This window comes from Orcinus orca, chromosome X, assembly GCF_937001465.1.
Source record: "Orcinus orca chromosome X, mOrcOrc1.1, whole genome shotgun sequence".
In the NCBI taxonomy this organism is placed as follows: domain Eukaryota; kingdom Metazoa; phylum Chordata; class Mammalia; order Artiodactyla; family Delphinidae; genus Orcinus; species Orcinus orca.
The window spans coordinates 122,180,197-122,252,285 of NC_064580.1; positions in this window are offsets into that span (position 1 = coordinate 122,180,197).

A 72,089-nucleotide genomic window follows, 5' to 3' on the forward strand; every position below is an offset into this window, starting at 1 on the left:
AAAGTAAAGGATTGTCATCGATGTGGACAAAATTAAACCTGTGTAGATTAAGTTTCCGTTGGGAAGAATAAAGGACTTGATTTTGGCTAGAAAAGACATGTCTCTCAAGAAGTTTACTTTTGGGAGGCAGCCATGATTGTATTTGGGTCTGCTCATACTGGTTGCTACATTTTCAGGAATTTTGTGAGCTGGTTAGCATCATGTTGGTAGCTTGGAAAAACACCATGGAAGTCAGCAAATGCTACAAATCAGCCACCTCCCTACCCCGCCCAAGAGAGCCAGCTTTTGAACATTTACCAGCAAACCATGGGAGGCAAGATATCATATGTGGTTAATATTATGGGCTCTGCTACTTCCTTGCTGAGTGATCTTTGGAATTACTAAATATGTCTGTGCTTTGGTTTCCTCATCTGAAAATGGAAATGATTTTTCTATTTACCACCTAAGATTGCAGTGGATATTAGATTAATCAATAGAAAGCACTTTGAGCTTTATGTATTCTAGACATTGCTTATATATTATATAATGATATTAATAAGTTATTTTTACTATCGTTGAGAGGCAATAAAGAGGTGTCTGCAACGCTGTAGCAGACAAGGACTCAGAGAGGTGTCCAGTGGCTGTATGGAGTCTGCAGAGAGCTATATGATGTTCAGGTTTAGAGTTCTGTATTATAATTCCATTTACAAACTCTTAGTCTGTTCTCAGCTTTCATGATGAGGAATTAAGGAAAAGTCTTGTCAGAATTATTGTTTTTATTATCTATTTCTCCCAAACTACAATGAGTTAGGTGAGGGCAGCAATTTTTTTTTTCGTTACGCGCGCCTCTCACTACTGTGACCTCTCCCGTCGCGGAGCACAGGCTCCGGACGCGCAGGCCCAGCGGCCATGGCTCACCGGCCCAGCCGCTCCGCACGTGAGATCCTCCCGGACTGGGGCACGAGCCCGCGTCCCCTGCATCGGCAGGCGGACTCTCAACCACTGCACCACCAGGGAAGGAGGGCAGCAATTTTTGCCTTTTTGTTTTGTACTGAATCCCCAACACCTTGAAAAGTGCCTGGCACCCAATAAGTATTTAAAACGTATTTGTTGGGTTGTATGAAGAATGAAGAGAAGGGCATACTGCGTGGAGGAACATGGTGAATTATGCAAGCGTGATAGTGAGTAAATCAGTTTAGCTAGAAGATTGGGTAATGAAAAGAAGTAGTGGAGGAATTATATGTGTTAAGATAGTTGCATTATTTCCAACAGTGAAATAAGTCAATGAATACAAACTTGTGTTTTGGCTGTTTCCAAATATATTTACAGAAAAATAAATGCCTTCAGATGAGTTCAAGCTGTCCATACCATGCTTCAGCTTCACCAGACTGTGTGATAACTTTGGCCAAATGTTATTTCCTTTGTATCCTTACGCTAGTATTATGTGGTTCTGAATGTATTCAAAGCATCATCTCTACTTGTTCAGAAGTGTATGTGATCTACAAGGTGAATTAGTTGATAGTTATTGCAGTGTGATTCAACAACATGATGTTAGACTCTTAAAATTTATTTACAGATGTTATTTATTTGTTATTTTTAAAATTCAAATATAGTGGACATCCAATATTATGTTAGTTTCAGGTGTATTATATAGTGGTTTGACATTTGCGTGTACTATGAAATGATCACCACAATAAATCTAGTAACTATCTATGCCCATAGAAAGTTATTAGAATATGATTGATCTTATTGTTTATGTAGTATATTACATCCCATGCCTTATTTATTTTATAACTGGAGGTTTGTACCTGTTAATCCTCTTCATCTATTTCACCCCTCCCAACCCCTCTGGCAACCATCAGTTTGTTTCCTGTATCTATGAGTCTGTTTTCCTTTGTTTTGTTTGTTTTACTTTTAGATTCTACATATAAGTGACATCATATGGTATCTATCTTTCTGTCTGACTTATTTCACTTAGCATAATAATACCTTCTAGATCCATTAATGTTTTTCACAAATGGCAAGATTTCATTTTTTATGGCTGAGCAGTATTCCATTGTGTGTATATATATATATATATATATATATACACACACCACATATTCTTTATTCATTCTACTGATGGGCACATGAATTGCTTCTATATCTAAGCTATTGTAAACAATGCAGCAATGAACACTGGTATGCATATATCTTTCAAATTAGTGTTTTTGTTTTCTTCAGATAAATACCCAGAAAAGAAATTACTGGATCATATAATAGTGCTATTTTTAATTTTTTGAGGAAACTTCATAATGTTTTGTATAGTGGCTGCACAAATTTACAGTGCCACCACAGTACACAAGGGTTTCCTATTCTCCACGTCCTCACCAACACTTGTTATTTGTTGTCTTTTTGATAATAGCCATTCTGACAGGTGTAAGGTGATATCTCATTGTGGCTTTGATTTGCATTTCCCTGATGATCAGGAATATTGAGCATCTTTTCATATACCTGTTGGCCATCTGTATGTCTTGTTTGGAAAAATGTCTATTCAGGTCCTCAGTCCATTTTTTAAAAAAATTTTTTAATCTTTACTTGTAATCTATTTTTAAAATAAATTTATTTATTTATTTATTTATTTATTTATTATTGGCTGCATTGGGTCTTTTTTGCTGTTTGTGGGCTTTCTCTAGTTGCAGTGAGTGGGGGCTACCCTTCGTTGTGGTGCGTGGGCTTCTCATTGTGGTGGCTTCTCTTGTTGTGGAGCATGGGCTCTAGGCATGCGGGCTTCAGTAGTTGTGGCATGCAGTCTCAGTACTTGTGGCTCATGGGCTCTAGAGCACAGGCTCAGTAGTTGTGGTACACGGGCTTAGTTGTTCCGCGGCATGTGGGATCTTCCCAGACCAGGGCTCAAACCTGTGTCTCCTGCATTGACAGGCAGATTCTTAACCACTGCGCCACCAGGGAAGTCCCCCTCAGCCCATTTTTAAATCAGGGGTTTGGTTTTTTGGTTTTTGTTTTTGTTTTTGCGGTACGCGGGCCTCTCACTGTTGTGGCCTCTCCCGTTGCGGAGCACAGGCTCCGGACGCACAGGCTCAGCGGCCATGGCTCACGGGCCCAGCTGCTCCACGGCATGTGGGATCTTCCTGGACCAGGGCACGAACCCGTGTCCCCTGCATCAGCAGGTGGACTCTCAACCACTGCACCACCAGGGAAGCCCGGTTTGGTTTTTTGATGCTGAGTTTTATGAGTTATTTGCATATTCTGGATATTAACTCCTTATCAGATATATAATTTGTAAATATTTTCTCCAATTCAATTATTTGCCTTTTCATTTTGTTGATAGTTTCCTTCATAGTACAAAAACTTTTTAGTCTGATGTAGTCCCATTTGTTTGTTTTTGCTTTTGTTTCCCTTGCCTGAAGAGACAGATTAAAAATATATTGCTAAGACCAATATCAAAGAGTCTACTGTCTATGTTTTCTTCTACAAGTTTTATCGTTTCAGGTCTTACACTTAAGCCTTTAAGCCTTTAATTCATTTTGAGTTTATTTTTATATATGGTGTGAGAAAGTAAATCAGTTTGATTCTTTTGCATGTAGCTTTCCAGTTTTCCCAATACCATTTAATGAAGAGGCTGTCTTTTCCCCATTGTATATTCTTACCTCCTTTGTCATATGTTAGTTGACCTCATAAACATGGGTGTGTTTCTGGACTTTCTATTCTGTCCCATTGATCTATTTGTCTTTTTTGTGCCAGTAACAAACTGTTTTGTTGACTGTAACTCTGTAATATAGTTTCAAATCTGGGAGTGTGATACCTCCAGCTTTGTTCTTCTTTCTCAAGATTGCTTTGGCTATTCAGGGTGTTTTATGTTTCCATATACATTTTAGAGCTATTTGTTCTAGTTCTGTGAAAAATGCCTTTGGCATTTTGATAGAGATTACTTTGAATCTGTAGATTGCCGTGGGTAGTATGGTCATTTTAACAATATTCTTTCAATCCATGAGCACAAGATGTCTTTCCATTTGTGTGTGTTGTGTTAAATTTCTTTCATCAATATCTTAAAGTTTTCAGAGTACAAGTCTAAAGTCTTTTACCTCTTTGTGTAGATTTATTCCTAGATTTTTTTTTTTTTTTTTTTTTTTGCGGTACACGGGCCTCTCACCATTGTGGCCTCTCCCGTTGCGGAGCACAGGCTCCAGACGCGCAGGCTCAGCGGCCATGGCTCACGGGCCCAGCCGCTCCACAGCATGTGGGATCTTCCCGGACCGGGGCACGAACCCGCGTCCCCTGCATCGGCAGGCGGACTCACAACCACTGCGCCACCGGGAAGCCCATATTCCTAGATATTTTATTCTTTTTGATGAAATTGTCAATGGGATTATTTTCTTAATTTTACTTTCTGATACCATTGTGGTCAGAAAAGAGGCATGATATGCTTTCAGTCTTCTTAAATTTATGGAGATTTGTTTTATGGCCTAGCATGTGAGTTATCTTGGAGAATGTTCCATGTGCACTTGAAAAGAATGTGTATTCTGCTGCTTTTGAATGCAATATTTGGATTATCTGTACACAGATGTAAATGGGGTGTTAAATTCCACTACTATTATTTTGGTACTGTCAATTTATCCCTTTATGTTTGCTAATATTTTCTGTGCCACTGGTGGGTGGTGGCAGGTCCCTACATGGCTGCCTATGTGGTCTGGGGGTCTCAGGGCTGGTGCCAGCCCACTGGTGGGTAGGTAATCCCCTGGTGCTAAGAGAGTAGAAGGAGGATTCCAAAATGTCAGTGGTCAAGCTCTCCAAAATGGCTGCCGCTAGTGTCTCTCTCCCCATGGGGAGGCTCAGCTGCCTCTTGCCTCACTGGCAGGCTCTCCAAGTTGTCTGACACAGGCTCCTTTCAAACTACTGCCTCTGTGCCGGAACTTGGAGTGTGTGAGATTTTGTGCGTACCTTTTAAGAGTGGGATCTCTGTTTCCTACAGCCCTCTGGCTCTCCTGAAAATAAGCCCTGCTGGTTTTGAAATACAGACATTTTGGGGACTCATCTTCCCAATGTAGGTCCGTGGGCTGGGGAGCCTGACGTGGGGCTCAGACCCCTCACTCTTTGGGGTGGCCTCCTATGATTGTGATATTCCTCCCATTTGTGTGTCGTTGACCCAGGGGTTTAGGTCTTGACAATACCACATCTCTGCCCCTCCTACCTGTCTTGTCATAATTTCATCGTTAGTCATTAGTTGTAGAAAATCTTTCTGTTAGTCTTCAGGTGGTTCTCATAGATAGTTGCTCTGTAAATAGTTGTAATTTGGTGTGTCCATGGGAGAAGGTGGATTCAGGGTCTTCCTACTCCACCTTCTTGGCCACCTCCTCTAAAGGTAAGTTATTTAAAAGAAGGCAGTAAGTATCCTCTTCTACTTTTTACAGTTCATAACTTACCAAGCATGTTATGTTCATTTCTATATAGAAAAATGGCTTCTCAACATAAGGAGTACTTTCTGATACACAGTACCCTCTTCAGATGGAGTGGGATGCCTTTGGGCTTTTAAGTTCTCTATCGTTTAAACTGTTCAATGGGATAATGGTGTTTTAGAATTTTCAGTTCTTAAGTAGGATATTTTTTGATACATGAAGCATTCCACCCCCCCCAAACCAACATTAAACATGTGCAATTATTTATAGAATTTCCATTTGTAATATTTTAAATTCCTGTGAGTCAAAACAACACTTCCATCTCCACCTCCATCAGGTATTTAGGCTCTGAAACATCAAAGAGACACACCGAAAGGAAAGAAGAGAAAGAGTTAAAAAGTAAAGAATGTTTTGAGGTCTGGGGGAATTGGCTTCTCTTCCTTGAGCACTGTTCATACCGAGTAATAATGCTAAGAAAAAAATGAAAAGTGTTCTCGCAACTGAACAAAACTTTCTTTTTGTTTTTTATTGTGTAGTTCTCTTTGATTATATTTATTGGATGAGAAAGAACAATATGGCTAAACTTTTCAGAGTGGTCTCTGCACTACCAATGCCCAGTACAAGAGCACTTCCATGACATACACACTGTGCTGGTGGCATTAGTAAGACTTCAGAGCCTAGGCAAATGACTCCCACAAATTCCTGATGGCATGAGGCAACAGCCTTTGGCATGAAATTTAAGTTTTGTCACACTTATCATTTAGAGTATAGGTGATCTGTTGTATGAAGAACTCCACCAGATCAGAAGAATCAATATACAGTCATTGTCTAGTCAGGCATCTTTACAGTGAGGATCTAGAAAGGTCAGGCAGTAAAGGTGGGGGATTTTTTGCACAGATTAATTTCTTTTAAAATGGTCTTCATGGTCATTTCCTAAGTGCACGAGCATCATTTAACCTGTCTTAAAGGTACTTATGTATTGTGTAAGAGATGAAATTTTGATTGTTGAGTTTATGATTTTAAAATATTCTTGAAGATCAAAATGTGACTTTACCATGAACTCCTTCAGAAACAGAAATTCAAAAGACAAATTTTAATTTATACCCATTTTCAAGTCTTTAACTGTGAATCTGTTTCCTTTATCAAAGGAAACAAAAAACCCAAATATCATTTTTTTAAAACCACTCCAAAAGACTCTTATTGAGAGTCGTAAAAGAGATATGCACTGGTTTCTGCCAGTATTGACATCTCTTCAGATAATTTCCGAGATGTTTTGAAAGCCGACCTTCCAATCTGTTTTTTACATAGGATTTCTACTGGTAATCACTGTCTTTGTCATCTTATATACAAGAAATCACTTCTTAGCTATTTAGACAGTATAATTATTTTATAATGTCTAGGCAAAGTGTCCAAAGCTTGATTGTGTTTTATTTTCTCACACCTGGGCTAACTTTCAGTAAACATTGCAGCTAGAGAATGCTAATCAGCCTGGCGCTGATGGGCTGCTACTATTTAGAGTCACTCAAGTGTTTCTTCAAGTGACAATGATGTTCAAATATGCTTTGGGTCAGCTTATATAAGGTTCATTACTATTCTAACATTTTACAGTTTAGCTTCTCCATTAGGAATAGATGTATTTTGTCTATTTCTACACTATGCCACCAAACATCTATACAAAGGAATTTTGGATATCCAGTAAACACAAGTTTTGTCAAATGATACCAAACAGCTGGGCATTTCCACTTATATAAGCACTTCCCATCTTGTAGACAAAGGTCTCTTCTTTAAAAAAAAATTATTGAAGTATAGTTGGTTTACAATGTTGTGTTAGTTTCTGGTGTACAGCAAAGTGATCCAGTTATATATTCTTTTTCAGATTCTTTTCCATTAGAGTTTATCACAAGATTTTGAACAAAGGTCTCTTTTTATGTTTGGTGTCATGTGTTTCTCTTTTAAATTAGAGCAAATATTAATAGCAGCTATTTTTATTAGCCTATACGAGAGTAATGAGGGTTGAAAGCAATTTCTTTATGTCTTCTATTTCGATTTGATTCTAGCTGTTACTCAGTGCTTTGCAAAATCCAAGATCCCCTTTGTACCAGTGAATATGGTGGTTACTCACTGAAGAGTAAAGTTTTGCATATTTAAGTAGGTTTTTTTTTTTCCATAGCCACATTAAAGGCACTGGTTGCTTAAGAAAATCAAGAAGAAAATGATGTGTGCTGATCAAGCTTTGGAACTGGCAGTGGTCAGAACATTAAAGCAAGCAGTGTTAGCAACAGTAAAATAAACTCATACTGAAGGTCTCTTTTACACAGCAGGAAGCACAGCTTTGAGGAATTTGACCCAGGAGGAGACATTATCTTAATATATGAAGAGTTTCAAACAAGTTAATGGAAGCCATGGGCCTTTCTACAATACGTCTCTTATTGCCTCTGTCAGAGACAGTCAAAGATCGGCTGGTTCATGTGACTGACCCAGGAAGTAGTATGTAAAGTAATAGGGGTAAAATTTTAGAGTATTTGTGAAAGATACACCTAAAGAAGAAGGCATATACTTTCTTCTATTCAATAGGTATTTATTGGGTACCTAATACATACTGTGCTGAGCACTGTGAGAAGTGAAGCACAGAGAAATGAATACTGAGTGGTTGAGTGCATGAAAGGTATAAAAAGGCATGGTGTGGGATTAGACTGACAAGAATAAAATGTCTGGCTATAAAGTGTAGAGATGCTCCAGTGTTGAACATTGCATACCCAGATTGTTCATCAGTCTTTTCTCAGTTTAGCACTTTCTATTTTTCTAACATTTTCCCATTTCTTCCTTATTTAGCTTGAGAGTCACTTCATTAACCCACTGGGCCATGGTTTAGCCAGGATACATTCACCATGGCTTTATAATCTCAAATAATAGGCTCATGCAAATTCTCCTTGGCAGGAGTTAGTAGATGTACTATGATCCTCAAAAGCCATTTAGTAAGCGTGAAACAGTTGATGTTACCATAGATTTTCATGCATTGGTCATAAAGGATATAGGAACCAAGCAACACAGGCTCTGCTGTGAAGATTAGGCTGAATGTCAAGGTTGAGATATTGTTTCTTTTACAGATGAGAAGGTGGTTTTGTAATGGAGTAGACAGAAGAGTCATTGGTATAGAGTGGTATAGATACCTAACACTCCCAATAAAAGATGTTCTAAATAATTTAGCTTCACAGCCTATGGCCTGTCAACTGAGAGAGTAAGGAGATAAGACAAGGAAAAGAAAAACAGAAAATTAGGCAGCAGAATACAGATACACATATATCTGATTCTTTTCAATAGAGTTATTTTCAATATATTTTATAAAGTGTTCTATGATAAATTTTACCATGAAATATATAAAGTTTCTTCCTTACAGGAAATATTGAGGGAACCATAGCATAAATATGTTTCCTTTCCACTGCCCATGGGTAATTCGAACAAATTTGAAGAGAAGTTATATCTTCAGTGAATAAAGTAAACACTAATGTTATATTCTGTCAAATCTAAATTTAAATTTGGGCTAATTGACGGAGAAATTAGCTCTGTGATTCTGGATCTTTACTTTAAATCTGTATTTCCTAGCCTGGAGATGTGGCAAGTTAGGAATGAGGTCAGCAGTATGCATAACCAGGGTTATCTGCAGACTGCAAGGGATTGTTCCGTACCATTCTCTCTGATCAATTCTCAAATGGTGCAGGAGCTGCTTACTGATCCTCTGCATGCTTTGAAGACCATGGATTCCATCAAGGGCTTGTAAAATTTCTGAAACCTCACGGGTAGAATCTGGGCCAAAGGCAACCAAAGGGCCAGAGAAATGATTGGTGTTGCATTGATTTCTCTATAGGATAGTAACATTTTATGGACTTCTATCTTAGCATTGTTAGAAGAGCAATAACTAAGATGCTATTAAGAATTAACTTAAATAGACCAAAAAGTTGATATAGTTATCAGTCTCCACAGTATTTTGAGGGACAATATCTGTACTTACATGGGATTAATATATTTTTTCCATACTGTTCCATGATTACTTCACATAGACATTTCTCACTGTTGCTATGAAACATTATTGAATTCATTATATGTATCTTTCCTTATTGACAGCTACCCATCCAATCCATCTATTTTCCTAGGTTCTTGGTGCTAATAAATTTTATTTCACTGAATTATCACATACAAGATAAATATTAATATATGCTCCACCTTATACATGAGGAAACTGAGGTTTCGGAATAAAAGGTTTGCACAAGGTCACAGAGTGGGGAAAGGCTGAGATTTTGTAGATTTATTTGACTCTAATACTCATCTGTACCTCTGATCTCCATACAGTCCTACAATCATTTCTCTTATTTGTCCCATCTGTTCATTCTCCACACAAATAATAGGTTGTTTTAACACACTAATTTGACCAAATCATTTTCATTCTTAAAAAGTCCTTGAGGGAGTTCCCTGGCGGTCCAGTGGTTAGGACTTGGCACTTTCACTGCTGAGGGCACAGGTTTGATCCTTGGTTGGGGAACTAAGATCCTGCAAGCCTGCTCAGTGTGACCCCCCAAAAAAGTCCTTAAATGGTTTCCTTTTGCCAACAGATGAATTTTAAAGCCAAGTTCTTACCTTTCCTCTTCTGATTAAACCTTTGAAGATTGAGATGAGAGACTGGTACGTCACACCTCACACAGATATTGCTACAGCTGTACAAACTTCTTGCCACTTTCTGGTATGCCGTGTTCTTTCTCAACATGCTGCTTCTTTGCTATTCCCTTTTCCTGCACCTTCACCATTCTCATTTCTAGGGACATCCCCAAACACCTCAGTCTCCATTCAACAGATGTCACATGTTCTTTTACACATGCAAGTCTTTGAACTCGGTATATTCTTTGCCAGCAGTGCCCCTTCTCATTCTCTGGGTGACAAATTTCTACTATTCCTTCAAGAATCAACTTATATGCTACCTCATCATGAAAGTCTTTCTAGATATTTCCTTCAAATATTGCCACTCTGTAGTACACCATAACACATAGACTACAATGTAAATTGTGTCTCCGGAACTAATACAGAGAGACGTAGCCTTGCTGACCTTCTCTACTGACATAAGAATACACCATCCTCTGGGTTCCCATAGCAATTTGGACATACTTAACTTTGTTTATTTTTTGTCCTACTATGTGATTACTTGTTTAAAAATTGGTCTGCTTTCCTCTGTACATTGAGCTTTTTTTTTTTTTTTTTTTTTTTTTTTTTGCAGTACGTGGGCCTCTCACTGTTGTGGGCCTCTCCCGTTGCGGAGCACAGGCTCCGGACACGCAGGCTCAGCGGCCATGGCTTACGGGCCCAGCCACTCCACGGCACGTGGGATCTTCCCGGACCAGGGCACGAACCCGTGTCCCCTGCATCGGCAGGCGGACTCTCAACCACTGCACCACCAGGGAAGCCCACGTTGAGCTTTTTCAGGTAGGCACTGAGACGTAACACATTTTTTTTTTAATTTTATTGAACTATAGTTGATTTACAATGTTGTGTTAATTTCCACTGTACAGCAAAGTGATTAAGTTATACACATATATATTCCTTTTCATATTCTTTTCCATTATGGTTTATCACAGGATATTGAATATAGTTCCCTATGCTTTACAGTAGGACCTTGTTGTTTATCCATTCTCTACATACTAGTTTGCATCTGCTAATCCCAAACTCCCAATCCATCCCTCCCTCACCCTCTTTCCCCTTGGCAACCACAAGTCTCTTCTCTATGTCTGTGACTCTGTTTCTGTTTCATAGCTATGTTCATTTGTGTCGTATTTTAGATTCCACATATGAGTGATATCATACAGTATTTGTCTATCTCTTTCTGACTTACTTTGCTTAGTATGATAATCTCTAGGTCAATCCATGTTGCTGCAAATGACATTATTTCATTCTTTTTTATGGCTGAGTAATATTCCACATATATATGTGGAACACTCTGTATTTGTTATACTGCTTAGCACAAGGCTTGGCATATTGTTATGGCATGAATAAACGTACAGAATGAATCTTTAACTTCAAATTCAGACAGTGAAGGAGGCTCAGCCTCAAGTGGACTTCGATTCATAAAAAGAAGTTTCAGAAAAGTAAAATGCATTTTATAAGCTTTCTGAAAATAAAATTACAGAATGTATTCACAAATTATCTGATATATATACACTATACAAACACTTGAAGGGGTAAGCCAAAATTAAGATGAATGGATGAACTAATGAATGAACAAACATATAAAACAAGTCTCCCTTAAGTATCCTGTAACATTGAGAAACTAGTATCACCTCTTTTCACGTATCCATTCAGCCATTCAGAAACATTCAGGTTTTTTTTCACGTTATCTGAAGCCTAAGGTTAACAAATCATTTGATAAAATGACAGATCCAGACTCTTCCCACAGTCTTCATTAGCCACTTGTCCCACTTAATGGCTAAGAATGAACTTCTAGTGAATGGGAAGTTTTCACTTGACCAATAGGAGCGCAAGCAAAAGGCAAAAGCCAACAGACAATTTAGCAATCCCTTGAGTCCTTTATGATCAGTCTGGTTCTGGAACTGCCAACCTATGAAAAAAGAATAATAATTGGGGCCACTTACTGGCTTTTGAGTGCTGTTGTCAGATTTAATGAGAATCTTGTATAGTCTTCAAGATCCTTTCAAGTAACACTTCTGCAAAATGCTCAAAGGAATGTGGCTCTCTAGTCTTTGAGAGAAAGATTACACATTTCCATTTAAGAGTTAATATGAAACTATATAATTGGAAAGGAAAACTCCATAGATTATAATCAAATCCCAGGTGAATTCATTGTAATTATATTTAATTCATCAAATGACAAGAAATTTAATAAAGACTAGGACCTGGCACCTCTCCTGAATAGAGAAAGATTCTGATCAGTCTAGGTTTTGCATTTTTCTTTCCTCACTTTAAATTTCAAATAGGAAAACTGAAAATTAATAGATTTGACCTGAGATCCACTGTGAAGACAGAGGTTCTGAAATTTTGTGTGTCTTACTTTAAGGAATCCATGGTTCATTTAAAGTGATATACTGGAAGTCTATTCAGAGTCACCTTCCAATGTCCTATTGTTGATTATTGTTGGGGAAATGAAGTCTGGGTATCTCACAAAGAGTTTTTATTATAGTCAAAGAAAAAGATAACCTAAAATGTGTTTTCACAATCAGGAAAATTAGGAAAAAATACCAATTCCACATTGATGAATTCTATTTAATTAAACCTTGTGGTACCTACATCTACATCTTGGCTTAGGTACTTTCCCTTTCAGGAAATATCCTCATGCTGCCTCTTGTCTGGTCAAATCACATTCAAAAAGATCCAGCTCAGCTACCTTATCATCTTCCTTTATTAAGCTTTTCATAGCCATGATAAGAACATAGACTTTCAGAGTTGGAATGAACTATATATACCATCCATGATAACCATAGCTTTCATTTAATAAATGAAGTGATTACAAGAAAAGAAAATGGATTTTTGTAGGTCATACAACTAATCAGTAACAAAACTAGAAATGGAAAACTCCTTCTGCCTACTTGACTGGTGCTCTATTCAATATACCACCCATTCCTCCCAATGACTTTTCTCTCATTTGAAATCCTGGAGTCAATTTCTGCAACTCATTTGACAAGGCAGTCATGAACTGCCTTGTCACCTCTCTTATAGTTGTATTTTTAAGTCATTGTTTCATCTTCACATCGATAATTCCCTTTTCTTTGTTGATGATAACTCTTTTATTGCAAACTACTTAAGAACCAGGACTCTATCCTTCCTTGTTTGTGCCCTTTCTTCAGGATGTATCAACAAGCAGGTGCATATTACATGGAAATTCAGTGTCAGCCTAATTTTGATTTAATATTTTCAAAGAGGTAGCCACTAACTTTTTAGGATGGTGGCTGTGTGGAAGTACTTACATTTAAGGTTGCACAAAATATTTTCTTGCAGAAAGAGAAACACTTTAAAATATTATCTGAGCTTATTTAGATAGGGAAAATTTATCTTTTAAAGTAAATAGGTATACTTTTTGCTTTATGAGTTTCCACTCTATGAACAGGTATACAAATAAGTAGGTTCCATTAATTGATATTTACAGCTCATCTTCCTCCTTTTCCTAATAGTACTGCAATTCTATATAAGATGTACATTTTATTAATTGCTTCAGACTTAGAGGTTGCTGTTGAGCTGAACTTTCAAATATAATGAAACCCTGTCCTTTGAAGAAGTATGCTAAAATAGCCATTTTACATGGTTTAGGCCTCATATGCATTCTCTATTGAATGGTTCTTGCTTTCCTGAAAGTAAAATCTAGGTTCTTGCAATTAGTTACTGCATCTTTTATTTAGTCTAAATTAGTGAAAAGAAATGCTTCATTTACAAAAACCAGTATGTTTCTACAAAACACCTGCTTGTTTGTATTTTAAATTATGTAACTATTTAATTTTTCATGGTAGCTTCGTATTTCCTCAAGCATGCTTCCTCTATTTTATATGTTTGATAAAATCAGTTCAGGGATAAAGGTGAGGTTGTACATTGGCGATTCTCAGAGCTAAAATTCAACTTATTAAATAGCAATGCAGTATCCGCGACCTGATTAAAAAAGAACAAAATCAATGAATAACGGTAAATTAAACACAGTGCATACCTCTTCAGCTAGTTTAACCAACTTTCTGAGGTTCAGACCTAGAGTTATTGCCAACTAACATTCGACTAGAAGAGAAATTATATTAATGAATAAAATGGTTTCTTATTCTGTCAAAGGGGGGTAGATGTTGATAGAAAGTAAATAAAAAAGAGAGAATGTATGTGTCCTTGTATCTGTTCATTAAAGTTCTGTCATTCACAAAGAATTTGAGGTAACATGTTCCATAGCCACATTTGACTGCATGTAGCAGGAACTCACTGTGATGGACGTACCCTAAATTGACCCCTAATGAATCGCACCCTTAAATAATACCCTCCCCTTGAGTGCAGCAGGACCTGTAACTTGCTATTAACCAATATAGTATGGCAAAGATGATGGGATACCTCCCATTATATCAGCCTACATCTTAGTAGCCAGGAGCAAGAAATTCTCTTCTTGATCTTGAAGAATCAAATATCCATGTTGTGAATTGCCCATGGAGTAGACCATGTGGCAGAGAAACGTGAGGGCTCTAGGAACTCAGAATGTCCCCTGACCTACAACTAGCAAAAAATAGGAATGTCAGGTCTACAGCTACAAGGAACTGAGTTGTTTCAGCAACATCAATGGGAAGAGAGCTCCTAGCTACAGAATGGAATGCAGCCTGGCCAACTCCTTGACTGTTACTTTTGAGATGCTGAGGAAAAGTTGTATTTAAGTTAGATTCAGACTACTGACCTACAGAACTGTAAAATTATGTGTGTGTTTTGAGGCTGCTATGTTTGTGGCAATATGTTGTTCAGTAATAGAAAACTACTGATTTCATTTAACTTACTGCAACAATATGGTGGTTCTTTGTGGACCAGGGCAGGAATTCAAAAGTTGGCAAGGACTGAAATTTATGTGGGAACTCGTAACACTTATTCATGGGTCCTCTGCTTCTCTCTGGGTTTATCCTCTGTTCTGTGATCTACTGAATAGCTTCCATGACAACTTGAGCTTGCAATAGGTCAATTCTGGTCAAATCTCAGATTTACTCACATGCTTTAAGCTGTGGCTTTCACCAGTAACTGTCTCAATTAACTTTTCCTTTTGTTCTTTTAAATTTCAATTGTAAGTTTCGATTCCCAAGCAAGAAATTCCCCTGAGCTATCTCATCTTTTCATATCAGGTTGTACCTTAATTCATCACCTAGTCTATGGATTGGCAGCTGTTGTGTCAAGGGTCTCTCTGTGGTCTAATTAGCCAGAAGATAATGAGTAAGTGGGTAAAAATCATATCCATCAATGGTTTTGCCTTGAGGACCTATGTACTGGGTAGTTTCTTTTAGAAGGAGTTGAGAGTAGACCAGTGGTAAACTTGAAAGCTCTAGTAGATATGATTGAAAGGGTCATAAAATATTTAGGGATAATGGATTATATATCAAGTTACAGACTGAACTCACTTCTCTATGCTAAATTTCATATAATGAAATGTAAGAAGACATAATACAAAGAAACAACTAATGACTCCATACAACAATGCTGGAAGACAAGAGAGCCATTAGGAGATCACATATTTGGAAAGATTCAAAGAGAAAGAGAAAGAGAAAGAGAGAGAGAGAGAGAGAGAGAGAGAGCACGCATGTAAACAAGAATAGATATATTAGAATCTATAGTATAGATTCTATGTATGGACAGCTAAGTGAATGCTTCCCCTTCATACTTGTGCTCTGCAGTGGACGAGAGCTCTATTTTCCTTCTCCTTTGAATTGTCTGCTCATGATTTCTGCTTATTTTTTCTATTGGACTAATTCTATTTTCTTATTGAGTTACAACAGTTCTTTATATATTAGATCAGTAAGATTTTGTCATATATGTTTTAAACATTTTCCAAGTTTATTATTTGCCTTTAATTAGTTCTATACAATGTTTTCAACTAATAGCATTAATAACAGCTACTACTTCTAAGAATAAGTAGATAAAATATACACGTTGATATTTGGGGTTTATGTAGCTCAACTTAGAGATCTTTTTCTTTGTGGTTTCTGTTTTCGCTTGTATGCTTGGAAATGTTTTTTCCAACTTGAGATCATATAAACAGTAACTTATTTTTTCTATTTAGTTCTTTTGATTTATGGTTTAATTATCTATATATTTTTAATGAATCTAGAATTTATTTTGGTATGTGGTACATTTATCATGTTTATATACTACTACATAAACATACATATATATATTATATATAATGATTCTTAAAAATCAATCCATAACACCTTAAAAAACCCCATCCTTTTCTTGTGATTTTAAGTCATTTTTATTATATACATAATTCTTATAAGAATGAAGATTTGGGGAGTATTTCTTTTTTTTTTTTTTTTTTTTATTTTATTTTATTTATTTTTTTTAACATCTTTATTGGGGTATAATTGCTTTACAATGGTGTGTTAGTTTCTGCTTTATAACAAAGTGAATCAGTCATACATAAACATATGTTCCCATATGTCTTCCCTGTTGCGTCTCCCTCCCTCCCACCCTCCCCATCCCACCCCTCCAGGCTGTCACAAAGCACCGAGCCAATATCCCTGTGCCATGCGGCTGCTTCCCACTAGCTATCTACCTTACTGCGTTTGTTAGTGTGTATATGCCCATGACTCTCTCTCGCCCTGTCACAGCTCACCCTTCCCCCTCCCCATAACCTCAAGTCCGTTCTCTAAGAGGTCTGCGTCTTTATTCCTGCTTTACCCCTAGGTTCTTCATGACATTTTTTTCTTAAATTCCATATATATGTGTTAGCATACGGTATTTGTCTTTTTCTTTCTGACTTACTTCACTCTGTATGACAGACTCTAGGTCTATCCACCTCATTACAAATAGCTCAATTTCGTTTCTTTTTATGGCTGAGTAATATTCCATTGTATATATGTGCCACATCTTCTTTATCCATTCATCCGATGACGGGCACTTAGGTTGTTTCCATCTCCGGGCTATTGTAAATAGAGCTGCAATGAACATTTTGGTACATGACTCTTTTTGAATTTTGGTTTTCTCAGGGTATATGCCCAGTAGTGGGATTGCTGGGTCATATGGTAGTTCTATTTGTAGTTTTTTAAGGAACCTCCATACTGTTCTCCATAGTGGCTGAACCAATTCACATTCCCACCAGCAGTGCAAGAGTGTTCCCTTTTCTCCACATCCTCTCCAGCATTTATTGTTTCTAGATTTTTTGATGATGGCCATTCTGACTGGTGTGAGATGATATCTCATTGTAGTTTTGATTTGCATTTCTCTAATGATTAATGATGTTGAGCATTCTTTCATGTGTTTGTTGGCAGTCTGTATATCTTCTTTGGAGAAATGTCTATTTAGGTCTTCTGCCCATTTTTGGATTGGGTTGTTTGTTTTCTTGTTATTGAGCTGCATGAGCTGCTTGTAAATTTTGGAGATTAATCCTTTGTCGGTTGCTTCATTTGCAAATATTTTCTCCCATTCTGAGGGTTGTCTTTTGGTCTTGTTTATGGTTTCCTTTGCTGTGCAAAAGCTTTGAAGTTTCATTAGGTCCCATTTGTTTATTTTTGTTTTTATTTCCATTACTCTAGGAGGTGGGTCGGAAAGGATCTTGCTTTGATTTATGTCATAGAGTGTTCTGCCTATGTTTTCCTCTAAGAGTTTGATAGTTTCTGGCCTTACATTTAGGTCTTTAATCCATTTTGAGCTTATTTTTGTGTATGGTGTTAGGGAGTGATCTAATCTCATACTTTTACATGTACCTGTCCAGTTTTCCCAGCACCACTTATTGAAGAGGCTGTCCTTTCTCCATTGTACATTACTGCCACCTTTATCAAAGATAAGGTGTCCATATGTGCATGGGTTTATCTCTGGGCTTTCTATCCTGTTCCATTGATCTATCTTTCTGTTTTTGTGCCAGTACCATACCGTCTTGATGACTGTAGCTTTGTAGTATAGTCTGAAGTCAGGGAGCCTGATTCCTCCAGTTCCTTCTTTCGTTCTCAAGATTGCTTCGGCTATTCGGGGTCTTTTGTGTTTCCATACAAATTGTGAAATTTTTTGTTCTAGTTCTGTGAAAAATGCCAGTGGTAGTTTGATAGGGATTGCATTGAATCTATAGATTGCTTTGGGTAGTATAGTCATTTTCACAATGTTGATTCTTCCAATCCAAGAACATGGTATATCTCTCCATCTATTTATATCATCTTTAATTTCTTTCATCAGTGTCTTATAATTTTCTGCATACAGGTCTTTTGTCTCCTTAGGTAGGTTTATTCCTAGATATTTTATTCTTTTTGTTGCAATGGTAAATGGGAGTGTTTTCTTGATTTCACTTTCAGATTTTTCATCATTAGTATATAGGAATGCCAGAGATTTCTGTGCATTAATTTTGTATCCTGCCACTTTACCAAATTCATTGATTAGCTCTAGTAGTTTTCTGGTAGCATCTTTAGGGTTCTCTGTGTATAGGATCATGTCATCTGCAAACAGTGACAGCTTTACTTCTTCTTTTCCAATTTGGATTCCTTTTATTTCCTTTTCTTCTCTGATTGCTGTGGCTAAAACTTCCAAAACAATGTTGAATAATAGTGGTGAGAGTGGGCAACCTTGTCTTGTTCCTGATCTTAGTGGAAATGATTTCAGTTTTTCACCATTGAGGATGATGTTTGCTGTGGGCTTGTCATATATGGCCTTTATTATGTTGAGGAAAGTTCCCTCTATGCCTGCTTTCTGCAGGGTTTTTATCATAAATGGGTGTTGAATTTTGTCAAAAGCTTTCTCTGCATCTATTGAGATGATCATATGGTTTTTCTCCTTCAATTTGTTAATATGGTTTATCACATTGATAGATTTGCGTATATTGAAGGATCCTTGCATTCCTGGAATAAACCCCACTTGATCATGGTGTATGATCCTTTTAATGTGCTGTTGGATTCTGTTTGCTAGTATTTTGTTGAGGATTTTTGCATCTATGTTCATCAGTGATATTGGCCTGTAGTTTTCTTTCTTTGTGACATCCTTGTCTGGTTTTGGTATCAAGGTGATGGTGGCCTCGTAGAAGGAGTTAGGGAGTGGTCCTCCCTCTGCTATATTTTGGAATGGGGAGTATTTCTTATTGTCTTCTTTCATTTGTCTATTATTTTATATTTTTGCAAAGTATTCTGGGTTTTTTTAAGATCACCTGCAACTTTTTTCAGGTTTATTGAGGTATAATTGACAAAATTGTAATATATTTTAAGTGTACAACATGATTTGATATATGTATATATTGTAAAAGAGTTCTGACCATTGAGTTAATTAATGAGTTAACACATTAATTACTTCACATACCCTTTTATTGGTTAAAAAAAAAAGTTGACATCTACTCTCTTTGCAAATTTCAATTATACAATACAGTATTATAGACTATAGTCACCATGTCATATATTAGATCCTCAGACCTCATTCAACTTATAACTAAAAATTTGTACCCTTTTGCCAGCCTCCACCACTCCAGCCCCTGGCAACTGCAACCATCATTCTATTTTCCTTTTCTATGAGTTTGACATTTTTTCCCTTTTTTTCCAGACTCCACATGTAAGTGATACTGTGCATTATCTGTCTTTCTCTTTCTGGCTTGTTTCACTGAGCATAATGCCCTGCAGGTTCATTCCATGTTGTTGCAAATGGCAGTACTTACTTCTTTTTTAAGGCTGAATAATAGTCATTCATAGATCGATCTATCGATCAACAGATAGTTATATAGATATATATCACATTTTCTGTATTTATCTGTCAGTAGAAACAAATTTTTACAAACCTTGGCTATTGTGAATAATGCTGCAATGAACATGGATATACAGATATCTCTTTAAGATAGTGATTTCATTTCTTTTGAATATATACCCAGAAGTGGGATTGCTGGATCATGTGGTAGTTCTACTTTTAATTTCTTAAGGACACTCCAATCTGTTTTCCATAGTCGCTGCATCAATTTGCATTCCCACTAACAGCTACAAGAGTTCCCTTTTCTCCATATCCTTACCAGCATTTCTCATCGCTTGTCTTTTGGACAACAGATTTCATAACAACTATGAGGTGACATCTCACTGTGGTTTAATTTGCACTTCCCTGATGATTAGTGATATTGAGCCTTTTTCATGTACCTGTTGGCCATTTTTATGTCTCCTTTGGAAGAATATCTATTTGGATCATTTGCCCATTTTTAATTGGTTTATTATTATTCCTTATATATTTTGGATATTAACCACTTATCAGATATATGGTCTGCATATGTTTTCTATCATTTAGTAGGCTGCATTGTGCCTGCCTGGGATGGGAGGGTGCTATGATCAGAGTGTAGCTGCACCTCTCTCCCTTCTAATATGGTTCTTCTCCTTCTCTGTGGTCCAGGGCTGGGGGATACTTTGACCTCACCCCTGGGTTCTGCGATTTTCACAAAGGTGTCTTGTCTATGGATAGTTGCTAGTTGATCTTGTGAGGGGGGCCAAAGTTGAGAACAATCTATGTCACCACCTTGATGACCTATACTTATTTATTTATGATTTCCTGTGATCTGTCATATTCTGATAGTGATATGCACAATCTCCACTGCACTTCACTTGGTATTTTTTCTTTCTTTCTTTCTTTTGTTCATTCATTCCTTTCTTTCTTCCTTCCTATGTTTCTTTTTTTAATTCAGTTGAGAAGAACTTCTGGCTTTTGTATACTTTCATGTTATGATAGCACATAGAGCCCCATAATTGTTCATTTTTCATTAGAGATAATATACTTTATTGATATAAATTAATGTTTTAATTCCAGTTAGCACTGTGCCTAATTTTTTTTCCTTGTGTTGATTGCCTGAAATATTGCTGCCCATTGTTGTATGTGTGTGTGTGTGTGTGTGTGTGTGGCCTTTCTACATCTTATTGTCACTGTTTCTCTTGTAAGTAGCTCATTAATGGATAAAACAACTGAGAGCCTGAGAATATTTTTCTTTTAATAAGAAATTTAATTAATTTTCATTTATTATCACTAATACTATGTTTGATTTTACTTCTTCCATCTTCTTATAAAGCTCTCTGTTTTTTATCATTTCTTGTTGTTTTATTCCCACTTAGTTTTTTATAGACTATTTCTATTTATTATTATTTTCTGCAGTGATTTAAAGGACAGACATTCTGCTTTTAATTCCAGAAGTAGTTATCAAAAAGCTTTTCAAAGCATTCTCAAATTTATATTGAACTTGCAAGAAAGCAAAAAAATAAAACAATGTTTTTATTGCCCATTTTAGAAAAGCAGTTAATCACTTTTATTAACCCCCTTTCTCCATTTCCCCAGTCTTTTATTTATTCTGTGATTATCACTTTTTTTTTACAGAGAGCATCTCTTTCAAAGATTAAAATATCAGATTTATAACCATATTTAGAAAAAAATATTTATACTCAGTCCCATATATTTAATTGGATCCTATGCTTAATACACAGATCCTTCTAGAGACAATTTTCTCAGTTTATAGTTCTTGAATGATTCTTTTTTCATTCTTCCGGCAAGGTATTCAAGTTATTTTTTTCAGGAAGTGTAATTTCTGAAAGTTTGAATGTCCGATTATGCCACTCTTCTGCTCCTATCCCTCCAGGCATTTCCCATCTCACTCAGAGTAAAAGCCACGAGGCTCTCTGACCTACAAGGCCCTCTATGATCTGACCCCCTCTACCTCTGATCTCATCACCTGCCCTCCTATCCTTTTCTCACAGTGTTTCAGTCATACTATCTCCCTTGCTGTTCCTTAAACACACTAGGCATGGTCCTGTCTCATGGTTTTTTTCTCTCACTGTTCCCTATGACTGGGATGATCTTCCCCAGAGATCTCATTGCTTTCTCCCTCACTTAATTCTGATCTCTACTCACATGAGAGCATATCAGAGAAGTCTTCATTTCCATTCTGTATAAAATAACAATTCCCCATCCTTCACTCTGGTATACACTTATGTTCTTGCACTGCTTTACTTTCCCTTACAGCACTTACACTACTTGACATCATTTGTTTGTTGTCTATCTCCCTCCACTGCAAGTAGAGTCCATAAGAGCAGGGACATTATCTGCCAATTTCACTGAGGTATTGTTAGTGTCTAGGACAGTACCTGACATATGATAGGGTCACAGTAAATATGTGTTGAATAAAATGTTAAGTGAATTGCTTTCCATGGCCTCCACACAGGAGGGGCGACTTGACTTAGATGGAGAATTTGGGGCAATCTCTTGAGCAATCCTTGGCAGGATGCTTTGATGCTAAACCCATTCAAGTTTTATCATGATGAAACAGAGAGTTTGGAAGGAGGCTACTATTTCAACTTATGTAATTTCTTTGATAAAAAATCAAACATTCACTCAGTAAACAATTAATGAACTTACGCTAGGGGCTGGGTGGTATTTTATCACTGAAGACACAGAAATTAATCTGATACTATCTCTGTCCTCAAGGAATTCACATTTTAGCAGGAAAGATAAACCCTTTACATCAATAATATTAATAAAATAATAAGTGTAAAGTTCAGAGGAGAGAAAATGTGCAAGTAAAATTCAAATTTCAGTATGAGAGTTTAGAGGAAGATGAATTCCCTTCTAACTATGTGATTAGGGAGCGCCAGTGTGGAGTGTGGCATAAAAAAAACAGAAACTTGTTTTTAATCCTAGTGGAGAGGCCTCATGAAAGCCACTGAATGCTCTGGTGTATTACTTAACTCATTTATAAAATTGTCATAGAAATACTTAAGCATCCAATCCCCCCAACATATTTCTCTAAATGCAGTGCACTGTTCTTCATTCACCTTCACATATGTTGTAGTTCTGATTAAGGAATTGCGTGAGCTACTTAATTTTTTTCAATTATACTTGACTTAATTTCATGATGGTGGTGGTGTGCTATAATCCAATTATCTTAAATTTTACCACTAGTCATTATTAATTAAGCAAGCACATACTTCTTTTCCACAAACCAAATATGAATCCTATTGTTTAAATGGCTATATTTTAGCCCCTCTCTTGGAATCTCCAAAGGACTGCCTCATAAGCATGCACAAACCAGTCTGTTACCTGTCACCAACCTGTGGCTGTGCAATATACCTGGTTATTTGTCCCTTGCTCTGACACCCATTTGTCCACACCTGCTGCATATGGGTCCACTTGGAGAAATCTTACACAGGCCTTGACCAGTTGTGAGAAAAATCAATGATTATACTAAGGATGCTGAATGTAGGTGTTTACAGTCCTCAGGGTGGCAGAACATGTCTCGATTCTGTGGGGAAACGTTGTTATAATTTGTTACTGGAACCTGACGCTGCTCTGCTTGTGCCTAGCTTCTCAGTTTCCTTTCAAATTTGTATCTACTCTTTTTCTCAACCCTTGCCCACATCACGAGCAGTTTTCTCATGAAAATATGTACCATAAATATCTGGTCCTCCTAACACGAGGAGCTCAAAGCAGCCCATAGATCTGGACCATAACTGGATGCCTTACTAACCTGTATTTCTTCCTTATTTTTCTTCTGACATTCTTCCCCATTCAACCCTTCCTCCTCTACCCATAACAGTCAAATGGTCCCAATTTGTTGAGATACTAAGTAATGGAGTGTAGAAGTATAGTGTCTAGTTAACAAGGCCCCAGCTCAGTGAGAAAAAAATTAAAATGTCCTTTGTCTGGAAAATCACAAGATATAATGATATTTACAAAAGTGTCAAGACGTATCCTTCATGGCTATCAAGGCGCATTTTTGGTTGTTGTTGTTGTCCTCAACAGTCTCATCATCAGAGTCAATTCAACATTAATTCACATCTCTGAGACTAATTGGTACTACTCTATAATCATTGATAATCTCATTTGTCAAATTGAAACAAATTTGCTTGAGTTATTAAGCAAGGGGTATTTAAAGTAACACGAGCTACTGAACAGGAAGAAAAAAATCACAGTGGACTAACACAGCAGGAATTTCTTACCCATGTCAAGCGCAAAACAAGTGTTCCTGATGGGCAGGGAGTTCTCCTTACAAGCAGGCATTCAGAGCTCCTGACGTCTTCAGTCTTCAATCCTTCAATCTAGAGTATATTCTGATTACAGTGCAAAGTATCAGGATTCTGAAGTTCTTCTCAGGTCATGAGGACATGTCTAAAGACACTGTGTCCCATTTAATCAATGTCCTTTCCTTCCTTTATTTCCTGTAAGAAATATTTATTGAGGGTCTGCAGTGTGCCAGGTACTGGGCTAGGTGCTGAGGATAAAAGCTTTAAACAGACAATAAGTCACTGTCTTCATTGAGTTTTATAGTTGGAAAATGACTGACATTAAAAGAAATAATTTCCAAATTACTTAAAAGACATCATTATTTAATTACTGGTGATGATTGATATGAAAAATAAGTACATGTGAATGTATAAGAAAAGACATATGGCCTTCTTTGGAGAAGTGATATTTGCATTGGAATGGCAGGCAGTGTCCCAGACAGGAAAAATGCAGATGTGCAGCATGTGGGTGTCTGGAAGGTAGTTAACAAAAGGTAGAATCAGCTACAAAATGAGATTAAAAATAAAGGTAGGGAGGTAATAGAGATTTTGTTCTTTACCCTGAATTCAATTAAAATCACTAAAGAGTTTTCAACAAGATGGTGATTTAGTGAGATTTACAGAGATCATTCTGACTGCTGTTTGGAAGAAGAAACTGATGTGTGTAGGGGGAGAATGAAGTTTGGGAGCACAGTTAGGAGACAGATGCAGTCATTCTGGTGAGACAGGTTGGTTGGCTAGACTTGGGCAGTATGACTCAAGGTACATTTAGAATGTGGTTTAGAGCTTTTGGTGGTCGTTTGACAATAAGGATATGTCAGAGAAGAAGGATTCAAGGTTGAGTGACAGGTTTATGGCTTCCACAACTAGATAGATAGGAGAGACAGCAAATTAAATTCAATTTGGGCCATACTGAGCTTGGGAGAGATCAGGTTGGAGTTACTGAGCCCACAGTTCAACATACGTGTCAGTAGCTCAGAAAAAAAAGTGCCAAGTTAGAGAAAGATTGGGGAGTCATCAACATATATATGTGCTATTTAATGCTTCAACACTGAATGAGGTCACCTAGAAAAAGGGTGATCATAGCATTTATGGTCCAAACCCAGACTCTTTTGAGAGTTAAAGGGGACACAATTAAGAATTATGCCAGGATGGCAAGCATAAACCAGAATTGTCCTGTGTCAACCATGATTGTCCTTGGCAAATATTTAAAGGTCAAACAGAGAAAGTAACAGAAAGAGCAGTCAGTAAGAAGGGAGGAAAGCCAAGGAAGTATAGTGTCTCAGAAGCCAAATGCTGCTGCAAGGTCAACTGATTCCCCACGATTAAGTCAAGTTCTTCGTTGTATGCTTCCACAGTGCCCTGTTCATTTTATTCATTGCACTTATTATCACTGCAATTATATGATTTAATTGATATCTGTCTTTCTATTCTGGAAGGGAGTCCCTGGCATATGGTTTTCAATCAACAAATATTTATTGAACAAATGAAAGAAGAATGATGAAACAAAAATATCCACTGAATTTAGCCAAACAGAGATCATCAGTGCTCTTCTCATAAACAGTTTAGATGAAGCAGTGGGGAACTGAGTCAATTTGCATTGAGAAGAGAAGTGAATGGGAGGTGAGTTAGGGAAGACAGTAAAAATTGGTAACTCTTTCAGGAAGTTTGACTGTGAGCCATTGGCTTAATGGTTACCTGTTCTAAGTGGGTTGATTGTCCCTTTGGGTCCTGGGAAATGTCAGGTTTTTTTTTTTTGAGACACTTCACTAGATAAGGGCAGACATGCCTCATTTATGAGCTTTTATATGGCTATAAGGTGGTTCCATATATATTATATATTTTGCCTAGAGTTTGCATAGGTCCCTTAAGAATATAATATTTTAATTTAAGATATAATAAAGGATTTCTACTGTATCAAAAAACATGTTTAGGGAAAGTATTTTAAGGGCCATGTATTTTATGTCTATTCCACCTGATACCTCACATCCTATACTGAAAGCAAGTGAAATCGCCAGAAAGTTGCATGATTTGGCTAGTCCTTTGTCAGACAACAAGGGATTTTATTCCCTCTGTGCTCACTAATGGCAGTTTGGAGTAATAGCTGTGTGGATTTTAACTCCCTTTTTCTCTGATAACATCACTGTTGAGGATAATTTATTTCATATTAGTCAGTGTCTCCTATATCAAACACTTCATAATCTATTTCTCTTTGAATTTAGTGCTGGAAAAACTGTACCTCTAGAGGAATGTTAGTATTTCTTCTTTCCTCTAACAGGATCTTTTAGATCCAGCTGTGTCTCCTTTCTTCCATGTCTGTCAGGAAACACAACTGAACTTGTGGTCAGCACAATTTTAGCTTCCGTTTTTTTGTTTGTTTTTCTATTCCTGTTTTATTAGAGATTTTATTTTTGTGAAATTTGCCTAAATCCTCTGTAGAAACACATGAGTTGGACTTCTGTTTTTGTCTTTTTTTTAAAATTTATTTTATTGAAGTATTGTTGATTTACAATGTTGTGTCAGCTTCTAGTATAGAGCAAAGTGATTCAGTTATACCTATATATAATAGTTTGCATCAACTAATCTCAGACTCCCACTCCATCCTTCGCCCATGCCCTCTCACCCTTGGCAACCACAAGTCTGTTCTCTAGGTCTGTGATTCTGTTTCTGCTTCATAGATAGGTTCATTTGTGTCATATTTTAGATTCCACATTTAAGTGATATTATATGGTATTTGTCTTTCTCTGTCTGACTTACTTCACTTAGTATTATAATCTCTAGGTCCGTCCATGTTGCTGCAAATGGCATTATTTCATTCTTTTTTATGGCTGAGTAGTATTCCATTGTGTGTATATGTGTGTGTGTGTACATCATATTGTCTTTATTTTATTTTTTTAACATCTTTATTGGAGTATAATTGCTTTACAATGTTGTGTTAGTTGCTGCTGTATAACAAAGTGAATCAGCTATATGTATACCTATATCCCCATATCCCCTCCCTCTTGCGTCTCCCTCCCACCCTCCCTATCCCACCCTAGGTGGCCACAAAGCATCAAGCTGATCTCCCTGTGCTATGCCGCTGCTTCCCACTAGCTATCTATTTTATATTTGGTAGTGTATATATGTCAATGCTACTCTCTCACTTCATCCCATCTTACCCTTCCCCCTCCCTGTGATTGAACCATTGAACCTGAATGAGATCCTTGCTGGGGAGAGTAATCTTGGTTGTAGGTTTTTCCCTTTCATCACTTTAAATATGTCCTGCCACTCTCTTCTGGCTTGCAGAGTTTCTGCTGATAGATCAGCTGTTAACGTTATGGGGATTCCCTTGTATGTTATTTGTTGCTTTTCCCTTGCTGCTTTTAATATTTTTCCTTGGTATTTAATTTTTGATATTTTGATTAACGTGTGTCTTGGCATGTTTCTCCTTGGATTTATCTTGTATGGGAATCTCTGTGCTTCCTGGACTTGATTGACTATTTCCTTTCCCATGTTAGGGAAGTTTTCAACTAAAATCTCTTCAAATATTTTCTCAGACACTTTCTTTTTCTCTTCTACTTCTGGGACCCCTATAATTTGAATGCTGGTGTGTTTAATGTTGTCCCAGAGGTCTCTGATACTGTCCTCAATTCTTTTCATTCTTTTTTCTTTATTCTGCTCTGTGGAAGTTATTTCCACTGTTTTATCTTCCAGGTCACTTATTCGTTCTTCTGCCTCAGTTATTGTGCTATTGATTCCTTCTAGAGAATTTTTAATTTCATGTATTGCATTGTTTATCATTGTTTCTTTGCTCTTTAGTTTTTCTCTGTCCTTGTTAAATGTTTCTTGTATTTTCTTCATTCTATTTCCAAGATTTTGGATCATCTTTACTATCATTACTGTGAATTCTCTTTCAGGGAGACTGCCTATTTCCTCTTCATTTGTTTGATCTGGTGGGTTTTTACTTTGCTCCTTCATCTGCTGCGTATTTCTCTGTTTTCTCATTTTGCTTATCTTACTGTGTTTGGGGTCTCCTTTTTGCAGGCTGCAGGTTCGTAGTTCCCATTGTTTTTGGTGTCAGTCCCCAGTGGGTGAGGTTGGTTCAGTGGCTTGTATAGGCTTCCTGGTGGAGGGGACTCGTCCCTGTGTTCTGGTGGGTGGGGGACTGTATCTTATCTTTCTGGTGGGCAGGGCTGCATCCGGTGGTGTGTTTTGGGCTGTCTGTGAACTTAGTATGACTTTAGGCAGCCTCTCTGCTAATGGGTGGGGTTGTGTTCCTGTCTTGGTAGTTGTTTGGCATGGGGCTTCCAGCACTGGAGCTTGAGGGCTGTTGAGTGGAGCTGGGTCTTAGTGTTGAGATGGAGATCTCTCGGAGAGCTCTCGCCAATTGATATTACGTGGGGCCGGGATGTCTCTGGTGGTCTAGTGTCCTGGACTCGGCTCTCCCACCTCAGAGGCTCAGGCCTGACACCTGGCCAGAGCACCAAGACCCTGCCAGCCACATGGCTCAGAAGAAAAGGAAGGAAAAAAAAAGGGGAAAAAAATAATAATAAAAAAAATAAAAATAAAGAAGAGAGCAACCAAACCAATAAACAATTCCACCAATGATAATAAGCATTAAAACTAGACTAAGATAAACACAAAAATCAGAACCAAGTCAGTCACAGACAGCAAACCCCAAGTCTACAGTTGCTCCCAACGTCCACCATCTCAGTTTTGGGAACATTTGTTTTCTGTTCAGGTGTTCCACAGATGCAGGGTTCATCAAGTTGATTGTGGGGGTTTAGTCTGCTTTTCCTGAGGCTGCATGGAGAAATTTCCCTTTCTCTTCTTTGTTTGTGCAGCTCCTGGGGTTCAGCTTTGGTTTTGGCCCTGCCTCTGCGTGTAGGTCGCCCTCAGGCATCTGTTCCCCACACAGATGGGAAGGGATTAAAGCAGCGGCTGATTCGGCCTCCCTTGCTCACTCAGGCCAGGGAGAGGGAGGGCTACAGTAGTCATAATTGGAATGTGGGGTGAGCCTGCAGCGGCAGAGGCCAGCATGACATTGCAACAATCTGAGGTGTGCCGTGTGTTCTCCCGGGGCAGTTGTCCCTGGATCTCAGGACCCTGGCATTGGCGGGCTGCACAGGCTCCCAGGACAGTGTGGGTAGTGACCTGTGTTTGCACACAGGATTGTTGGTGGCAGCAACAGCAGTGTTAGTGTTTCATGCCCATCTCTGGTATCTGAGCTGATAGTCACAGCTCGCCTCTGTCTCTGGAGCTCGCTTAAGCAGTGCTCTGCCTTCTTTGGGCACACAGGGAAAGAATTCCCTCTCCTCTCACACCCCGAAACAAAGGTCTCTTGCCTCTTAGGCAGGTCCAGACCTTTTACTGGACTCCCTCCCAGCTAGCTGTGGTGCACCAGCCCCCTTCAGGCTGTGTTCACGCCGCCAACCCCAGTCCTCTCCCTGGGGTCTGACCTCTGAAGCCCGAGCCTCAGCTCCCAGCCCCCACCCACCCCGGCGGGTGAGCAGACAACCCTCTCAGGCTGGTGAGTGCTGTCGGCACTGATCCTCTGTGCGGGAATCTCTCCGCTTTGCCCTCCGCACCCCTGTTGCTGCGCTCTCCTCCATGGCTCCAAAGCTTCCCCCCTTGCAACCCCCCTCATCTCCACCAGTGAAGGGGCTTCCTAGTGTGTGGAAACCTTTCCTCCTTCATAGCTCCCTCCCACTGGTGTGGGTCCCATCCCTATTCTTTTGTCTCTGTTTTTTCTTTTTTCTTTTGCCCTACCCAGGTACTTGGGGTGTTTCTTGCCTTTTGGGAAGTCTGAGGTCTTCTGCTGGCGTTCGGTGGGTGTTCTGTAGGAGTTGTTCCACATGTAGATGTATTTCTGATGTATTTGTAGGGAAGAATGTGATCTCCGCATCTTACTCCTCCATCATCTTGAAGGTCTCTTCTGTCTTATTCAATTAGCTATCTCTCTCCCTCACCTCAAATAAAATTACAGGGTCATCATTGCCAGGAAAAACTGAATGATAGGCAAGAAAGCAATGTAACTGTTACAGATGATATTCATTATTAGGAATTTAAAAGTGAATTACACATATATACACACACACATAAATGTATATGTATATGCATGTGTGTGTATGATGGAAAGATAATTTCACATTTTCCAGTTATTTTCCAAATAGATATTACTGTCCTTGAAGCTAACCACCTGCAATTTGCTGAAACAGTCACTTACCAAGTCATGTGATCTCATATAATTTCTGCTAGTCCCTTCTCCAGCTTGTGGGTTTTACAAATATCTCTGAAAAAATAACCAAATAAAAACCAAACAAAGAAACAAACAAAAAAGAAGAAACATACTACTTCTCATTGGGTATACATACGAGAATATAATTATGTACATGTATAATGTAAATTGATTTCCCCTAAATAAGTCAAGCCAATATCTGCAAAAAAAGAGGTTCCAGTAGAATATGACAGTGTATAGCTGGGTAAACAGAGCACATTCTCTTCTTTAGGGATATATCAGGGCCTTACGATGGTTTGCGGTTCAAGTCAATACAAATTACTGCTTTACCCAGCTATCAATTTATTGTAATTCCAAGGACAATGTGATATTATATTTTGTTATTTCTTTTAAAATATTTATTTTTGTGTTGACAGTCTTAGGCCAACATCAAAAATTGCTTCGCTATCTTTAAATCACTATTTATAACGAAGGTGTCTTTGTTTTTTTTTATTTTTAAATCTCCTTGTATTCAGTTAACAGAATATTAATAGAAACTGTCAGTTTCTTAGCTCTTTATACCACTGTCTGTCTAGTTGTTCACCAAAACACTACATTTAGATATCGTCCTGCTAGATTACCTCCATTAAGTACTTTGGTATTTTGCAGACAACTAATTAGCCTTTTGAACCTCATTAAGGAATAGTAAGGAGGAAGACAATTACTGAGTCTGGAATTTGGTCAGACTACTGAGGCTAATACATTATTATTAGGAAAGAAAAAAAAAACAACCCTTAATCTTTTTAATGACTACAGATGATCAGAACATACAGTGTTAAATATTTGTTTAAGAGAACCCATATCTGGAGGAGAGGGCTCCAACAAAGGGCCAGGTCACAGACTCTGCCTAACCCAGAGGACAATGGCCGCCTCAAATTCACTAACTCCAATCCTTGCTACAGTGGCTACAATGACACTTTCTTGCATTGATATAACACTTCACAGTTTTCAGAATGCTGTCACCTACATTATTTCAGTTGATCCTTGGAACATTTCCTTGAGGTACATGGCTCAATATTATCATCTTTATTTGAGAGACAAATAAGGTGCCAAAAGAATAAATGATGTCTAAAGTATCACGAAGCTATCTAGTGTTGGAGCCTGGATTCAAACGATTCCCCCCACTGCAGTTTTTCTGACAACGCAACTTGATGGTTGTGTATTTATTAACCAAGGACCCTCTCTGAACTCAGTCTAGTCACTTTTCCTTTATAAGCCTCAGTCATGTTTTCTCTGAATTCACTAAGGGGTGGCATTAGGACATCTCTGAGGACTGTTTTTAGCTCTGATGGTCTGCAGATCTTTGCAAAGTACACACTCTTGGCCTCTTGAGATTCATCAGGCCCTAGAACATAAGATGTGGCTTGCTTTTTCTTTCTCTTCCAGAAAGTTCCTGATGATTGCCACCCTGAGTGACCTGCTAAACTCCTGTTATGAGAAAAATGTATTGCCTAAACATATCCCCAGAAAGAACATTATGAGCACACCTATAAAATTTGGCAATCAAATCTTTACTGAGTATTAACTACCTAAAGAGCCATGTGCTCAGAATTGAAGCAGGGAAAAGAGTAGAAATTAAGAAGCTTGTTCTCTAGATGGGGAACCCAGTTAAACTGAGAAGTTGCAGTTTTCTTTTAATCCTCGTAAATTGTAACTTGTTGAGAGATGAGAGAGTGGAAAGGGCTGAGGAAAGAGAGAGGAGGGCATAGGCATAGGAGAGATGAGGAGGCATACATGTGTGGTACCAAAATGAGCTGAGATTAAGAGAAAAAATTGTGCTGTACTATGTAAAAGGAGGTAGAAGACCCACTTAGAAGGGACTAGCAAAGCAGAAATAGGAGACAAAAATAGTTACCCACAGCTTACTAGGATAGGAAATGAGGAGTTGACTGTCAGGCCTGTGACAGAGGAAAGGGGAAACTGTCTCCGTACTCTGAAGTTTGGGAATTTGGGAAACTAGATTTTGTTTAGTTGCCAGATTTAGCAAATAAAATTACAGGATGTTCAGTTAAATTGGAATTTTGTAAAAAAACTAAATACGTTTTTAGTGCATCTTCCCTGCAATATTTGAGAAATATTTATATTCAGCAATCATTTGCTGTTTATCTGAAATTCAAGTTTAACTAGTTGCCTTGTATTTTTTTTTTAAATCTGGCAACCCTATTAACAGGAGAAATGTTACCTAAGAGCACTACTGTTGGGAGGAGATAAAGCAGTCCCCAAAATATTGTAGCAGACGGTGGGGCAGGGAGGAGGGTGGTGAGTACCACCCTCTCCAGCCTCCAGTTTTAAGTTCCACCACATGGAGACCTTGAAGACAGTACTTATTTTACCAGGACTTAGTATCCTCTTTTTAATATATTGTGACACTAAATCATTGGGACATTCTGAGTATTAAATAAGTATACACACATACAGACACATGCACACGTGAATATAGGGATACATAGACATTTCATATAGTTGCATATGTAAAATATATGTAAACAGTCCCTGGAATATGGCAGTCGTTCAATAAATTTTAACCATTGTTATCCAAATATCTTGTGATATGAGCTTTCTCCTGGGTAACACCCAGGAATGGTTTCTGGAACACATGACAATTTCCTGATGATCCCATATATTTGAGGGACAAGCCAGAACTTCCAGCAGTCATATGGACAGATACTATTTTAATTTGGGAATTAAAAGGAAGTGTGAACTTAAAACTTGATGATATCTGAGTTATTCATTCTTTCTGGGCTAACAATATTGATTAATTTATTCCTTCCTTCATCCGTCCATTCAACAAACATTCATTTAGCAGGTAGTATAGTACCTGGTACATGATGATTGCTCAGTATATTAGTCCTTACCATGGGATCATTTTTAAGTATTATGAAGGCCATTTGCTAAGAGAGTAGATGACGGGGTTTATATCTGACCTAGTCAGGAGTACCAAGAAAGTGATATTTTAGCTAAGCTTTTGAAGCATGAATAAAAATAAGCCAGTCAAAGTTTAGTGGGAAGAATATTCTGAGCATAAAAAAAGGGTACATAAAGACCTAGATGTGGGAAATAAGGTATATTTCTGGTACCCGCAAGAACCCCAGTCTAGGGGAAGTAGAGAAAGCAGATTGGAAATTTCGTAGAATGAAGTGAAGACTCAGGTCGTGCAAGGTCTTGTAGGTGTGTTAAGATTTGGGGACTTTTTGCCAAAAATCAGAGAGAAAAAATAAGTAGAGTGACAGTATCAGGTCTTTGTTTCCAAAAGATCCCTCTAGCTGCTGGGAGAGTGACTTGCAGTATATCTGTGGCATCTGAATTATATGTATTAAGATGTTAAATATATTACATACTTGTCATTCTGCTTTCCTTAGCCTGACCTTGAAGAACTTATGCAATGTGCTTCCAACTTAAGTTACCTTCAGCCCATTCAATAAAACCTCTCTCTGGAACACCTGTCCCCAAGCTTGATGTGTGTCTGTCTGACCCATGAATTGGAGCTGTACTCAGAGCCACCTTTGCCATGAGCCCATTCCGGTGCCTCTCAACTACAAGTGATAGCTTGCTTTGAGTTCTCAGAAAACAGGTTTCACCTCTTTTCATTTTTCCTTTTTCTTTCTTTCTTTTTTATTCATTTATTTATTTTTTCATATACATGTATCTATTCTTTTTCAAATTCTTTTCCCATTTAGGTTATTACAGAGTACTGAGCAGAGTTCCCTGTGCTATACAGTAAGTCCTTGTTGGTTATCTATTTTAAATATAGCAATGTGTTATACATGTCAATCCCAATCTCCCAATCTATCCCTCCTCTCACACTTCTCCCCGGTAACCATAAATTCATTCTCTAAGGCTGTGAGTCTGTTTCTATTTTGTAAATAAGTTCATTTGTAACCTTTTTTTAGATTCCACATATAAGCAATGTCATATGATATTTGTCTTTCTTTGTCTGACTTACTTCTCTTAGTCTGATAATCTCTAGGTCCATCCATGTTGCTGCAGATGGCATATTTCATTCTATTTATGGCCAAGTAATATTTCATTGTATATATGTACCACATCTTCTTTATCCATTCCTCTGTTGATGGACATTTAGGTTGCTTCCATGTCTTGGCTACTGTAAATAGTACTGCAGTGAACATTGGGTACATGTATCTTTTCGAATTATGGTTTTCTCCAGATATATGCCCAGGAGTGGGATTACTGGATCATATGGTAGCTCTGTTTGCAGTTTCTTAAAGAACCTCCATACTGTTCTCCATAGTGGTTGTACCACTTTACATTCCCTCCAACAGTGTAGGAGGGTTCCCTTTTCTCCACATCCTCTCCAGTAATTATTGTTTGTAGATTTTTTGATGATGGCCATTCTGACTGGTGTGAGGTGATATCTCATTGTAGTTTTAATTTGCATTTCTCTAATAATTAGTGATGTTGAGCATCTTTTCATGTGCCTCTTGGCCATCTGTATGTCTTCTTTAGAGAAATGTGTATTTAGTTCTTCTGCCCATTTTTTGATTGGGTTGTTTGTTTATTTTTTTGATATTGAGCCACATGAGCTGTTTGTAAATTTTGGAGACTAATCCCTTGTCGGTTGCATCGTTTGCAAATATTTTCTTAAGTAGTATATTCTAGATTTAAAATCCATTCTTAGGGCTTCCCTGGTGGCGCAGTGGTTGGGAGTCTGCCTGCCGATGCGGGGGACACGGGTTCATGCCCCAGTCCGGGAGGATCCCACATGCCGCGGAGCAGCTGGGCCCGTGAGCCATGGCCACTGAGCCTACGCATCCGGAGCCTGTGCTCCGCAATGGGAGAGGCCACAACAGTGAGAGGCCCGTGTACCGCTAAAAAAAAAAAAAAAAATCCATTCTTAGCTCTCTCACTGGACTGTCAGTTCCTTGAAGGCAATCACTGGTGTCCTCTATCAACCTCCTAGATGTGCTATGCACAGTACAATTTGTGTCAAAAATAAGTGAGTAAATACTTATTCTCTAAGCAAATGAATACAAGTAAATAAATAAAAGGCTGAATTGGTATGATTTATTTCAAATCTCAGTGCCCTCTATTACTGATCATTTTATTTTAGCAAGGCTAAGTTATATTACTTTCAATGTAAAATAATTTGTAATAACTCTGAGGCTTTGAGAATAAAAGAATGATTGTTTTCTTTTTTAAAAAATTAAAAAAATTTTTATGCAATTTTTAAAGGTTACTTTCCATTTACAGTTATTACAAAATATTGGCTATATTCCCCGTGTTGTACATTACATCCTTGAGCCTATCTTAATCTTTTTAAAGGACCATTTTGTTTTTGCCTGAAAAGTACCACTTTCTATTCGGAGGTTCTATCCATTTGCTTACTGGACAGAACAAGAGAAATTGTCTAATCTCTCCCACACATGCACAGGTATAATCTTTAAAGCTGCTAAAAGAATGGAATAGTGCAATGTGTAATTATCTATCCTAGATTCAAGTTCCAGATAAGTAGCTATCATGTATAAACTAACTTTTGTTAAGGCTTTAGTAAACCAGATCTATAATTCTACGAGAGAGAAAATTTTGATATTCATGAAGTTATGTGCTGTGTGCCCTTTCACTGTCAAACTCATCCTCCTATCACAGACACATACATCATCATCATCATCATCATCCTTTTCCATCATCCACAGCTGAAGTGACAGTTTATTTCCATGCTCAAAATTGTGTGTTCCTTTCTGAGTTTACTGTTATCTTCTGGAGACTACATATCAAAGGATGAAGGAAAGGACATCAGGCCATCCCTCTGGAAGCCTGCACCTCTCAGTAGGACATTTCCAACTATAAGTGTAAGATGCTAGGAAGAATGTTTGAACATCTACTACTTTCCAGACCTCCTTAATAGGAACTAATGGAGAGGGGAGATAGAAATGATTATGTGTAACTCCTATTATCCAGATGCTTAGTATCTAGTCTTCTTGAGATATATTGATATCTATAATTTTAATCTGTAACTTATGAAAGACAGCTGGGACTTACGTTGTTTGTATTATCCTTCTCCCTCCCCGTGCCCTTTGGGGATGATAGTGTATAATTCTCACTTCTAAGTCTGGTCCAGCAGATGAAAGTTTTGAGATAGTTTCTCCATGGGATTACCATACCAAGACATGCACTGAGTTCTCTAAACCAATTTGTCAAAGATTTAAAAAAATAAGTTAACCATCTAAAGTTATCTCCCAAAATGAAGAAGGTCAAAGACAGCATGTCACTCTAACTAGGACCAGCAATTCACAACTGATGTTCCTCTGATATGCCAAAACCATTTTAGCATCTTTCCCAGATCATAAATAACTTGATAAGTAATATGATAAAAAGGAGACATAGGGATCATTACTTGGCTGAAAAATTAGGTTCAAGGATAATGTGTCCCAACTTGAAACAAGAATTACCTTTTTCCTCCAATGTAATATCTGGAGCCAGATTTATATATGAATATGTAACTCAAAATGACAGCAACATTTTTTTAACCTCTTCATATATTGTAAATGAGATCCACATGTTTGTACCAAATGTAGTAAAATCTACATGTCATATCTCACAACATTTTAAAAAATGCCTAAACGTTTTTCTGACTCAAGTGCAACTTGTTGTCAGTGTAGGGAACTCTACTGGTGGTCTGTCCATACACATTGTAGAGGACTTCCCCTCTTCATCTGAGTTGCAATATGTTTAAAAACAAAAAGCATTCCTAGACACCATGTGTTTTACCATCTAATAGACAGTGGATAATTAGATATGAAAGGTATGGTTACATCAACAGGACTAGAAACGTAAAGTGAAGGAAACAGGTAATATTAGGAGATTTTAGCTGAATGTAAAAAGGCTTTCTTGAATTTGGATTTCCTAGATTCTGTTAGAAGAGAGCAGTGGTGAAGGATTATGACTAGAGGCTCTATCGTATGTAGAATAGGTTACTGGAGAGCTTGTGCAGAGCCTTGACTGAGAGCAGTGTTACAGGATGTGGTTTAGAGAACATGTTGCGGGAAAGAGAAAAGTAGATCCAACTGCTCAAATATGGCAAGCTGAAGTGGGAGGTCCTTAGACATACAAGCAGAAGAAACATTGTAGTCCTACTGTAGACCTTCCAGAAGTTCAGCAAATATTGGATAAAACATCATTTTTTTTTTTTTTGCCGGACACTTCACATGCATTGACTCATATTGACTCATTTAGTGTTCTCAAAAACCCCAGGTAGTATTATTGTAACGATTATACAGGTGGAGAGACCAAGATGCAGAAAATGGTGTAAGATCATAGCAGGGCTGGAATTCAAACCCAAGCTTGTTTTATTCTAATGCCCTTATGCTTTCCAGTCTAACACCACTGGCTCTCAGCACCTATGGCATGTTATTTTGAATAACCCTTAATGGTTATATTTCTTGGTTAAGGGTAGAATTTTTTTGAAAATCAGTTCTGAAAAATACGGTAGATGGCAATATGGCTTTTGGTAAACAATAACAACAAAACAAAACGAGGCATCATCAGAAGGTACTAAACACATGTGCATCCAAAACTGGTTCTAAGGTTTGCAATTTTTTAATTTATTTTATTTTTAATTGAAGTATAGTTAATTTACAATGTTGTGTTAGTTTCAAGTGTACAGCAAAGTGATTCAGTTATACATAAATATATATATGTATATTTTTTTGAGATTTTTTCCATTATTGGTTATTACAAATATTGAACATAGGACAATAAGGACCTACTGCATAGAACAGGGAACTATACTGAGGTCTGTAATTTAAGAACTACCATACGATAGTATGGTAGCAATCCCACTACTGGGCATATACCCTGAGAAAACCATAATTCAAAAAGAGTCATGTACCACGATGTTCATTGCAGCTCTATTTACAATAGCCAGGACATGGAAGCAACCTAAGGGTCCATCGACAGATGAATGGATAAAGAAGATGTGGCACATATATACAATGGAATATTACTCAGCCATAAAAAGAAACGAAATTGAGTTATTTGTAGTGAGGTGGATGGACCTAGAGTCTGTCATACAGAGTGAAGTAAGTCAGAAAGAGCAAAACAAATACTGTATGCTAACACATATATATGGAATCTACAAAAAAAATAATAAAATGGTTTTGAAGAACCTAGGGGGCAGGACAGGAATAATGACACAGACGTAGAGAATGAACTTGAGGACATGGGGAGTGGGAAGGGTAAACTGGGACGAAGTGAGAGAGTGGCGTGGACATATATACACTACCAAATGTTAAATAGATAGCTAGTGGGAAGCAGCTGCATAGCACAGGGAGATCAGCTCGGTGCTTTGTGGCCACCTAGGGTGGGATAGGGAGGGTGGGAGGGAGGCGTAAGAGGGAGGAGCTATGGGGATATATGTATATGTATAGCTGATTCACTTTGTTATAAAGCAGAAACTAACACCATTGTAAAGCAATTATACTCCAATAAAGATGTTAAAAAATTAGAAAATATACAGCTGGGCAAGTACAGGGCTTGTAGGCCTGCAGGTGCAGCCCAAAAGGTATCTTTTCAGAAATGCTTATTATGTATCTGCAATCCTGTGAGAACATTTAGCAAATTGAGGCTTGTAATGCTCAATAGTGCTAATCAATCACTCAGTCACACTTAGGTGACTGCTAATTAGTTGCAGCAGATAAGCAGCATAAGCACAAAGAGTAGACCACTTGTTTAGCTACAAAGGGGAAACAAAAACAGAAGAAAAGCTTCTATATAAATAGTCCAGATTGATATTGATTAATCAGGCAGCAGGAAAAAAGGTTTTCAACACATAATGGTGAGTACAGGTATGTCTAAATAGATGCAACTGTAGGTCCAATATTTAAGTGGGATTATACCTGTCCCTGTGCTCTCTCCAAAGACAGCTTATTTGGATGCCAGGGGCACCTCCATGGGAAAGAGGGACATGATAATCTTTCTGACACTTGCAGGAGGAATGCTTTTTTAAATTATTCAAAATTAAGATAATTCTGGATCTTCTTTTGTTTCTTTCCTCTCCCTGTGGTTTCCATATTGAAGTAGGTTTAATATAATGTCTCATCATCGTTTCACTTTTTACGTTATTCATGCAAGTCAAACAGTTATTCACAACCAGTCGTCTCTTGGGGAAGACTGGGGCAAGAAGGTAGAGCAGGCAGGAAGTTACCACTAGAGTTTCAAGAGCTCTGAGTAAGGTGTGGGTGTGGGTCCTTTACTGAGCAACAAAACCACAAGAGTAAGTTTCTTTCAAGTCTCAATATTTACTCCATAGAGAAAGTGACAATAGTCCTTCAAGGAGCTAGATCCTGGAGCATAACTTCCAAATCTAATCTAGCCTAATAGTTTAAGGGAAAGGAAAAATGTTTCAATAGACATTTCATACAGTGCAATCAATATCCAGTCTGTGTGAAAGCAACAATTGTTAACTGGTTTTCAGAGAAGAGCGTGCATCATACTCAGGCTGTTTTGATTGTTTTGACTGACCAGGGCATTCATTCATTTTGATCTTTTTCACTAAATGGTCAAGTCAGTGAAAATAAGGCACATGGTATGGTACGGTGCGTAGTGGTACATACCTGGGTTTATTATTCAAGTTCCACCACTTACTTGCCAGGTGATATTGAGTAATTGACTTTAAACTCCGAGTCTCAGTTTCCTCACCTTTAAAATCCTAATAATATAATCTGACTGTAAGGGTTAAATTAGATGATGTATACAAAGATCCTACTAGAGTACCTGGCACATACAGATGCTCAATAAAAATCAGCCTCCCCATTCTTTCCTCAGCCCACTGGGTGTTTATGGACACAAACATAAATGGATTAAAGAGTTTCATATTAACTTTTGGCCAGTATACTCATTACTGTTATGCTCAGTTTATAATCTGGTCTTAAAATAATATTTGTGTGGCCAATTCATCCAAAGAAATCTAGATTAATAGTTGATTTGGGTAACATTATTCTAATTAGAGGGATTTATTCTAAGCATTATTAGTCTCTGTTTTTCTGGAATCAAGTAGATTATGTTGTTCCAAGTTCAACTGAGTATTTTCAAATAAAACACTTCATAGTGTGTGAATGTAAGTGATATGTTCTAGTATTCTCCCATATATAGATATATCACAAAAATTTACACATTGCCCGTTTCTGGTATTATAATTTCTAGGAAAAATAAGATCAAGCTGGTATGTGGAGAGTAGGAAGGACATTAACATTGGATGTCATGGATAGAGAAATTTCATGGGATCATAGGCAGCAGGATAAATGAATGAGGAAGGGAAGCAAGAGGAAGAAATGGAGAAGAGAAACCAACAAAAGTAGTAAAAACATCCCCATCCAAAATAAACAAATAATAAAAGTTATCATTTATCAGTAACTCTTTAAACCACACTTTCAAGTGAACACTGTTTTAATTTTGTTGAAAGTGCTATTATTGTCTGTATTCCACAGATGATGAAACAGAGGCCCACGAGGGGATTAAACAAACTGCTGAAGATAGTGGAGCTAGCTAGTAATAGATCTAGGATTTAAATCTGTGACTAGAAAAAGGCCAAGTCTATTTTCTTTTCTCCGTGCAATGCTTTGCCTTGTGTTCTAAGACAGAGGTCAACAAACTATGACTGCAGGCCAGATCTGGCCCTGTGGACATTTTATTTGTAAATAAAGTTTTATTGGAACATAGCCAGGCCCACTCACTTATGTGTTGCCTATAGCTGCTTTCTTGCTACAATAGCACAGTGGATAAGTTGCATCAGAGACCACAGGACCCACAAAGCTGACAATATTCACTGTATTATCCAACCAAAAATATTGCCAACTTCCTGTTCTAAGAGCAAATATATGAGTTTAGCTACCAAGAAGATATTTTTCTGGAAAGATAGCTAAAGTAATCATTGGTTACTGAAATGGAAAAATAAATGGTTTAGAAATCAAATCCAATTAACATTTTAGGGCACTGTAACCTGTCGTTCTCTCATTTCAACCCTCACAATAACCCTATGTAGTGGGTGTGACTAACTATTTTATACAAAGTTGGAAACTGAAGCTCAAAGATCTGAAGGTACTCATTTGCCCAGAGTTGCAGTTAGGCAGTGAATAAGGCTGATATTTGAACCCAGACCTGTCTTACATCAAGTCTAGTGCTATTTACACCACATTTAGAAATCTAACTAGGAATATAGGTATAGGTGATGAGCAGCAGGGGGAATATGAAGCCAAATTTCCTGATTTCTTTATCTGGAAGGATTTCCTGTTTTCTCAGTACTCAGCAAGAACAAGTAGAAAAGAAAGACTGTGTAAAGTCCCTGTTGGGAAGAGAGCAAAGAGCAGAGTTGTTCTTAAAGAAGAAGCATGGTAAGTATCTGATTTATGCATGAAATCTGTAAATGTTGCCATAGGAAAAACATGGTAGGAACTGTGATCATGAATTCATTAGGAAACCTGTGAAGGAAGGGGTCATGAAGAGTCTTGATCCCAGGGTTGGTGCAGGAAAGGGATTAGGGATCAAAGGAAAGATTTTTTGGAAAGTCACCTTAGTATAGACCTCTCACACTCAAGATCAGGAGATCGGGGGACACTGCTGCAGGAATGGCTTCTTGGGAATTCCCTGGTGGTCCAGTGGTTAGGATTCCACGCTCTCAGTGCCAAGGGCCCCGGTTCGATCCCTGGTAGAGGAAGTAAGATCCCACAAGCCATGAGGCGCGGCAAAAAAAAGAGAAAAAAAAAGGGGTGGCTTCTTTGTCATTCATGTTGCTTGTTATTGGTTCAGTCAAGTTCCACTATGTTAGCTCTCCAAATTCCAGGGCTATTTGGGGCTGGGGTGGAGCCTCAGGTGATTTTTTTTTTTTTTTTTAGGTAAGAAGTGGATTTATTTAGAGAGAAACACACTCCACAGAGTGTGGGCCATCTCAGAAGGTGAGAAAGGCACCAGGGTATGGGGTTGTCAGTTTTTATAGGAGTAGGTAATTTCATAGGCTAATGAGTGGGAGGAATATTCCAGCTATTTCAGGAAGGGGCGGGGATTTCCAAGCATTGGGCGACCACCCACTTTTTGATCCTTATGGTTGGCCTTGGAACTGGCATGGCGCCTGTGGGTGTGTCATTTAGCTTGCTGATGTGTTACAGTGAGCTTGTATACTGAGGCTCAAGGTCTAGTGGAAGTTGACTTGTTGGCCATCATGGACCCATTTGATTCTAATCAGTTTATGTCATGTCCTTGGGCTATGTCATTCTTTCAAAGGTTGTGCCCTGCCCCTTTCCCTCCTGTTTCATTCCCACGTCAGAGATTTTACTCCCATATTCTTACAGGAAGCAGAAGGGCAATGGTCCGTCTTCTGTAACTGCTTCAAGGCTGAGTAAGGGCATCACCCTGCTTGTCAGGGAGTAAAAATCCCTGGATGCCAGATCTAGGGGCCCCAGGGGCAGGACAGCTCCTTGTTTTAAGTCAGCATAGTCTGAAATCCTCGCATAGCCATCATCTTGGTGTGGAACTGTTGTAACTGCTTTCATAGACTTTCTATGAATCTCCTTGATGATGAAGCACTTTTTGTAACAGCCTCAGAGTAAAAAAAAATCTATAAATGACAAAAGACTTAAAAGGCATGGTAAAAATCTGATTACCGTGTAATCGATAAAGAAACTTGGTTACAATAACCAGAATTACGAATGATTACATTTAACTTAACATACCAAATAATCCTAGTTAAATATTTCTCTTTTAAGATACCTCAGGGGACCTCTAAAGTACCCCAGGGTTCACTGGAAATCAAAAGAAACTTAATTAAAATTTGATATTTGGGAAGTTTGTTAAAAAGTTTTAAAACACTTGGTCAAATAAGATCATAGGTCACTGTGACCTATGAATAAGAATAAGACAATACTTATTGTCTTATTTGAATAAGAATAAGACAATACTTATTCTTTAACCAAAGTTACAAAAGATCTCAAAAGCAAATACAGATCACTTAAAGTCAAAGAAACTCATACTATCTGTTATCAAAAGCAGCATTTCAGGGCTTCCCTAGTGGCGCAGTGGTTAAGAATCTGCCTGCCAATGCAGGGGACACGGGTTCAAGCCCTGGTCCGGGAAGATCCCACATGCTGTGGAGCAGCTAAGCCCATGGGCCACAAGTACTGAGCTCGTGCTCTAGAGCCTGCAAGCCACAACTACTGAAGCCTGTGTACTGCAACTACTGAAGCCTGCACGCCTAGAACCTGTGCTCTGCAACAAGAGAAGCCACTGCAACGAGAAGCCCTCACACCACAACGAAGAGTAGCCCCCGCTCACCACAACTAGAGAAAGCCCGCACACAGCAATGGAAGACCCAACGCAGCCAAAAATAAATAAATAAATAAATCTAAAAAAAAAAAAAGCATCATTTCAAGAAAACTTTGCAGGGAGAAACCAAATCCAGTCTTGTCCCAGCCTACTCCCAACAAAATCCATTTTCCCAACTAAATTTAATCCAGTCTTAAAAAATCCTGATCATGCTGACAACTCTTTTCAGTATGTTTTCTCTCATTCCTCCTACCTTCTTTTACTGAAAACATACAAATTTATAACATAGAATAAGGTTTTATTTCATCTCTAGTAAACCTAGGTACAACAGAAGTGTTATACTCAACATTGATGACTCTAAAGACATGTATATATTAATCAAACCAACAAGTTTAAGCCACCTTCAATACCCGATATCAGTTTAATACTGAATATTTTCCAGATGACATGAACCTGAAATTCATTCTGGCCAGATTATTTTCTGAGTATTTATATAAGCACTTAATTTTTTTAAAAGCCAATTAAGTAGAGCTCTTTTACAAATTAATTTTTGGCAATACCATACACCTACAACACACATATAGATACATATAAACACACAAACAAACACAAAGCCTTCATAGTTCCCATTCCAAAATTTCAGTCCTGAGTCAGGTACAACATAAAACCCATCAGTTACAAGGGGTTGGATTCAAATTGGGCTTCTGGCAGATGGAACAAATCAAGGTCACCTATCTAGATGGCTAAACCCATTTTACTAGTGTTTACAGAAAAGACACTTAGGATTTCTATTTATCTTGACAAGTTAAGTTCTAAATTACTTTACACTCTTTTTTCTTAACTTATTTTTATTTATTTAGTTTTGGCTGTATTGGGTCTTTGCTGCTGTGCATGGTCTTCCTCTAGTTGTGGTGAGTGGGGGCTACTCTTCATTGTGGTGCACGGGCTTCTCATTGCAGTGGCTTCTCTTGTTGCAGAGCACAGACTCTAGGTGTGCGGGCTTCAGTAGTTGTGGCATGAGGGCTCAGTAGTTGTGGCTTGTGGGCTCTAGAGCTCAGGCTCGGTAGTTGTGGTGTACAGGCTTAGTTGCTCCGCAGCATGTGGGATCTTCCCAGACCAGGGCTTGAACCCGGATTCCTAACCACTGCACCACCTGGGAAGTCCCTACCCTCTTTTTTAAAATTTGCATTTAAAAAGATGGCAGAGATAAGGGTTCCTGAGAAGACCAGATAGGACATATTCATCTGAAAGGTACAGGCAGGTTCCTCCTAGGATGACTTTGTTTCCCATTTGTTTAATATTTACAAGCCTCTTAAGAGAAATAGGGAAGGTTTGGGGAGTGGTAAAAGGATGGATGGGCTTTGGATTATTTTTGGAGCCACACCTCTGGTCCTGTAAAGACTACATTTGTAAAACAAGGACAGTTTTGTTTTCTTTTTCAAAGAATTGGGTGGTTACCTCAATGATATTGAAGGACTGATATAACCCATTCACCTATGTTGGAAAGTTTTACTTTTTCTCATTTAGTTTAGGGGGCCTCAGGTGATTCTACTATGTGGCAGATTGAGATCCACAGTCTCAAGCAGAAAGTATCATTCTGGAGCCTGCATCAGTGATTTTGCACAGGCTCTCTTGAATGCACTCTACTCTTCTTCAGTCTGTCAAAACCCCCTTATCCTCCAAGACCAAAATCAAATATTGTCCCTGACCTTTCTAGAGTGGATATATTTCTAGAGTGGATATATTATATATGAGTGTGTATGGCCTTTTATCTTATTTTATCCAACAGTTGCTCACCCCAAACTGAATTCTTTGAGGGCAGGGACTGATTCTTACTAAATTTTTTTTTTAATGTTAGCCTCTAGAGCAAGGCTATACACATAGTAAACATTCTATAAATACTTTTAATGACAACCCTTTTGAAATAGAATTATATGTTTAGGCAGACTAAATACAGGCTCCTTTATTAAATTGGAACTAACACTTTGCCCATTCAGTCATGTGAATTTCAGGTATCCCCTATACCTAACCCCCACCACATGTGTACAGTGCATAAAGCTTTCTCAGGGCCACATCTATTTGGCCAGGATTGGTTGAGGTTAACCTATCCTTATTTCTTAACACAGTGCCTGACAAATACTACAAATTAAATAAATATTTCATAAGACATTTGTTGAATAAAGGAATCAGCAGAAGTAATTTAAAGGTAAGAGGCAAATACCATTGTCTTTGACAATATATAAAAGCAGAATTAGGAATCCAAAGAGTGATCCTTTACTAACTCCGTAATGTTCCCTAACAGACTATCTGAAAGGGAGATAGAGTTTGTGGATACAGAGCAGGTTGCTAATAGGGAATCACAAATCTGGCAGAAATCAAAATGAAGATAGGCTGCAAAGGTAAATGTTTTTGTCTAGCACAGACTCTGGTAATGCAGGCAGTGACTCTATTTAAGAGTTACTTGACACATTAAGCTTGCTTCTCTGGAAAGTGTCTGAGAAGTATTTGATTAAAGTTCTAGGCTTCATTTTCAATTGAATAAAATGTACCTTAAATTTCCACACCCATTTTGCTGCACTGTAATGCTGTAATGACAGTTACTCCTCAGACAGACTATATCGGGGCTTACTGGAAAGAAGACAAAGGCATATCTTCTTAGACACTATTCCAAGAGTGAGCAAGATGTCAACAACATTTATTGAAAATCTTCTGTGTGAGAATCCTTCACCATCAGCCTCATTCAGATCAGGCCATTGATTCTCTCTACCTGAAAACTTAACCTTTGCACAGTGCCTGAATTAGGTTTGAACGGCGCTTATTGAATTGCCACCATACCCGGGATGGGAGTGGTGGTGAATCATTCTGTCTAGTATAATCTAACTACATGGTAGAGCTACAACCCTGGTTTTCAAGCAGAGTTTTGTATCAGAATTGTCTAGAGAACATTTAAATCAAAGCTTATTGAAAAATCTCTAATCTTTAACCATTCCCCGCCATCCCCTCCCAAGGGGAGATTCTAATACACCCTTGTTGAAGAGGGAAGTGAAATTTTAAAACGTAAACTTTTAAATGCTCCTCAGGTGATTAAGGCATGCTTTCTTTGCCCCTCTGCTCCTCGAGAACAATTAGCACAGTGTGAGGATTCTTACAGGGCTCCCATAATCTTGCCTGTGTTGCTCACACCCATACCATTACTCTCATAGGCAGTTTTGAATGGTAGGAAAGAGTATGATCTCCATATTTGAATCCATGTTGAGGAATCTATTTGTTGAATGACCCTGGGCAAATCAGTTAAGCTTTCTGAGCTCAATTTCTTCATTTCTCAAATGGAAATAATAACACCAATGTCATGGGCTTAACAGGATGATTAAAGTGTCCAAAACTCTTAGGAGATGCCCAGAAGAGTCTTTGTATCAGCAAGAATTTAGTCAGGAAAACCACAAGCAAAAAGAATGGCTTTTCTTTCTCTTCATCCTTCTAAATCTTACACAAAATCCTCCCATTAGTAGATTCTAAATTAGAACCCTTCTGGCAAGAGGATCTGGGAAATGTTTCCAGCCTTCCTGCCCCAAAGATACAGGGAAGAGCATGGAAAGGAGTGAAGATAGTATTGAGATGCCAAATGCCAATCTAATATAACACTCAATAAATGGTCAATAGAAATGATCATTTATATTTATTGGTCTGCCTGTGGATTAGCACTGGGTCTTGGTACTCTACCCTGGATCCAGTCCTATTTGACTGAGGTGTGATGACTTCTCACTAGCCTGATGTAGCAGAAAGAACACAAACTATGGAGGCAGGCATAATGGGGTTGGGACCCTTACTCTAGCTGACGTGTGATGCACGTCCCTGAACAAGACTGGATTGCTGGTGATCTCTCTAGGGCCCAAACGTTTCTATCTGAGCTTCTCTCTTTCTCTTGGTTTCAGCTTTAGACCATTTATGACTTCCTTCTACTATTACATTCCTGTACGTCCTCCAGCAAATCCCATCCAATTACAATATCTATAATTTCCTTTTTTAGATTTCATTAAGTGAGGCTGCTTGGAGAAACAGAAAAAAACGATAGACTGGGAATCAGATCTCAGTTGCAGCACACAGAAGCTGTGCACCGTTTAAAGTTTTACTTAATCTTGTTGCACTTTTGTTTCATTATTTGTAAAATGGCCCCTAGAGAAGTTTATTCAGACAATCATGACGTATTCATTCACTCTTGTCACTTTGCTATGGCTTTGATTCCCTGTACTATATGGTATATCCTTGCTGCTTATCTGTTTTATACATAGTAGTTTGTTAATCCCATAACCCTAATTTGTTTCTCCCGCCTTCCTTCTTTCCTTTGGTAATCACAAGTTTGTTTTCTATATCTGTGAGTCTGTTCCTGTTTTGCATACACATTCACTTCTGTTGTTTTTTAGATTACACTTATAAGTGATATTTGTTTTTCTCTGTCTAATATCACTAAGCATAATATTCTCTGGGTCCATCCACATTGCTGCAAATGGCAGTATTTCATTTTTTATGGCTAAGTAATATCCTACTGTATATCTATCTATCTATCTATCTATCTATCTATCTATACCATCTATAGATAGTTTCTACACTATATCTTAATCCAATCATTTGTTATTGGGCACTTGGATTTCTTCCATGTCTTGGCTATTATAAATAGTGCTGCTATGAACATTGGGGTGCATGTGTCTTTTTGAATTATTGTTTTTGATTTTTCCAGATATATACCCAGGAGTGGAATTGCTGGATCATATGGTAGTTCTATTTTTAGTTTTTTGAGGAACCTCCATACTGTTTTCCATAGTAGCTGCACTGATATGCATTCCCACCAACAGTGTATAAAGGTTCCCTTTTCTCCACACCCTCTCCAATATTTGTTATTTGTAGACTTTTTGATAATAGCCATTCTGACAGGCATAACATGATACCTCATTGTGGTTTTGGTTTGCATTTCTCTAATAATTAGCGATGTAGAGCATCTTTTCATGTGCCTGTTAGCCACATGTATGTATTCTTCAGAAAAATGTCTATTCAGGTATTCTCCCCATTTTTTAATTGGGCTGTTTGTTTTTTTGATATTGAGTTGCATGAGCTGTTTGCATATTTTGGATAGTAACTCCTTGTCCATTGCATCATTTGCACATATTTTCTCCCAGACAGTAGGTTGTCTTTTTGTTTTGTCGATGGTTTCCTTTGCTGCACAGAAGTTTTATTTTGTTTTGTTTTGTTTTTATTAACTCCAGACTTCATTTGAATTTTACCAATTTTTCCATTGATATCCTCGTTCTGTTCCAGAAGCCAATCTCTGGTACCATTTTGCATTTGGTTGTCTTTTTCATCAGTCTGCTCTGGTCTCTGACAGTGTCTCAGATTTTCCTTGTTTTCCATGATAGTCCCAGCCAGGTATCCTGGAAAATGTCTCCAGATCTGGGTTTTTCTGATGTTTATTTCATGAAGGGATCCATGTTATGTCTAAGTTTTGGAAAGAATACCACAGGGGTGAAGTGCCCTTCTTGGTATAATCTCCATTTCTGAGAACACCTGCTCTAGTTTTTTTTGTTTTTAAATTAATTTTTATTGGAACATAGTTGCTTTTCAATGTTGTGTTAGTTTCTGCTGTACAGCAAAGTGAATCAGCTATATGTATACATATATCCCCTCTTTTTTGGATTTCCTTCCCATTTAGGTCACCACAGAGCATTGAGTAGAGTTCCCTGTGCTATACAGTAGGTTCTCATTAGTTACCTGTTTTATACATAGTAGAGTATATATGTCAATCCCAATTTCCCAATTCATCCCACCCCCCCCTTCCCCCTTTGGTACCTGTGCAAAAAGTTTTTAAGTTTAATTAGGTCCCATTTGTTTATTTTTGCTTTTATTTCTTTTGCCTTAGGAGACATGCAAAAAAATATTGCTACTATTTATGTCAAGGTGTGTTCTGCCTGTGTTCTGTTCTAGCAGTCATGGTCGTTTATCTTAAAGATGGCTGCTCTCAGTTCCTTCCCACCCTATATGTACAAGTCTTGCCTCTAACAAGAAATGGAGCTCTTCCCTCCAGTTTCTTGAATTCTGATTAGCCCAGACTACTTGGGCCAGTAGAATATGGCAGAAGTGATGCTGTGTAACTTCTGAGGCTAAATCATAAGTAGCCATGCAACTTCTTCCTGGGTTTTTGGAACACTCCATCTAGAAAAAGCCAACAGCCATGTAAGAAGTCTGATTTCTCTGAGACAACCATGCTGTGAGGAAGCCCATGAGAGCCATATGGAGAAAGAGGTTCCCAAGCAGCTCCAGCTGTTCCAACTGTCCCAGCGCAGGCACCAAACATAAGAATGAAGAAGCCACTTTTATGAGACACCCCAGTGAGAACCACTCAGCTGATCCCATTAAATAATAGAACTATCAGAAATAAGGATTAATTTTGTTTTATGCCACAGATTTATAAGGTAGTTCGTTATGCAATAATAGATAAATGGAAACAAGCTCTTCTTTCCAAGACACATAATTACCACTAAGGTACTGGTTTAGGAATGATTCAGGTGTATCATATACTCTTTCAGGAACTATTTTCCCCTTCCTATGAAAGCAAAAGATATTATATTGGAGGACTGAATTGTATTAGTTTACATAATAAGTACATAGAATGTATTTGGTTAATGGTAATGGCAAGTTATAATTATGTAATTATACATGCTCAGAAATATTTTGTGTGTTCCATTAGCTGAAACAGAATGTGTTAAATTGGTGGATTTAGGAGAATTGGCCTTGGCCAGTTAGACAAATGAAAATACATGTAAGATGAAGAATGGAAGAGGGAGGATAAGGAATGTTTACATTTTTGTGATCCAAAGGCAAGCCAAGAACTAAAATTTTACTGAGTAGAGAAGAAGACGCAGGTAATAATAAACTTTCCCCCATACTCCCCTGTTTTGGAAACCCCTCTTCATGATAATGCTATTGTAATTAGGGGAAAAAAACATGGAAATGAGATAATTAGTAATCCTGGACAGAAGTATATGTGATTTTGTCAGCACTAGCTTTCAGAGAAAATTAAGATGGATTGTGAGAGGATTAGAAGAAAACATAGAACTTGAAATCATATATGGGGAGTCTTGGGTGGTAGATAAAAGTGATACACTGAGCCAGGGTGCTCTAGATCCTCGTCACTTTAAGTGTGGTCCCTGGACCAACATCACCTGAAAGCTTGTTAGAAATACAGAATTTTGGGCCCCACTCCAGACATACTGACTCAGAAGCTGCATGTTAAAACAACCCCAGGTCATTCATATGACACTAGTATTTGAGAAGCATTTATCTAGAGCACTTTAAGCATGATATCTACCTGCCATTTTTTTCCTACCTCCATGGTCACAAGAAGTATAAATAAATCAAGTATGCCTGAATTCAAGTTGCCCTACCTGTCCTGTTTGTTGTCATTACTGAATGGGAGGAATTTTGGACTAGGAGAGAATAGAACTCATTATTTTGGTCACTTTTGTGAGTTGGCTTAGGTTTCAAGCTATTGTGGCAACTGCTACTGGAATTGTTTCCCTTGTCTCTTTCTGCTGACACAAAGTACAGTAGTGTCCCCTCCTCCACTCACCCGGCTTATCTGTGGTTTTGCTTTCTTCGGTTTCAGTTACTGTGGCCAACCATGGTCCAAAAATATTAAATAAGAAATTCCAGAAATAAATAATTCAGAGTTTTAAATTGCACGGTGTTCTGAGTAGGGTGATGAAATCTCACGCCATCCCGCACTGTCCCACCTGGAATGTGAGTTGAATCACCCCTTTGTCCAGCAGATCCTGCCCGTTAGACACTCAGTATCAGATCAACTGCCGAAGTATCACAGTGCTTGTGTCCAAGTAACTCTTATTTTACTTAATACTGGCCCTGAAGCGCAAGAGTAGTGAAGCTGGCAATTCAGATATGCCAAAGAGAAGCCATAAAGTGTTTCTTTTAAGTGAAAATGTGAAAGTTCTTGACTTAATAAGCAAAGAAAAAAATTGTATGCTGCATTTGCTAAGATATACAGTAAGAATGAATCTTCTATTTGTAAATTTGTGAAGAAGGAAAAAGAAATGTGTGCTAGTTTTTGCTGTTGCACCTCAAACTGCAAAGTTACAGCCACAGTAAGTGCTAAGTGCTTAGTTAAGATGGAAAAGACGTAAAATTTGTACAATAAGATATTTTGAGAGAGACAGAACACATTCACATAACATGTATTTCAGTATACTGTTAAAGTTGTTCTATTTATTATTAGTTATTGCTGTTAATCTATTACAGTGCTTAATTTATACATTGAACTTTATCATAGGTATGTATGTATAGGAAAAAACAGTATATGTAGGCTTTGGTGCTATCTGCAGTTTCAGGCAGCCAGTAGGGGGCCTTGGAACGTATCCCCTGTGGATAAGGGGGGACTAGTACATAATATTGCACAGAGGGAGAAGTGGGGGAGGGTCAACATCCATGTTACATCCATGTCTTTCTGCTGTAGACCACTTTCCAGTGTCCTTCCAAAGTAAACTACCAGAAACCAAGCAGGGATGGGTATGATAACAAGCAGCAGGTCCCCCCCGTGGTAACAAGATCCCCAGATGCGGCTTTACATACCAAGGTCTCTGGCTGTGGTTCATTAGTCATGGGGTTCCAGAAAATGAAATCAACACATGCCTCATTAAGAAGCTAACTGATTTGTATAACTGGATCTTGTCAACAGAAGCTGAACTTGAGCCACCACAACAGACAGATGTGAACCATGGCTCAGTTCTCAAATCTAAGCTATTTTGTAGATCCAGAGCCCCATGAATGAAGAAATAATCTGGCATTGCTAAGGAAAGACACAAGTACATTGTGAGCTTTCTCCTCATAGTCTTCCCCAAAGAAGGCTTATAGGTATTTATTGGGATAACAGTACTCTGGGGAAAGGTGAGAATCAGAAATTTCAGGCAAGACTGAACATTGACATGAAACTGATTCTAGTTTCTGGGAAGCCAGAACATAATTATAGCCCACTAGTAATTGAAGTTTATAAGGGTCAGGTGATAAATATAATTCTGACCAACATCTATATCATGGCAAGTCCAATTAGACTCTGAATGCATGGTGTGTATGTGTGTATGTGTGTGTACAGGTGTGTGTGCATGTGTACACTCTACCTTTATTATAAATTCATATTTGGGGTTCTATCTTGGCTCTCTGTTATTCTATATTTGATCATTTTGACATGATTATTACACTGCTTTATCCACTCTAACCTATTAATAATTTTAATATCTACCATGGCTAGCCCTTTATTTTCAGTTTTGTTCCCCATCTCCACCTCAGTTGTATGTTCACATTTTAATTTTTCCAAAATCAGTTTGCACATATTTTTAGAGTCACATTATCATTTTGATTAGGATGAAATTAAATTTATAGATTAATTTAAGGACATTGACAGCTTTACAATATGGAGTCTTCCTAACCAAGGACAAGATTTGTCTTTCCATTTATTTAAGTATGATTTGCGTCCCTTAGAGTTTCAAAGTTTTCTCTAAGTAAGTTCTGCACATTTCTTGTAAAGTTAATTTCTGGTTATTTTGTCCTCTTGCTGCTATTGCAAATGGTACATTATGTCTTTGATTTTCTGCAATTTGAATATGATAAGACTAGTATTTTTTAAAATTTATTTGCTTTTTTGTTTTGTATTTTTCTTGATTGATGTTCTCGTTCTCCAGGCTTCCTGGATCTGTGGTTTGTTGTCTCAAATTATTTTTGCAAAGTTTTCATCCAGTTTTAATTCAAACATTTTTTCTGTACTATTCTCCTTTGATTCTCTTTCTGGTTTTCCATTTATTCATATTGTACACTTTTTGGAATTTTCTCACAATTCTTCGATGTTCTATTCTTTCATTCCTTTTTTCCCCTTTTAATTCCCGTTTTAGAAGTTTCTATTGACCTATCTTTAAACTCACAGATTCTTTCCTCAGCCATGTCAAGTCTATTGATGAGTCCATCAGAGGCATTTCTTATTTTTGTTACAGTGTTTTGATTTCTAGCATTTCTTTTTGGTTCTATCTTAAGAGTTTCTATTTCTCTGCCTCCATTACCCATCTGTTCTTTCATGTTGTCCTGTTTTTCCATTACAGCCCTTTATGTATTAATCATAGTTATTTAAAATTCCCCATCTGATAATAACAAAATCTGTGCCATATCTGACTCTGATAGTTTTGTTTCTTCAGACTGTTTTTATTAATTTTTTTTCCTTTCAGCATGCATTGCAATTTTTAGTTAAATGTCTCACATGATATACTGGGTTATAGGGACTGAAGTAAATAGGCTTTTTGTGTGAGGTTTTATGTTTATCTGGCTAGGAATTCAGCTTGTGTTTTATATTTGCTGTAGATATAAGGGACAGAGACATCAATTTCCCCTAGCATACTTGCTTTTATCTCCCCTCCTGACTTAGGATTTGTCTGCCTACTCTTCCGCAAGGAGTCTGTATCTCGCAGCTCTTTCACCTATTGCACTGGAGCCCCAATGATGAGGTAGTAAGGTGTTGGGGAGAGGGGCATTCCATAATCTTCTGATTATATCTCAGCCCATTGGCTGGCCTGTCTCTGGGCTGTGACCTTCAAAAGAATTTTTCCAGGCGTACCGATTTTTTTCTCTCCCTGTCTTCTTCTCCATTCCCTGGCTACAGCATTTCCAGTTTATTTCCTTGAAACCCTGAGCCCTCTTGACTATTTTTTTTCCTCCCTTAGGTGAGGTAGGAAGATTGGAAGAGGCTGGAGTGGGGAGGAATTATCTTCTGCCTCTAGGCTAAAGCTCTGGCAAAGTGATTTTTCCTGGAAATTTGGTTTTTGTTATGGAAAAGATGATGGACATATTTCACAATGATTATTCTTCTTCCCAAGCCAGAGCCAAGAGAGGATCTTTCTCAGATCCTCATCTTGAGAATGTGGTAGAATTCCTATGGTGAAAGTCCATGTAAACATGAGAGTTCCCCCTAAGTTTGTGATCCCCCCAGGAATTTCTCACTCCTATTCTAGTCCATACTCAGTTTATAGCAATTTATCCAAACTACCATTTAAATGTTCCTACAGCATATGGATTTCAGTGGTTTTTTCTCCAGGTAAGTAAACCTTGGGTCCTGTCTCTCTCTGGATGTTCTTGTCTTTCTGGGTTTTGCAGTGACATCTCATCTTGAGAGCTCAGTTCTCTGAAAGTCATTGATTTTAAGCTTGTCCAGCTTTTTCACACTGTAAAGACAGGAGTGATGAATTTCAAGCACTTTACATGTCAGAACAGAAACTGGAAGTCCTGGTACATTGACTTTTGCTGCCTCTAGGATTTTTCCAAGCAATGCCTACTTTTTAAAGCACTGTTCTTTCTGAATTGCTCAGTTAAAATCTTCATGGGTGATTTGATTTTATCCCCTGAATAAGCCATTTATGTTTCATTTATTTTCCTTTAGTATTCTTGGTTACTATTAATATGAATTGAACTGGCCAATTACAAAACAGCTTGCTTTATATGCTAACTAACCCACATTTTCAAAGGTGAATTCATTTGCATATATGAATATAAACTCTATACAACCTGAGGTAAGAAGATCATCACATTCTTCTATACATTCAACTAAATGGAACGTGGTCAGTTTTGCAGAGCATTTGTATCCTAGGTCATTCTCACTTCCCACAATCGCAAGCCAAGAATTCTCCCTTCCAAAAACTTTCATCTCTTCTTTGTCTACTTTCTAGTATAGTTTCATTAAGAATTACCTTTGGACTTGGAAAAAAAAGAATTACTTTTGATTAAAGTGATATTAATCCTAAGACTTTATTACCATGCTAAATTAATTGAAATATTACTTAGGTTAATAACAACCAGGAGCATTTAAAAACTAGCAAAATGAAGCATTAATCAAGTGGCTTAGATTTTCAGTCATTTTTTGCTTAATAAAATCTTAAATATGATGATCTTTGCAGATATCATCCTCTATAAAATGCTACCATACAATTACCTAAAATTGGCTCCTGACACATCAGCACCTAAATATTGGGGAAATAATACACTATGGCAATTAATGGCATGTGTTTTGGAGTCAGTCAAGCCAGAGTTGAAACACAGCTCAAGCACATGGTAAATAAAGACAAATACTTGTAATGTCTGTACTACCTCATTTTCCCCACATATTAAGTAGAAACAATACATATCTTTAGGCTTGTCACAAATTAAAGTTTTAACACTTAAGGTGCCAAGTACACAATAGATGATCAGTAAATGGTATGGTACACAGGATTTCTAAAATCCTAAAGATACTCTACCCTTATTCTGTAACCTGTGAATATGATGAGGTATTACTTGCCATGATTGTATGATGTTATATGGCACAACTGACCTTCAAATAGGGATATTACCTCAATGGGCCTTATCTATTCACATGGGCCCTTAAAAGCAGAGCGTCTTCTCTAACTGGTGGTAGAAAGGGAGGTCAGAAAGATTCAAAACCCAAGGGGGGTGTTTAATGCACCATTGCTGACTTGAAGCTGGAAGAGGCCAACATTGTGAATGTACTTAATGCCACTGAATTGTACTCTTTAAAATAGTTAAAATGGTGAATTTTATCTTATATGTATTTTATTTCAATAAAAACATGAAAGAAAATAACTATACATGTAACAAAGCAAGAAAATGTGACTTATTATGGTGGTGGTGGGGACAGCAGTCAATGGAAACATTCCCTGAGGTAGCTTAAAGAATTGAATTAGAAGATAGAGACTTTAAAACACCTATTATAAGTATGTTCAAGTGCTTAAAGGAAACGATGGGCATAATGAGAAAAATGCATGTGGAATCTCAGCAGGGAAGTGAGAACTATTAAAAACAGAATAAATGGAAATTTAAGAACTGAAAGATAGAATATTTGAAATAAAAATAAAGCACTGCATAGGATTAACAGAAGAATGGAGATGGCAGAAGAAAGGATCAATGGAAGGGAAGATAAATCAATGAATTTTTTTAAAAATCTGAAGAAGAGAGGAAGAATTGAAAAATAAAACAAAGAGACCCTCAGTGATTTGTGAGATAATGTCATCGAACATACATATATACATATATGTACATACATATACCTCTCCCAATGGACAAGAGAGAGAGAATAGGTGAGAAAAAGAAATGTTTGCAAAGAAAATAATGGCAAAAAATTTCCCATATTGGTTGAAAAACATCAAACTACATTGTTAAACTGTGTAGCATGAATTATGAGTAGAACATTTTCAAAGCAGCCAGAGGAAAATGGCAAATTGCATACAGGGAAACAATGGTATGAATTGTTCATATTCATACCAAAAATGGTATGAATACCAAATTAATGACTGAATGAATGGTATGAATACAAAAATGGTATGAATATCAGCAGATTTCACATTAGAAATAATGGAGACCCTAAAACAAGTTGATAGAGAAGCCTCCAGTTGTAGCAACCAAAAATGTCTCTAGAGATTGTCAAACGTCCCCTCAGGGACAAAGTCACCACCTAACTGAAAACCATTTTATTAAATATTTATGCTAGAATAGGAAAAGGTTTAAAATTGTTCATCTAATCTTTTACATTAAGAAGCTAGGAAGAGAAAAGCAATTTAAAACCAAAATATATAAAAGGAAGTAAATTATCCAGCATAAATAAATGAAATAGAAAACCAAAATCAGTAAAAGTAATCCATACTTGATTCTTTGAAAAAAATTAACAAAATAGTTAATCTCCTAGCAATATCGACCAACAACAGTAAGAGCCAACATAAATTACAAATACCAGGAATGAAGGAAGAAACATTACCATGAATCCTACACTGATTAAAATGATGATAAGGAGATTTTATGCACAACTTCACACTAATAAATGTAGCAATTTAGATAAAATGGACACAGTCCTTGGGAAACACAACTTACCAGAACTGACTCAATATGAAAAGAAAATCCAAGTAACACTGTATCTAATACAGAGATTGAATTCATTATTAAAAATCTTCTCAGAAAAACAAAGCAAAACTCCAGGTCCAGATAGGTTTAATGGTGAATACTATGAAACACAGAATGTAGAAACAACATCAGTCTTACACAAAATGTTTGTGAAGATAGAATAATTAAAACATCTCAATTTGTTTTCTGAGGACAACATAATCTTGATACCCAAATCTGATAGACTTGTCATGAAAAAAAAACTATAGATTAATATCTCTCCTGAACATAGATGCAAAAATCCTTAATAAAATACTATCAAATTAGAAATGATAATTCTTCATGTCTGAGTGGAATTTGTCCCAGGAATACAATTTCAATTTAATATAAGAAGAGCAATCATTGTAACTCCAAACATTAAAAAAAGAAAGGAGAAAAACCATATTGTTATCTCAAAAGATGGAGGAAAAAACATTGGAAAAATTAAACAACAATCTGTGATAAAAAATACTTAGCAGGCTTCCCTGGTGGCACAGTGGTTGAGAGTCCGCCTGCCGATGCAGGGGACACGGGTTCGTGCCCCGGTCCGGGAAGATCCCACATGCCGCGGAGCGGCTGGGCCCGTGAGCCATGGCCGCTGAGCCTGCGCGTCCAGAGCCTGTGCTCCGCAACGGGAGAGGCCACAACAGTGAGAGGCCCGTGTACCGCAAAAAAAAAAAAGAAAAAAAAATACTTAGCAATCTATGAATATAAGGGGACTTCTTTACCCTGATCAAAGGCACTCAAGGAATTTGTAGCACTAACTTCATACTTAATGACTAATAGCTAACACTTTCGCTTTGAGATCAGGGACAAGACAAAAATGCATGCTCTCACCACTTTCGTTCAATATTGTACTGGATATTCTAGCCAATGCAGTATAGCCAGAAACAAAATGTTAAAGAGGACAGATTGAAAAGAGAGAAGTAAAATTATCTTTATTTTCAAATTTATTGATTGTATGGAAAATCCTAAGAAATCTACAAAAACTTAAAGCTAACAAGTAAATATATTACATTTGCAGGATATGAGGTCAGTATAAAAATATTCATATATTTTTATTCTAGCAGAGGACAGTTGAAAAAACTACAATAACTAGCACTTATAATAGCATCAAATAATAAACAGTAAAGCACTTAGAACTAAATCTAGAAGAAGGCACCCAAGACCTCTATCTTGAAAACTGCATAACATTGCTGCAAAAAAGAAGAATCAAGTAAATGGAGAGACAAATCCTGTACAAGATTTGGAAGATTCAGTGTGGGTAAGATGCCTGTTATTTTCAAATTGATCTATATACCTCTCACCATCTTAATCAAAATCCCACCTTGTTTTTTGGTACAAATTGGAAAACTGATTCTAAATGTATATGGGAATGCAATGGATCTTGAGTAATGAGAACAATTTTAAAAAGATGGTTTGAAAATTCGCACTCTCTGATTTTAATACTTACCATAAAGCTATAGTAATTAAGATTGCATTGTCCTAAGGATATAGATATGAAACAAGATTAAAGGAACAGTATAGAGTACAGAAATATACTCATGGACATGGTGAAGTGATTTTGTTAAAAATTTTCTAGGCAATTTGGCTAGAACCATACAGTATGTTCAACAAATGGTGCTAGAAAAGCTAGATATTTATGTATGGAAGAAAAAATACTTTAAATTTTACATATCACCCTAGGCAAAAATTAATTTGAGATTAATCATGGACCTAATTATAAAAACTAAAACTATAGTTTGTAAAAAATATGTAGTAAAGCATCTTCACAAGTTAAGCAAAGATTTCTTAGGATACACAAACACTTCGTATAAAATAAAAAGTAATAAAATGAACTCCATTAAATAAGGAACTTCTATTTATCAAAAGTCATAATTAAGAAAATGAAAAGATAATCCATGGAGTGGGACAAGATATTTTCAATATATAACTAATAAAGTACTCATAACTATAGTACGTAAAGTATTCCTCCATTAAATTAGAAAAGCCAGACAACTCTGGCTTTTTGACAGAATACATAAAGATGCACTTTACCAAAAAAGCCATATAAGTTGGCCATAAGTTCATGAAAAGTTGCTCAATATCATTAGTCATCAGGGAATGCAAATTCACAATATAATGAGATACCACTTCACACCCACTGGAATGGTTAAAATTAAAAAGACTGACAACTCTGAATGTTGGCAAAGATGTGAAGTATCCACATCTTTAATACTTTGCTGATGGGAATGCAGAATGTTATCCTCATTGGGGGAAACTATTTGGCATTTTCTTAGAAAGTTAAACATGTGCTTTATACCTGATCCTGGAAATCCTCATAGTAGTATCTCTCCTAGAGAAATGAAAGTATCTGCCCACAAAGAGACTCTTACAAATATGATTTATTCATCATGCTTGAAAACTGAAAAAAAGTCCATCAACAGGATTAACAACTTGTTATATATTCATGTAATGAAAATAATACTCAGCAATATAGAAAGAGTTAACTACTGATATATACAAAGGCATGAAGAAACCTTGAAAATATCTTGTTAGGTAGAGAAGCTGACAATAGAGATGTATGTGTATATAGATACAGATATCGATATAGATAGATATAGATATATAGTGTGAATACGTTTTTATGGACTTCAAGAACAGAGGACACTAATGTACAGTTACGGAAATCAGAACAGGGATTACTTATGGGGGTAGGAATTGGCTAGAATGAGGCATTGGGTAACTTTCTAGTTGATGAAACTATTTCTTAAGTTAATTCATATTAGGTTATGTGGATGTATATAAGGGTGTGCTGGCACTGGCTCTTACCAACTTGAGAAAGCCAATTGTGTGCATCTTTTTCCAACTCTCCTTTCAAAGTTATCACATCAGTAGCTTGAAGTAGGCCATTGGTGGGAGTGTTTTCACCATGGAAATCAGCAAATGTTACATATCATGGCTTTGTTATTCAGAGAGCTGTGTTTTTCATCACATCACTGGATTCTATAAAGTTGTAAGCTGTTTATCAAACTGTTCACTTAAGATTTATGATATTGAACACATAGTGACTATTTACCAACTCAAACAGTTCAATACATTCTAAATTCTTTCCACCTTAGACGGACAAATGATATCTCTGCCCCTCAGTTCTTACATAGTTCATCTTGGGCTAAACATCAAGTTTGTACTCAAACCAGGATTGTGCTTTGTTCAAGGAAAAGAAGTGTGAGATCATATTTTTAAGTTATTTTTTCTCCTCCATATACATAGCTGCATGTGTACTGGAGTTTCTGACTCTCTCTTGTTGATCAGGGTGTTGACTAAGCTCCCATCTCCTTTCTCCTTCATTTATCTTTATTCTCTTGCTTCATATATTTAAAATAAATAGGTGTTTCATCTCGAATCCTATACAGTAAACACTCTCTTTGCAACATATTAAATCACTGTAAGGGGTGAATGTATGTGTGTGTGTGTGTGTGTGTGTGTTCTTAATTGCACAAAGCAGGATGATTAGGAAACATTTAACCAAAGTAGTGTTGCTATTTATATTACCACACTTTGAGCAAGTAACAAGCATAGCTTTGTTTGTTGATTTTTTTTAAATTGGATCCAGTATTTTCCAAAGAAGAATTAAAGCCTTTTTAAAATAGTGCCTCTAATTGCACTTGAGCCTGGAAAAAGCTCGTATTGATTTTACTGCTTTGCTAAAATTATGCTTAAAATTAGTTTGAACAGAGCATTCTCTGCAAGTGATTGCTCTTACTGTTCACTTCAAGTTCAAAATCAGACAGACTGAAACAAGGAGACCTATGGTCCACAAATGAGATGCTTTCAGAAAATAACTATAGATTGAAATGGGCCAAGATGTGTTTTCAGCCTTAATAAAAATAAAAAGCGTTGGAAAAATATTAAGATTGATAATGGTATTATTAATGAATTTCATATTTTTTATTTCAGATGGACAGGCTTAATTTACTCATTGAAGCAGATGACATATAAATTGTTTGCTGAATTAGAGATCATTTGCTTCTGTTACAGCCTACAGACAATGCATGTTTGAGCCTAATGTCTCTAAGGAATGCTGTTTGAGAATTGGAATTGGTCAGCAACGTTACTTTTTGTGACTTTGTATGGGAAAAATCAGTAGGGCCCTTTTGTTACACAAAGACATGTTTCCTTGACAAAGATTTCTTCTAGTGCTGCAGTAACTGTGGACTGGGTATATATCTTAGTGTTTAGTAACGTGTGATTGGGAGTTTATTAGACCTGGGCTTGAATCTATGCTCAGTCACTTTCAAGTTCTGTGGCATTATTCAAGTCAGTGAAGTTCTCTGAGCCTCTGTTATGGAGATAACAGGGTCATAATGAGGTTTAAATGAGATCACATAGTCCTGGCACATACTAAGTGATCTATAAGTATTTTATAACTTACTAGTGTTTTAATTAAATCCACTAAGTTATTAACTCTTTTCACACTAGTATAGTGGCTTATTTAGCTTTTCCTCAGTGCCCAGAACAGGGTCTGAGACATTTTAAATGCTCAATAAATGTCATGTGCTCATGTGCTGTAGACTGTGGTTCATTTAGGTTTTGAAATGACTTTATATTATGGAGAATTTCAAACATATAAAACTGTAAAGAGAATAGTATAGTGACCTTCCATGTACCCATCACGCAGCTTCACCAATTCTCGACTCACAGTAAGTTTTGTTTCACCTGTACTCCTCCCCTTCCCATCTTTCCTGAAGCAAATTGAGTTCATTTTTAATCCTCTCTGCCATGGGCTCCACTGCCCTTCCTCTGCTGGCATGCTCAGGAGATACAAAGACATTTGAAAAAGGCATATAAACAAAACAAAATAGTGAAGTGATATCTACTGCCATGATCATGGAAAGCGTTTCCAAAGCTTAAGAGAAAATATGGATTTTCTGTTGCTGTTTTTGTCCCTTAGGGTAGATATCCGAGGCTCAATCAGGAAACAAGGGACAGCTGGTTAGAGGTTCGAGTCTTTCTGAAAATGACACATACAGTACAGTGATCAGTTTTTCTCTCTTGGATTGAAAGGAACTAGCTGCTTTCCTTGTACGTGCACATAGAGAATATGGAATTTACCCAGCAGTCAAAGAGCTAAATTAATTTACAGGTATTTATAGCAGATGAAGTAGCTATTCACCATACAGCTGTGAGCTGAGAGAAAGGTTAAGGATGTTCTAGTTGGTACCAGTCATTTAATATAAAAGCAATAAAAACATCTCAAATTAGTCCTGATGATTATTACCTACCAAGTTCCCTCTTTCTCATGAAATTCATGTTGCTGTTGTTTATTAGGCTCCATTTCTTTTAGCGCCAGTAAATAGATTCCATTAGTTGTATGTAAGAAGGGTGGGACACAGCAGAAGTCCCAGTAGCAATATTATCCTAATCACATGCAGTATTCTGATGGCTCCAATTTGCTTGCAGAGAGGCAGGTGGTAATGGTGGTAGCGACTGTGTAATGGTTTATTGAGAAGTTTGACATTATTTCTTGATGTAATAGCATATTTCCTTAAAGGTTATTTGACCTTGCCTTGTGTGATACAAGGAAAAGGCAGAGTAATTTTTGTTGTGGCAGGATTCATTGATTTGGGGTAGCACTATCGATTTCATGTGGATCTGAGATTATTACAAATAGCAACCTTGCAAGCATTTCTTGGTTGTATTGGCAGGCTGTCTAACATGCCAACAGGAATCTCCAAGCAACACAGAAAACAAGCTTACATTATAACTTTAGCAAGATGTTAAAGTGCCTACCTAGTCTTCATTCTTTTACACATTGATATCCATATTAATATTCATTTTATCATTCAGTTATTTCTCTAATAAGTAGTTACTGCTGATTTATGCTGTACTTAGTCTTGTAGTAGGCTGTGGGAATGTACATGAATCAAGTGCGGTTCCTACCCTTAAGGATCACACAGTCTAGTCGAGGAGGCAGGTATCTATACAGAAAACAGTCATAGTTTGACAAATAGAGGACCAAATGAACCTTACTTTGAGCTAATTTGGAAATAATCGTATGGTGTCTTATTATTAGTAGAACATTTAATATCCACATAGACTGATTTTGAGAAGAATTGCATCATAGAATTAAAAAAATTAAAGGAGATATTGTTAATTAATACTTGACATTTAACAAAGCATTTTCAAATTGGAGCCTCATGGTAAGCCTATAAAATAAATCTTAGTATATTTTGATCTCTATTTTTCTGCTGCCTTTTCCAAAAAACAAACAATAACAACAACAAAAACCTCCTTCAGTTATCTACACCCACTGATTTACACTTCACTTTTTTTCTTTATATCATTTCAATCAGGATTTCACCAACACTGCTCTGCAAAATATGCTGTTATCATGCCACCAACAACCTCTCTGTCATCCAATCCAATGTTCAATTCTTAGTCTTCAACTCACTTTCTCCTCCTTGTTACACTTTATTTAGCTCTCAGGACCCATTCTCGGCGGTCCTCTTCCTACCACACTGGCGGTGACTTCTGTCTCCTTTGCTGGATTCTCGTCTTCTCCCCAACCTCTTAATATTGGGGGGCCAAGGCTCAGTCATCAGATTCTTTTTCTTTTTTATTCACATTTGATACCTACATGACCTAATCCAGTTCTATTACTTTAAGTGTCATGTATATGCTGCTGACAGCTCCCTAATATATATCTTCAATACAGACCTCTTCACTGAAATCCCAATTCATATATTTAACTGTCTACTTGATACTCCATTTAAATTTCTAATAGACACTTCAAAGCTAACATGTATAAGGCAGATATCTTAATTTCCAATCCCCCCAAGGTATGCAATAACCTTAGTGACCCTCATCTTCATAAATGGCAGTTTTATTCTTTTACTTGCTCTAATCAATAACTACAGTTATATTTGACTCTTCACGTTCACATAAAATTCATATTTCATCAATTAGCCTGTTAGTTTGGCTCTTCATTCAACTAACATATTTATTGAGTGCTTACTAAGTGCCAGGCACTGTTTGACTTACTGGGGATAAGGCAGTACCAAAAAGGACAAATTTCTCAGCTCTCATGGAGCTCACATTCTAGTGGGTAGCTTATATTTGAGTGTCTCTACCTTCAAAATATATTCAGAAACTGACTATATATATTCTCACCACTTCCACCACCATGTCCCTAGTGTGAACCATCACCTCTTACTGTAACGACTCTCTAACTGGTCTCCCTGCTTCTGCCCTTGACCTTCTACCATCTATTCTCAACAGAGCAGTCAGAGTGATCCTATAAAAACACGAGTCAGATAATTTCATTTCTATGCTCAAAATCAAGAATATTCTGCCTCCACATATTCACTTGGCTCACCCCCTCACTTCCTTTTGTTTCTGCTCAAATGCCATCTAATCGGAGCTGTCTACCTAGATCACACTGTAAAAGTAGCACATGGATATCTATATACACATGCACACACAGACACCAGTTACTCATTGTCCCTTTAACTTGATTTAGTTTATCTTCTGAGAACATATCACAGAGCAGTTTGTTTAGTTGTTAATGTTTTTCTTCCCTTCCTGGAATGTAAACTTCATGAAAGCAGGGACGTTTTCTGTTTTGTTTAATCAAGTGTCTACCCCCAAGGAGAAATCCATCTAGTGGCAGAGCTAGTCATATATTTTGTAACACAAAGCAGAATGGAATTATAGAAGCAGGAATTCTTTATTCTCACAAAGAGGCCCAAGGAAAACTGTCACTCACTTACTAGGAGGCACCTTGACTTTGAAGGATACTAATCATTTTTTTTCTTTTTTTAAAATTAATTTTTATTGGAGTATAGTTGCTTTACAAGGTTGTGTTAGTTTCTGCAGTACAGCAAATTGAATCAGTTATACGTATACATATACCCACTCTTCTATAGATTTCCTTCCCATTTAGGTAATTTCCTTCCCATTTAGGTCACCACAGAGCATTGAGTAGAGTTCCCTGTGCTATACAGTACATTCTCATTAGTTATCTATTTTATACATAGTAGTGTGTATATGTCAATCCCAATCTCCCAATTCATCCCACCCCACCTTCCCCCCTTGGTATCCATACATTTGTTCTCTACATCTGTGTCTCTATTTCTGCTTTGCAAATAACTTCATCTGTACCATTTTTCTAGATTCCACATATAAGCAATATTATACGATATTTGTTTTTCTCTTTCTGACTTACTTCACTCTGTATGACAGTCTCTGTCATACATCCAAATACTAATCATTTTGATAGCTAGAGAATGATGGCAAAATCATCCCAGGTCAAAGAAAAAACAATAGGGAAAGAGAGTACAAGAATTCATTAACACATCATTCATTCAGGGTTGGTGGACTGGAGAGTCATAAATAAATATGGAAGAACTTAGGGAAAACAATGCTGAAAGTATAGATGAGGTGATACTAAGGAGGGCCCTGTGTGACTTTTTAGAAGTTTGGACATTATTTTATAGGCAATGAGAATCTATTATTGGGTTTTACAGGAAGGGGATAGGCATAATTTCATTTGTATAGTAGGAAGATTAATCTAACAATAAGGCCAAAGCTGAATTAGAGAAGCAAGATGGATGTTATGAGCCTTTGAAATAGTCTAGATGGAAAAAATGAGAATCTCAATTCCTCTGCTCACGGGCTGTGCGACCTTTGCTTTCTGGTCCTTCCTAACTCAGATGGTATATATTTTCTTATATTAGCAGTGGGGGATGTGAGTTCAGCTTTGTGCTTGCCTCTTTCTGACCAGGCATGGTATACTCCTGTTTTGCAATATTGGGTGGAAAGGAGGGAGAGGGGAGAAAGATATATTTGCCTTAGAAGAAAGTATATATAATGGAATAATTTAAAAATACATATGTCAATATCAAGTACAAATCTAAAACAGAGGAATGGTTAGGTAAATTGTAATCACTCCATTTGTGGAATTTTATGCAACCACTAGAAAGTTTATGAAGAATTATTATAGATGTAAAACATCAATTCATTCAACCATTCATTCAGCAAATATGTATTTAGATGCTATTATGTGTCTGGCACTATTATAGATGCTGGGGATGTACTGATGATTAAAACAAAGTCTCTGCATTCATGGAACTCACTTCCTAGGGGTAGAAAGCTTATGCTATGACTATCTGTGAGAATACAGAATGCAAATTTGCAAATGCACTTTCTAAGATAGACTAAGATAGATATAGACTATGTATAGGAGAAACTCTAAAATTGTACTAAAATGTTTAAAATAATAAATAGTTTCTGCATATCAGAATTATAAATGATTTATTTTCTTATCTAAACATTTCTGAATTTTCAACAAATGCTGTTTTTATAGACAGTGCATTCATTTTCTATGGTTGTATAACAAATTGCCCCCAAATCAGTAGCTTAAATACATACATTTATTATATCACAATTTGTGAGGATCAGGAGATCAGGTCTGGCATAGCTAGCTCTTCTGCTCAGGGTCTCCCAATTGCAGGGGACACGGATTCGATCCCTGTCCGGGAAGATCCCACATGCTGCGGAGCAAGTAAGTCCGTGTGCCACAACTACTGAGCCCACATGCCACAACTACTGAAGCCCACACACCTAGAGCCTGTGCTCCGCAACAAGAGAAGCCACCGCAATGAGAAGCCCGTGTACCACAATGAAGAGTAGCCCCGGCTCACCGCAACTAGAGAAAGCCTGCCTGCAGCAACAAAGACCCAACGCAGCCAAAAATAAATAAATTAAACAACAACAACAACAAAGATGAGACTTTGGGAAATTTTTAGATAGACCCTTGTCCCCTGCTTGCTAGGAGAATAGATTACAGGAAAAGGAGAATAAAGGCATCTATAAACCCAAATTCACTGTCTTTCATCTTTTAAGTGGTCTTTGTAACTTGTGATCATTACTTATCCATTTTGAGAAAACATTTAAATGTTGCTATCAACTAATCCCTAAGTAAGTCTTTCCTAAAGTGTGATTTAGGCTCTGGCTAAGTACTAAATCAGAAGATTAGAAATCTGCAAACACCAAGGAGGTGGATGAATAAAGGAGATGGGCACAAAGAATCCAAATGTATTCTGATCTAAGAATCAAACACATTGCAATTCTATATATTTCTTTCAGTCCTTAGGAATATTCATGAATATTTGTATTCTTTATTATTCTCCTTACAAATAATAGTACTCTGAGATGAAGACTGACTTCCTGAAATGCGCTAACTTTTAGAATTGTTCTCTAACACAGCAGTCTCCAACCTTTTTGGCACCAGGGACTGGTTTGGTGGAAGACAATTTTTCCACAGATGCCGGGGGAGAGAGAATGGTTCAGGCGGTAATGCGAGCGATGGGGAGCTGCAGGTGAAGCTTCCCTTGCTTGCCTGCCGCTCACCTCCTGCTGTGCGGCCCGCTTCCTAACAGGCTGCGGACCATCACTGGTCCGCAGCCCAGGGGTTGGGGACCCCTGCTCTAACAAATATTCAAAGTCAGATAGAACATCTTGGCGATCATCTAATGATATCTTTATTTTATAGATGAGGAAACTGAGGCACATTGGAGAAGCTGGGACCCAGTCATCTGATCCTTTGTTCAGTGCACATGGCCCAACACTAATAGAAATGTATAACACTCGACCCTAAGGTCACGGGGGTGCTTAGTTTAGCTTGTCTATAGAAGTTATAATATTTATAAAAATACATTAAATATCACGAGTTATTTTATTTAAATGCATATCTGTCGGCACTGAAAATGATAAAAAGTAAACTGTGACAAGCTGATGTGAAAGTTATTTTAATATATTCAGTTTGACATATTTCCATAAAAGCAAGCTGTTCATAACTGCAGATTTATTGCTCATGTCTCAATGTTGTGTGTCACTGAAATCTGCAGTTTCAAACTCAAGAATAGGAAGGAAGCTAATCATCATTAGGTAATGATAATGCAGATCTACTTGGAAATTTTCTTCAGGGACAGGAGGAGAGGGTGGAGATGAGTGTGTGCTAATTCCAAAACAGCGTGTGCCTGTGTTTCCAATGGTGTATTATTGCTTGCTTGCCAAAGGCGCCAAAGTAGTTCTCCTTGGAGCTAAATTGAAAACAGTGTATATGTATTTGCAATGCTAATGTTCAGAGCTCATAACTTTTTAACTGTGTGCAAAAGGAAGTCTTTAGTGAATTTCTATCCATGATTATGTGTCTGTGTGTATACACTTTTTGCTTTGCTTTGCTTTTTAAAATAAAATAGGGAGTGTAATCCATCAGGTTTGCTATAGAATCTGTACCTAAGGAAAATTATTCTTTCTGGGCATTTATAACGCTGGCTCTGGTTTTGAATAATCAAATTTTTATAAAGTGAGATAGTTGCTTGAGATAATTTTCTGGTTAATTCATATCAGTTAAAAATAGTGTTTGAAAGCAAAAAAAAAAACAGTAAGACAGATCAAAATTCCTATGAGGGCTTGTCTACATTGATTAAAATCATAACTTATTATGATTGTTGCATAACTTATTACATACTTGTTTTTAAGTTGCATAACTTATTACATACTTGTTTTTAAGCAGGGACTGGTTTTGGAATCCTGGGTACCACCATGCTGTTTTGAAGGTTGGTCAGACTATCAAAGTTCTCAACTTGGTATCCTCTGCTGAAGTGTCAAGGATTGTTTATGGGATCTGTGAGCGAACTCTACTGGGGACGGTTTAGGTCGGAGGTTCTCAATGAAGGAGGGAGTACTTTGACAAATACTTGAGAACTTATTTTTTGGTTTTCTTCAGTGATGTTGGGGTGTGCTACTAGCCTTTTAGAGGACAGTAACCACAAGAAAATGTTGACTTCAAATATCCTACTGCACCTTATAATTTCCTCCTAATTACCTCAGTCTAGAAGCTAACTCAATTTTACTGATAAACATTAAGTATTTTTGCATGGATTTACTATTCCTGTGCTGAAATTTCTAGGGATGCAACTACTGTGTAAAGCAATGGAAGATAATACATTGCTAAGAGTTTTGTGTACTATTTAAGAAAATGATGTTCCTGATAATAGTACTGCTCATGGTATTGAATTACACAGTCCAGTACAACTGCATTAGTCTGCATTTTAAGCTATCATTTTGTCAGCGATTCTAGATGTAGGTGCAAGCTTATAACTACTTCATCTTCATGATTTTCTCTACTATAGTTGTGTATGAGCACACATATGAAAGTATACATATGTGTTTAAAAATATTTTTCTTTTATCTTACAGTTAGAGTAATATGTTAATGTTTATGAACTCATTTATACATTCAACCAGTATTTCTTGAGTAGCCACTTCATGCCAGACATTGCCCTACACACTGGGATATACAATTAAAACCAACAGAAATCCTTGCCCTTGTTCTAGTAAGGAGACACCTATCATAGAGAGTAAATGTAAAGAATGAGTAATATATATATAATATGTTAGAAAGTGATTAGTGCTATGGAAAAAAAGAAATAAGCAGGGTGAGAGTGACAAGGAATGCCAAGCTTGGGCAGAGTGCAAACACTGCAATCTTAAATAAGCGGGTCCTGGCTGGCTTCACTGAGAAGGTGACATTCATGCAAAGGTTTGAAGGAGGCTGAGGGAGTGACTCATGCAGATAGTTTAAAACAGATATGTTCCCAGTAGGTGCTATCTTTCTGCTATTCCTTACCTTAAGTGTCCTTTTCTCTCTTCTGTCAGCCTTGGTAGTTTCCTTTCCATTTCTCTCTCTTCTTTGGTTTTCCATTTTTCTTTCAGGCCTTACACTGGCTACTAGGCGTCATCTTAGGCAGTGCCTATATCCCTTTGGATTGAAGAAGTTACTGACCTCCTGCTTAAAATAGCTTTACATTAATTAAAGCTGCAGATTATTTTGAAAACATAGATCTTTCTTGTGTGATCATATGAACTGTAAGTTGTGTAAGGGTGAAATCAGTTTTGTGTCAAAGACTGAAGTAGGCCACCCTCAGTGTCATTCCCCTGTTACTCCCTCAGTGTCTGCTTAGTCCTTTGCTCATAGAACGTCTTCAAGAGGTTTTTGATGAGTTACTTTCCACTTCACTTCACCCATTAATTTGAAAAATAACTTCCTTATTATACTTAGTAGATGATGCAATCATGTTTATACTTCCAATATTTCTTATACACCACCCAAAAAACATAGCTATATAGAAGTAAGCTTATTGCCTCCCAAGTTTATTTTGTTGTTAAGCAACTTTGTTCAGAATCCTATCTTCTAGGCTCCAAAGAGTGAAACGAAGGAAAAACCTTGCAGTTAAAGTCAAGAGGTTTATATTTCAGATGTATGAAGGGAATCACAAAGTAATCAGTGAAAACACATAACCAAGATTAGTATTTTCAATATGAGAGGAATTTTGTTGGCTGGCCACACACACACAATTTAAAGAGCTTGTGTCAGGTTTTTTGGCAGTAAGGATTGTATGCTACACGTAAGAAACCGTATTCCAAAGAGATCCTATCGCAGTTTGCTTCAATTTGTGAGTGTACAACCAAAAATAACACTCATTTTTTTCCAAAAGATGTTTCCATCAAATCAATAAAACCCAAAGAAAAAGAATAGAATGTTGAATAGTTTATAATAAACCTGAAGCTGTCTGTCCAATCATCCTCCTCTGTCAGTTAATGGGAGGTGTTTTGTAGGAACAGAAACAGTTGCCTCTTACCCATGACAGTTTTATGTATGGCTGACAAGCAAATATCAAGACCACCGTCAGAACCAGGGTAACTAGTTAAAATCCAGGTCATCCTTTTGAGATACATAGATGTGGTACTGAACCAAACCAATTTAGGAGAAAACAATAAAGCTGATATGCTGTGAGTATGGAAACAGGTGGACAAAAGGTAAGACATAAAGTATGTTTAAGTCGGTGTGCTGGTACCCATGGTGGCATTTAATGAGGCCCTCGTGGCATTGGAGTGTTGGCTTGCAATGCTGTGCTCCCTGCTATTGAAGGGGCTGATCACTGGAACTAGTGGTTTCAGTACCTCATTTCTTCATTAACCATTTGGGTGACCTTAAGTAATTTATTTTAATTATTTGAGTCTCAGTTTCTTTATCTGTAAAATGGGAATCATGATGTATCCAGAACACAAATCAGGGGTTTTTGAGAAGACTGGATGAGATGATACCAGGAGGTACTTTAAAAGCTTTGAGTTGCTTCAGAATTAAGAAGCATTTTTATATGAGGTTATTAGTCCTTGAACATAGGACAGGTAGAACAGTGTTTGTACTGGGTACATTTATTGTCTTGCAGATATCTTTGCTATGACTTAGTTATGAGTTGTCAACATGTATGTATATAACACCGAACTTATTGTACTCTTTCCCAAGTACATCTACAATGGGTTTTCATGGAGTACTGTCTTTGCCATCATTTATTCCTTCCTCTGTCATAACTACTGAAATACCCAAAATGTGACACAGGAATTGTTGCCAGATTTTTGCTGACATGCTTTGCACAAGCTTATCAAA